General features: G+C 35.2%; 1 protein-coding gene across 1 annotated transcript; it reads left to right on the top strand.

Moving 5' to 3' along the window:
- Positions 1-21607: 21607 nt before the first annotated feature.
- LOC110109302 (kinesin-like protein KIN-7A) lies at positions 21608-39978 on the top strand. The gene is made up of 15 exons (XM_028695876.1): positions 21608-21706; positions 21823-22153; positions 22797-22886; positions 23058-23158; positions 23245-23358; positions 23474-23555; positions 23675-23742; positions 23820-23879; positions 23962-24086; positions 36597-36795; positions 36902-37039; positions 37444-37536; positions 37622-38491; positions 38952-39280; positions 39356-39978. The coding sequence occupies exons 2-15, from the start codon at positions 21916-21918 to the stop codon at positions 39681-39683; spliced, it is 2835 nt and encodes a 944-aa protein (XP_028551709.1). The 5' UTR covers positions 21608-21706; positions 21823-21915; the 3' UTR covers positions 39684-39978.
- Positions 39979-72089: the final 32111 nt, after the last annotated feature.

A 72089-nucleotide genomic window follows, 5' to 3' on the forward strand; every position in this document is an offset into this window, starting at 1 on the left:
GATCCCTAGCGGAGTCACCAGAAAAACCTATTTGAGGAGAATTATAAGCTGTTTATAGATTTGGTGTCCTCCTATTTTGTAATTATATATTGAATTAAGAATAAAGTATAGTTCGGGAGACTGACACAAAATTTTATAATAGATTAAATATTAAAATAATATTTTAGAAAATGATATTTCTATGATCAAACACAATTTCAAGAATAACATATCATCTCGAAAGATGAACATGCAAATCTATAGAGTGTGTTTAAAATAGAAATAAGGTTTTGAAAATTTAACCATTCTTTTTATTAGGTGTAACAAGGAGAATATTATATCATCTTAAAAAATAAACATAATATTCTTTAAACATCTAAAAGCAAGAATGAGTTTTATAAAATTCATCATTTCTAAAGTTAAATATAACAAATGGAATATTATATTACCTGAAAAGATAATAATAACATTCTCCAAGTATATTTAAAATTTTAAATAAGATTTTTAAAATTTATCTGCATCCTCAAAGAGTTTTTACTTATTTTATAGGAATGAAACAATGTTTATTTTAATTTGGAGTTCTTAAAGCTCTACAGGGGCATGCCCCTATAGTTTATTACATCTTATGAGGGGTGCTCCTAACAAAACTCTAGATTAAAACATAGATTTCATACTCTTTAATTACAAAGTAAATGACAAGGAAAGTGTTACGAATCTGAGATTATGGATTAGACTTTTGATGATAGCAAACATTCATGTTTCCCTACGACTGCTTTGCCTACTAACTTTTCAAGACCACAAGATCGAATACAGCTCAAGCCAGCTCAAGATCAGGTAGATTTATGTTGCGTCAAGTCTGTATTTTTTTCTTTCTTGAGTCAATTATAAAAGTGGTTCCTGATGCTAAGTAACCTTGCACACATATACTTGAGGGGTTTTCTGAATTTTTCTGTTTTGAGTACATCGGCCTGGATGATTTTCCTATCGGCCAGGACGATTCAACTAAAAATAGAAACCTTAATTAGGGCATCCTGGTCAAGCAGCCGTTATTAAGCAAATCGTCCTGGATGATAAGTGTATCAGCCAGGACGATAGGCTCAAATCAGAAAGAATCAGCCACCATGATCAATTTAGGTATTCTTTATTTTAAATTATCACCCCGGAAGATCTCCATATTGGCCTGGATGATACAGCATAATTATGCCTAAATTAATAAGCAAATTATGGAAAGAAATTAAGGCTGATTGATACAATCACATCGGTCGGGCCGATCGCAGAATTGGCCGGGAAATGTCCTGGACGATTGACATCGGCCAAAATCTTTTCAGGGCGATGTTCAGGACGAATGTACTCAAATTTGAACTAATCATCCAGGATGATATTATATCGGTCTGGATGATGTAATCAATTTTTTTCTGATCGTCCCGAATCGTCCTAGCTGATTGAGCTTATTTTGTACTGATTGGCCAGGACAATAATGTCGGTTCTTGAAATTCTATTTAAAGGATCCAAATTTTCTCATGCTTAAGACCTTGAGTGCTGCTGTCTTGACTTGAGAGAGCCTTAGGAGAGGGAGAGAGAGGAACTTGTTAGGGGGAGTTTATGAGAGGGTTCATAAAGGTTGCTCCAAGCAAGATTCCAAGTCGTCGTCTCCGTTCTTCCTCTTTCGTCCTTAGGAGGTTCTTGGGAGGTCTACTTCAGCAAAGGTCTGGGTTCTTTGCCCACTTTAGGAGGAAGCAAAAGAAGTTGGTTCTCTACCGCACCGGGGTTGGTGAAAAGGAGTCTATTGTAAAGGCTTCTCCGCCTAGTTATGGGAGCTAAAGGAGAGACACTTAGTTAGTCCAATACTCGGAGGGTGCCTCCGAGGAGTGGACGTAGGTCAAGGATTGACCAAACCACTATAAATCCGGTGTGATCTTCCTTTATTTTGCTTCCACATTTAATTATTTTTGCACCTTAATTTATGTGGTGATTTGGTTTCAAGTTTTGTTGTTCTTTTATAAAAGATTTTTTTTTGAAAAAATACCAATTCACCCCCCTCTTGGTTAGTCTCGGGCTAGTTCTTAAGGGCTTAACATCCCTATTGAACTTTCAAGTGGTATCAGAGCGGGATTCATAAAAACTAAGTTTGAAAACTTTTTAAATTTTAATCCATGGCTAACAATGGATATCATAATATTATGGAAGGGTATTCTATTTCTCGACCACATTTATTTGATAATATTCCTTTTGATTTTTGGAAAACTCGCATGTCTACATTTTTACAATCAATTGATTATCGCATCTGGATACTTGTTAAGGATGGTTATACACCTCCAACTAAAAAATTGAATGGTGTTACTGTTCCACTTCCTTTTATTGAATGGACTATAGATGATAGGGATTTAGCACAATTAAATGCAAAATATTTGAACTATTTTTTCTGTGCTTTGAAATCGAAAGATTACATGGGTGTTTTCACTTCCACTACTGGTAAAGAAATTTGGGATAAACTATGTGCCACCTATGAAGTTACTAATGAAGTAAAGCTATCTCGTCTGAACATTCTTTTACATGATTACAAACTTTTTCATATGAAACCTCGTGAATCAATTTCTGATATGTATATGAGATTTACTCAGATTGTTACTTCTTTGCATACCTTAGGAAGAGAACTTTCTAACTATGAAAATGTGAATAAAATTTTAAGATGTTTGCCTTCCTCTTTTGATGCTAAAATTACTGCAATTTTTTAGTCTAAATATTTGAATACTTATTCGATTGATAACTTACTTGGCTCACTCATTGCTCACAAGCAAGGGATAAACCAAAGAAATCTTGATACAGGTGAGAGAAAAAAGGAGAAAATGGTGGCACTTAAAGCCAACAACACGGACTCTGATTCTTTTGAGTCTGAAAATGATGATATTGCCTTAATCACAAGGCAATTTAAGAGCTTTCTAAGGAAGAGTCACAATCATCATCAGAATTGGAGAAAAGGAAAGGATAACACAAATATTAAAGGTTCTCCTTATGTTATTTATTTTGAATGCAGGAATCTTGAACATGTCAGAGCTGATTGTCATACACTTCAGGATCACTAAAGCAAAGAAAAAAATGAGGAGAAACCTAAGCTCATAAAATATAAGAAGCGAACCCAAAAAGCTTTCTAGCCGGAGTCTGCATCTGACTCATCCGAGACTGAACCTGAAGAAGAGACAACAAACTTGTGCTTAATGGCTGATGATTTTGAACAATTTGACCAAGAAGAGTTATGCTAACTAACCTATGACCAATTGCTCGAAATATGTGAGAAAATTCATGCATCATATAGAAAACTTAAGAAAATTCATGCTAGTTTGAAATTGGAGTTTTTGAATTTACAAAAAAAAAACATGAAATTTTGAGATAAGATCACTTTCAAATTGATAGCAATCACATGTCTCTACTTGATGAATTTGATGATTTAAATAAAAAGCATTCTAAATTAATAATTGAGCATGATTCTTTGAAAGCTTCCTACACCTCGCTTGAATCTAATTTTAAAGCTTCTACTAAAGAATATGAGCATAAAAAGCACTGTTTGGAAATTGATTTAGAAAATGACCACTTGAGGTTTAAAATTGAATTGGATGCATGTAAGAAAAATTAGATGACACCTACATTTGATCCAAAGCTAATATCTAGGAAGAGGCATTATAACCCAAACCGATTAAGAAATCCTTTTTCTGGAGTGAGAAGTTTTTCATGTGGCATGTTAGGACACATAGCACATACTTACACCATTCACCGTAGTACACATTAGGTATAGAGACCCAAGTTGCATAATTCACTGCATAACACTCATGCATCACATTCTTCTTTTCATAAGAAGGAACCCAAACCTGTTTGGGTTTCTAAATCTGACATTTGATGATTTTGCAAGTGTGCTCTCACCAAAGGCCTCGTGAGAGCATATGATACTTAAGACTGCGGAGGCTCATAACTCTCAATTACTTATTTCTGCTACTTAATTAAATCTGAGTTACATAATTTTTTGATCAGTTATTTACTTGTTATTTAGTTTGTTTCTTTCTCTACTTTTTTATTTTTTTATTTTTAGCACGTTTCCTTTTGGATCATCGTTGAATTGATATCTTATGCCTTGTTTTTTTATTTTGAAAATTTGTAGTTAATGTTTTACATCTCCTAATCTACTAAAGGGTAAAAAATATTGTTGATTGTGTCTCTTTCTCTAACCTATTTTGGTAGTAAAAATTTCTTTTCTAACCAAAAGTCTATCTCAAATCAACAACTGGATTTTGCAATTGAGATCTTTTTTATCTTGCTACAGTAATCTAGCTTATACCATAATAGTCAAAGTTTTTTATGTTACTTCAAGATTTCTCATTATCCTGTCAATGAATCTCTAACATAATTTTTTATTATGTTTTGTGGATTGTTCTTTCTTATATTAGAGAATGAGTTTTTCTTCTCAAATATCTGGAAGATATACTCACAACTAAGAATATTTAAGAATTTTTGGAAAAGAATCTAGCTTGCAAAAATAATGAAAAAAAATGGCAAATGATGCCAAAAATAAAAGATGCACAATGGCGCCAAATTGAAAAAAAAATCAAAAGATGCACAAAGTGCGCCATTCAATGGACAAGAGGCATAAAATGAGCCCATCAAAAGCAAACTATCTTCCTTTCTTCCAACTCTCAAAACTTAGAAGATTTCATGTATCACTTGAGATTTTTCAAAGACTTGATTTCGAATTTCACGGATGTAACAAACTACTTTGATATATTATTCTATAAGAAATTTTTCTGAAACCAAGTCTTGATTAGATCTCTTTTTCTTATTCAAATGTTTTTTTTAAGTTAGGCCTTTTGATTTCAAAAGAAGATTTTTCCCTAAAGAAGTTCGAGCTTAGGGTTAACATGATCGAATATTTTACCGTTTATTTGAATTTTTGAAGTTGTTAACTCATTAACTTACACACTTTTAAAATCAATCACATGGAGACTTTATCATGTTCATGTCTTGATTAAAAAAAAAGGTATTTTTTTCTTTTGTTTTATCGTTGTTCTTTTTTCTTTTCTTTTTTCTTGTTGTTTTTGGGCCTACTCTGATCATCTCCATCCCTCCTTTGAGTTGAAATTTTTTGTCACATCATCCTGGAAGATGTTTACATCTTCTTAGACAATCGGCTTTTCATGCTTAAAAAACTTCATCTGCTGAATATTCCGACTTTTTTGCTCTAATCGTCCTGGACGATCCTTTATCGTTCTGGACGATATGATCGACCTCTGCTAAAATCATATTGATCGTCCTGGCTGATATATTTTTTGTCCTGGATGATGCATTTATTGGTTATCGTCCTGACCGATACACTTTATCGTCCTGGATGATCCACGTGTTAGTACATTTAAAATCTTTAAAATCGCCCGGAATAATCCTTTTTTTGGACAATCATCCTAGCCAAACCACTGTTCATCCTGGACGATACATGTGGCGCATGATTTAAAACATTTTAAATTTGACTGGTACGATCCTTTATTGAGAATCATCCTGGACGATCCACCTAATCGGCCTGGACGATCTGCTTTTTCAACGGTAGTCGAGCCTTACTCCTCGGGATAATCGTCTGTGTCTAATCATCCCAACCGATGTATGATCGGCCCGGACGATCGGACCGCCTTTTTGACCAATCAGGCTGTTCATAATAATTGCACCGGATCGTCCTGGATGATCCTGCAATCGGCCTAGACGATCCATCCGATTCTTTAAATACATCAAGATTTCAGCCCTGTTTTCTTCTCACTTCCCTCTACTCCCTGATTTCTTACTGTTTCTTTGCTCTTTTCCTGCTTATGGCTGGAGGAAAATGTGTTCGACAAACCTCTAAAAGTTCATTGAGGGACACACTGGACCCTCGATTCAGGGAGGCAGACGATCAGGCTGCCTATCACCGTTACAAGGAGTGTGGCATTACACTCTCGCGAACCATCAATCCAGCCTATCTCTCCTATCTGGTACTGGATCTTTTCTCCCACACTTCTCTTTGCTTTATTCTCATCCTTGTAGTACCCTTTAGTTATGAACTTCTCTTTAAATTCTATGCAAACCTCTGTATAAATTCTTCCTACACTGCTCTCACCTCTTATGTGAATCGACGCCCTGTCGGAATCACATATCATGATTGTGCTAAATTGTTGCAGCTGCCCACCACTAAGGATAAGCTGCATACCCTTGTCTCTGATTCTGACTTTGACTAGTCCACTGCAAATCACTTTCTTTGCCACACAAATGCACACTTTCATGTTGGAGAGACTAGCTCTTTACTCAAAGATACTAGGACAATCCAACATGTCCTTCGCACTTCTATTATTCCAAAAGCCGGGGACCGAGTCCACATCACTCCACTTCTTTCACTTACTACATTCTACATTCTAGCCCATAGGGAGTTCAATGCTACTGACCTAATCTTTTGATATATTGAGCATTTGACAACAATCTGTGATCTAGGTCATAAGAGGAAACCCAATCTAGCTCTAGGATACCTCATTGCCTATGTTCTAGAATATAAATACCAGCTTCAATATCCTGCTCCTCCCAACCATCCAACACCATTCTACTCAAACAATTCCTTCAATGCCCTTTACAGTACTCATCTCCACCCAGGAGATGGGGAAGCTCAGGGGGCAGAGGAGGAGGAGGCTCCCGCTCCAGCTCCTATTCCTGAACCTATTCCTCTCTGCCAGTACTCTCAGCTGGATCAGTTGGTGGAGAGATTTGATCAATTGGAGACCCACTTCAACACGTTCGTAGCACACCAGCAGTAGCAGCACACTGAGGGGGTGGCTCGTTTCGATGCCTGTGTTGCATACTAGCAGCAACACGTTGAGGATGTGGCCCAGTTTGATGCCTATGTTGCACACCAGCAGCAGTAGCACGACCAAGACATGGCTTAGTTTGGGGCACAAGTTGCCACGTTTTCCACCTTCTTCTAGCAGCCACCACCACCAACACCTCCGTCGGATGATCAGGGGCCCTCACTTCTTTGATTTTTCTTTTTCTTTCTTTCTCTTCTAGTTTCAGTTTCAATTTTCTGTAGTTTGTTTTTTATATTTTGTTTTAGTTTATGTTATGTTTTTATTTGTGGTTCCCTCCTTTTTGTGATGTCAAAAGGGGGAGTAGTATGATGTATTTTCTACTTTTAATTTAGTAAATTATTTTTCTTACTAAATTGCCATAACTGTTTACTGCCATAACTGTTTGGAATTCTCTATTTGTCATCATCAAAAAGGGGGAGATTGTTGCAAATCTGAGATTATGGATTAGACTTTTGATGATAACAAACATTCATGTTTCCCTATGACTGCTTTGCCTACTAATTTTTCAGGACCACAAGATCGAATACAGCTCAAGATCAAGTAGATTTAGGTTAAGTCAATTCTGTATTTTTTCTTTTTTTGAGTCAATTGTAAAAGTGGTTCCTGATGCTAAGTAACCTTGCACACGCACACTAGAGGGGTTTTCTGAATTTTTTTATTTTGAGTACATCAGCCTTGACGATTTTCCTATCGGCCAGGACGATTCAACTAAAAATAGAAACCCTAATTAGGGCATCTTGGTTAAGCAGCCGTCATTAAGCAAATCGTTCTAAACGATACGTGTATCGGCCAGAACGATAGGATTAAATTAGAAAGAATCAGCCGTCATGATCAATTTAGGTATTCTTTATTTTAAATTATCATTCCAGACAATCTCTATATCGGCCTGGATAAAATAGCATAATTATGCCTAAATTAATCAGGTAAGTATGGAAAGCAATTAAAGCTGATTGATACGATCACATCGGCCGGGCCGATCGCAAAATCAGCCTGGACGATGTCCTGGACGATTTACATTGGCCAGACTCTATTCAGGGCGATGTTCAGGACGATTATACTCGGATTTGAACTAATTGTCCAGGACGATATTGTATATGTCTAGACGATGTAATCAATTTTCTTCTGATCGTTCTGAATTGTCCTAGCTTATTAAGTTTATTTTGTACTGATCAACCAGGACGATATTTATATCATCCTGAACGATAATGTCGGTTCTTAAAATTCTATTTAAAGCACCTGAATTTTCTCATGGTTAAGACCTTGAGTGCTGCTATCTTGACCTAAGAGATCCTTGGGAGAGGGAGAGAGAGAGAGAGGAACTTGTGAGGGAGAGTTTGTGAGAGGGTTCACAAAGGCTGCTCCAAGCAAGGTTCCAAGTCGTTGTCTCCGTTCTTCATCCTACGTCCTTGGGAGGTTCTTGGGAGGTCTACTTCAGCAAAGGTCTAGGTTCTCTACCCACTTCAGGAGGAAGCAAAAGGAGTCGGTTCTCTGCCGCACCAGGGTTGGTGAAAAGGAGTCTGTTGTAAAGGCTTCTCCGCCTAGCTGTGGGAGCTAAATGAGAGACACTTAGTTAGTGCAATACTCGGAGGGTGCCTCCAAGGAGTGGACGTAGGTCAAGGATTGATCGAACCACTATAAATCCGGTGTGCTCTTTCTTTGTTTTGCTTCCGCATTTATTTATTTTTGCACCTTGATTTCTGTAGTGATTTGGTTTCAAGTTTTATTGTGCTATGCTAAAAGAATTTTTTTTAAAAATACCAATTCACCCCCCTCTTGGTTAGCCTTGGGCTAGTTCTTAAGGGCTTAACATCCCTAACGAACTTTCAGAAAGAAGTAGGAATTTTTTAAGAAAAACGTTCACAGTTGAACAGTTCTTAATGAGTCAAAGGAAGAAAAGTAGAAGGTGCTGGATTCTGAGATGCTTAGAGGCAACCTAAGTCTACCCTATATTATGCTTTACATTTTAGGAGAGAGTTTTTATATTTAAATTGTAATTTTTTTAGAAATTTGAGATTATATTCTTATAGGGTTAGGACTTAAGATTTGAAAGTATACCTTAGAATCTAGATTTAAATTAGGTATTGTAAAGTAGTGACCAAACCTATCTAATGAAACATAAATCTGGACTTACCCCGGCCTGGATTGGGGAGCCAACTAATCACCTAAATGCTTTAAAATCATGTGTCCAGTCTCTTTATGAAAGATGGATAGGGACATTATTTAAGTTTTGAGGAATTGAGGGCCGACGTCTAAGAAAAATTCTAATTGGCCCCTCAACTTATGTAGGGTAAATAATACTTGAGAGTAAAATGTAACTAAAATTTTAAACTCTTTTAATTTATATCTAATGCAATGTATGCTAATTGACTTGAATTCATAAAATGATCATGAAGCAATTTTAAAATAAGGCTTAACAGATACTTTTTTTTCCTAAAGATTACACAACATCTCCTTTTAGAATTGCACCATACTAGGCCAGATGGTCTTCCAGAACCCACAGGCGGGGAGTTGCCTAACAAGGAAGAGAAAGTAATGATGTGCATATATGCTAATTCTCACTGGTAGCGAGCATACATCTTAGATCATTAGAGTTTTTATATGAACCTAAAAACTTTATTTAAATTTTAAGTATAAAAGATTTTATTTGTACCCTCATAAAAACTCTGATCGTACCCAAACTAAAATAAAACACGGCATACAAGAAAATCTAGAAAATATATGTAATTTCTACTGCTGAAACAATATAAACAATCAAATTAAATTATCTAAAATATTCTAAAGTCCATATGGTAAGTACCACTTTATTTATAGCCTAGAATTTGCTAAAAAGTTAAGTGGCCGGGTACCACTAACAATAAATTCAAATTCTAATCTAAGACTAATGCAAGTGATTTTTAAATGGGATATCTTTTTTTTTTTTCACTTCTTCGTCTTCTCTCCTTAGCCTTTTTTTTTCTTCTGCGAGCTTCTTTAATTTGTAAGGTCTAGATATTCAAATGAAAAAAATCATCCCCGTAGGGATATTTTCTTTTTCCTTTAGATATTAAAATTATCCTAACTTGACTTTCCAAATATGAGAGAACCTTCCCCTTTGGGATATTCTCTTCTCTTTGGATTCAAAATTATATATGATATTTCAATTTCAAGTCACTTTCACATTACAACTCTTTCAAATATATTTACATTACATCTGAGATAAAAAAAGAAAATATAGACTACCTACAAGGTTATCATATGCAGTTATAATAAAATCAACTCATACAGTTATATATTTACATTTAAATTTAAATTCACTAGCCACACTTGATCATGCTATTTGAATTTTAAAGGAGGCTTAGCATTTTACACATGCATAAAATTTTGTCAATTTAAATATTTAATTTTCCCCTTTTGATTTAGCCCTACATGAGCATAGACACCTGTAGAAAATTTTGTGAGCATCTAGATCGTTTCTAACCTAGGGGTAATCTATCGCCAATCACATCAGTTCTCAAATTACATAGATAAATAAATAAATATGCACACTAATCATTACAACTAGCATGCTTTGAAATCCATGATAAGGCTCGTCACATACCAGTAAGAAAGTAAACACCGACCTATCATAAAGCTAGAGGTGGTTGTCCTAACAAATAAGTCTAAGTGTGTGTAGTAGGCTGTGTTGTTTGGGTATACCCTAGGTTAGTTATTAGTTAAAGTTTTCAAATTGATTGAGTTTAATTTGTTGAAAGGTCAGGAGAATTTTAAATCGAATTTTAACTATTATGTTAGATTAATAAGATTTATTTTTTAAGGTATTTTAATTAATCATTTTTTCTTAGATGATTTAATTTATTAAATTTTTAATAATTTATTTAAAATTTTGATGATTTGTTAATTTTAAATGATTTATTGAAACTTTAATTGATTTATTAAATTATTATTGATTTATTAAATCTTTAAAGATTTTATTTAATTTTTAATGATTTATTATATTTTTTGTGATTTACTAATTTTAAAATAGTTTATTAAGATATGATTAATGATTATTATTTAGGATTGATTGCTTTTAAGTTAAAGGTATTCACTAATCCTAAGGTGAGGTGTCGCTAAGTTTTTTATGTTTAATATTTTTTTTAAAGGGTGCATGCACCTTAAATCTAAGTTCTCTAAGTCTTGTCCTTAATTTTTGTCCTTAACTATCACAAATATTATATGGAATGAAAAATATTGTTACAAACCCTTTGAACATACACATACATGTAAATGGATTTTGGGTAATCAAGTAGAATTTAAATAACAAAAATACATAATAAAAAAAACTTGGGTTTTTATAGGGCTCTATGGTTAGGAGCTCGTAAAATAATAACATGGGGTTTTGGGCCTTAAGGCTATCTAAGTTTTCAGAATACTCATAGCATACCTGAGCCAATGTCCGATGACTCTGCCCATAGCACCTCTACCTAATTTGATAGTGGTGACTGACGCCTTTAGTTTATTTCCTTTGGCTCACCTGATCGGTACCATTCCTCGCAGTTCATGCAAATAAAAAGAATAAATCATGCAGTAGAAGCACATTTAATAATTAAAAATGAAATAATTAAAAATTGTTATTTAAATCAAAACCTACCTTTTTGGGCTTGCACACCTATTCGATTAATTATCTTTTAAAATTTTCACAATTCAAAGCATACTTTATGTTTTTCCAACATTCATCTCGAGGCACAATATAAGAGAAGAAGAAGAAGAAGAGAGAGAGAGATCTTTTGCTTTTCAATACTTTCATTCAAAACCATCAGTCCCTAGCACAAACAATTTTATTTTCAAACATATACTTCACTTTTACCAATTTACATCTTCTACTTTCACAATTCATATACTTCTCAACACATGCTTTACTTCCCAACGCATATACTTTTCTAACTTACACTTCCAGCTTAAAACATACAATCTCAACTTCACACTTTTCACACACCTTTTCACACTTGCACATTTCAAGTCAAACACGAATCACTTCCCAAAATCACTTAATTCACTTTTCAAAAATGCACATATTCCACTTTACCATTCAACTTATAAACATTTTTCTCTTAAGGGCAACTTCCTTAAATGTAAAGCAAACTAACCCGTCCTCTTTTTCAAAAACAAACCACATGAAACATAGCAAATTATTCATCAAAATGGGTCGTGATTGCTAATGACAACTTTTCAAAGACCTCAAATTTCCTTTCCATCAATTCAAGAAACCTTGCAATCATATGGAAACTTAACATAATGTCTATGTATGCTCATATTTGAAAAGGAAAAAGGATATGAATACTTTCTAAAGTCACAATCTTCTCCAATCTCACTTAGCAGATGAATGTTCTTTAAATCATTTCTCCAAAATAATTTACAAGAAATTCGTGAATGCTTGCACATGAAAAAGAAAATAAATTAATGCTCTTCATTCCATTCCCAAGATGGTTTGGAGAGCATTAGAATGAAAACTTGCAATTGTCAAATCTCTACGAAATATTGAAGTAAAAATGCACATTCAAACTTTCCAATCTAATAAAGGCTTGGCATGAACACAATGTCATTTGAAAACAATGTTTATTTCCAACACCATATTTTATAAATAATCTTTATCACAACTCGCAAAAGAAAAATTGGATTGATTCGAGAGCAACAAGTATATTTTACTTGCAAAAATTATCCTATGAAGGTTGCTCATGTTGGTGAGTGTTTGCAATTTCTTAACTCTCATGCATTTCATGATGTAGAGAACTCTAATTATCTTAAAAAAAATTAAGAGCCATTGCTAGAGAGGTAATTAAAAAGCTTTAAGTATCTCCATTGGTGGCAAAGGTCATTTGGGTGCTCTAGATTCTAACTTGAATGAAAGGCAAGTGGTGACAGTTCTAGAAAGTAATTTGAGTACTACACTTTGGGTCAGAATTATATTTTTCCATCTTAAGACTCAACTATATAGGTCTGCCAAAACTCTACATTTTTTTTTTAAATTTTGTTCTATATTTTCACAAAGGCATGTGTTCAATGAAGATGATTTAGTCCGAATGTGGATTGCATTAGTTTTCTTGTGGATTGCAAATGGGAGAGAAGAAAAGGGGGAGGCAAACCTGGAGCGTGCCAATTAGAGAGAGGCAGAGAGGAGAGGGAGGTGTGCGAATACCATGGAGGGGGAGATCGTGGGTGCGGTTAGACCAGCCCTAACTCATAGTAAACCACCTAGAATTATTTTTAAATGAAATTTATATATTAACTTAAGTGAATTTAACTAAAACATTAATTTAGATAGTTTGAAATAAAATGACTAATTTAATTTACTTAACTTGCAATGAGTCAAATTGGAATAATCATAGCCGTCTAAGTTGATTTGATTTCGATTAACTTGAGATGGGTTGAATTAGAAAGCTGAGTCCATGCTACGTCATTAGGTATCCACCTAAGGGAAATCCTATGTGGGCGACGTCTATACTAGGCTACGAAGGCCTAGGTGCTAGAGATGGATTCCTGGTAGATTGACCTCGACTAATGAGGTCAAGACTGGCTAGATTAGGGAGCTATTTGGTTATATGAATTTTTTAGGGTAGAGTAAAATTAATGCATGATTTCTAAAAATTTGGGCATATTGGATTGTTTTGTTGCATTTAGATATCACTCTCTAGTTCATTTAGAGTGTATTTGGAATTCGTTGGTTTTGAGAAAATTCCAAATACACAACTTGGGTAAAAGTGATGTTTCTTGAATGTCATGAGCTGCCAAAAACTATCGACTTTATTGCTCACCATTGTTGACAACATTGACATAGAACATTGCCACTGAAGTTGATGCTTATAATTGACACAAACATCGATGCTCACCAACTTTGTCGTCAGCAATGTCAACTTGTACAACCATTTATAAAGATTGATATATATTATTGACACCAATGTTGATTCCCGTCGGCTTTATCGCTCGCCCTCCCCATCAATTGTGATACATCCAATGACATATAAGGCCAATGCATGTTGTTGACACCAACATTAATGAACATCAACTTTGTTACTTTCCTTTGTCAATAACATTGTCAATAACATCAAAAAATAACACTATTAATAGGGATGAGGTTTATTGTTAACATCAAAACCATCACCAACTCCTGATGACTTCCTCACATTCCATCTCCAAAAACATTAGCATACGCATCACCATTAAGACAGATGCACACTATCAATATGAAATCTTTCTTTTATTGTTAATATCAATATTTATACTTGACTTTTTGGTCTATAATCTCTTCTCCTAAAAAAAAAAGATCAAATAGATCACAAATAATCTTTTGAAGATAATTCAAATTGCCCAAAGCTCTCCTAACTTTCAACATAAAAATTATTCTCTATAAAGTATATACTATATTATGTCAAAAGCTTCACCAATTAAATTAAATAATACTATTTGTAACTATTAAATCTACTAATAAAATCATTTTTATTGGGTCATGACCCATTATATATTCTCTTTCTAGACTTTTCTCATAAAAAGATATGATGTCTCTTGAAGCCTTTTTTTTAATTGTGTGTACATCTAATCTTAATTAAAAATAAGATGTTAAACTCTCTAATTTTTAAGCAACAATAAGAAGAAGAAACCTGAACAATACTATATAAACTATACTTAATCTCATGATATTATGACATCATGTGAGCAATATTATTATTTAATACTATATGACATCATGTGAGCAAAACATTGGCCAGACTCTATTCAAGAGCTCACATGATATTAAGACATAATGTGAGCAATATTATTTATATTTTAGAGGTTAAGCTTTTTCACGCCGCTCTACTAGGGTTTCTTGGCTCCGGTTTTTCTCTCTGGCATTCTCTTGGCTTCAGGGAAGTTAGCTCCTTCTCTATTTTTTTCTTTTGTTGGAGGCTTTCTTAGGTTGGTTTTCTTCGGTTTTTGTCGGCAGTGCCGGTATGGCTACTGCTAAGCTCAAGGACCCAGGTTTTTTTGGCGGGGTTTCTCACTCTCGTTCCTTTCTTGAAGCTCTTGTTGGCTCTAAGCATTCTTTTTCGGATTTGCATACTTCGACGTACCGTGGCTTACCGTCTTTATGGATTTCCGACCAGGAAATCAATGAGCTTGCTGCCCCTTTTCAGTTCTCTTTAGTTGGGTTTTTCCCCTCTAAAAGGCCTCCTCTCGATTCTATTCATAATTTTTTTTTTCAATTTGAAGCTTAAAAGTGAGGTTTCTGTTACTGTTTTGGATTCTTCTCACATTTTGATCAAGCTTTCCAACGATCTCGATTACTGTAGGGTGTTCTGTTATCGTTCTTACCTTGTCTTTAATTGCTATATGAAATTAACGAAGTGGTCGCCTAGCTTGGATATCAGTGTTGAGTAGCCGGTTATCCCGATTTGGATTTCGTTTCCTCGTCTTTGTCCTCACTTCTTCTCTCTTCGGATTCTTTTTGGGCTTGGCGAGTTATTTGGCAAGCCTTTGAAAATTGATGAAGCTACTGCTGTTGGTTCCCGTCCATCCAATGCTCGTGTGATAGTAGAGCTAGACATAACTAAATCTTACCCTAAACAAGTTTGGTTAGGCTCGGAATCTTTAGGTTATGTTCAAGAGGTGGTTTTTGATGAATTTCCTCATTTCTGTACTGTTTGTAAATGTATTGGACATTCTTTGGGTAATTATCATCCTGCCGCGTCTGTGATTCATAACATTTCTCCTTTCCCAATCGCTAATTTAGCCCCTCAATGTGTTGATAATGTTGATATTGTAACTGCTCCTGCTATGCTAGAGGTTTTGGGGAGTGAGATTGCTAACACTGAGATTGTACCTGCTGTTTTACCCTCTGTTGATTCACCATCTTGTTCCCCTGTTACTGGGGGCGTTTCTGTCGAGTTGACTGGTATTAATTCTGATGTTTTGCCTGGTGCTGTGGTTGATGGTCTTCCAGCCGTAGTTCTGATGCCGAAAGTTAGTGAGGTTTTGGCCTCTACTCCTGTTAATGTTGCGGCTATTTTTGAAGCGAGGCTGAGTGATTCTGGTGGGTTGGTTAATGTTGATTCACCTGTTTTGGAGGATTGTGAATGATTACAAAATAGTGTTGTGCCTGTGGTTCCAAATGAGGTGTGTGGACGGGATGTAAATTTGGATGTGCAAGGAATGCTGGTTAATTCTCAAAATTTTGTTAATGTTCCAGTGAATTTGATGGCCCCCCCAAGCTCTGATGTACCAGGTGGGTGGTAATTCTGGATTGGATGTAAGGTTCCAAGGTGACTGGTTGCACTGTTCGTCTGAATATGAATCTGATTCCGATTCATATTCAGATTTATGCGGTGGTTCGGATCCTGGCAACGAGTTTAAACTGGTTCGTGATAGACCTCTTACTGTTACATCTCGTGGGAAATTTTGTGGTAGAGGCGGTAGAAGAAGATAATCTGGTTTCAATTTTGATTTTCCCTTTTGTTTTTTCGGGTTGCTTATCTGTCGGATTTGGTTGGCTTGGAGATTTGCGGGGCTATGATGTGGCTGGGGCTCGTGTCCTCTTCGTCTAGCTAGTGGAAACCTTTGGTGATGTTTTCGGTTTGGTTCGATCAGTGTGCTTTATTCACCTAACTGGATGGTCCTTGCGCGACTTTAGGTATGCTGGGAGCCTTGGCCTTTAACTGAGCCCTCTCTTGGGATTCTTTTATCCTTTTTATTGTGCTTGTATTTTTTAGATGGTGTATTATGTTCTTATTTTTTTCCTTCCTGTAGCTATTGTAACCCCTTTTTATTATCTAATATATTTGCTGGTTTTTGAAAAAAAAAATAGAAATATAGTATTTGACCAGTCTCTTTATTTTGTTGAAAAAATAATTTTATAAATTGATAATAATGCTTTATGTATTGTTCCTGCATCGAGAAATTCACTCCATTAATAAATTTTTTTGGAACATTCACATTTGATGAGTAAGATATTTCTTGTGAATCAGGTACGCAACGCTGGGATGTTGTACAAGAAAAACAAATTTTCGGATGCAAAGCACCTGAAACCAAGCAAGGGGTAAATGCGAATGACAAGCTTTGAGGCCCGAGACAATATAATAACCATATTGATCAACACAATCATATTCAACACATAACACTTACAGGCCTTGCTGGGCTCACATATTGCTCTTTGCAGGGTTCCCAATCTGAAAATTTTGACCTTTTAATGGGCTACATCATTAATGAATTGGAATTCTACCTTATTTTATGAAAAGAAAATTGGTAAATTATTTAGAATATTTTGATATAATTTATATCAAAATATATTAAAAAATTATTAAATTTATTTTAAAATTAATACAATATAAAATTTTATATGCAACACTAATTTTAATTTATATGAGATAATTATTTTTACATTTTATTATATAACTGAAAGTTTAATTTACATGATTAATTCAGCAAATGCATTGAACCGGGTTAAAGGCTTTTGAGCTTTTGATTGAAAATGGATTAAAAAATAGTAAGAAAAGGTCATGCAAAATTCATTCATCAAAGGTAATAGATATAAAAATTTTGAGAAATAGGATAAAGTTAATTCAATATAAAGAGAAAAAAAAATAAGGATAATGCACACAAATACATAAACATTTATATAAATTCATTCTTTAACGATTAAGTTCTATTGTTGGTCTTCTATATTTTATTTTGGTTTGATTATGAAAAAGTTACAATCTTAATTTTATCATTTACATATCGATATCCCTCTTCTTTATAACAAAATTTGGACAACAAAAATATAGTACAACTCATAAAATATCCTTAATGAAAGTCACTTGCGTTTAAATCTATATAGTCCATTTTCTTCATGGAGCAAAAAAGAAAATTAGGCTTCAAAAGTTAATCCCCAAATAGGATATATTAAGTGCCACTTTATTAAGGTGTACTTTTTATTTTTTTTGAAGAAATGCAAGTTGCATTAAAAGGAAGACACAACTATTACAAACTAGAAAGCAAAAACAAGCTCTTTAAAACTATCATAATGGATATGCAATCCATTAAATTCCATTTTAAATCCATTGGGGTGATAGGGACACCAAATGTTAAAACAACCTAAAAGGTTGGTTAGTATCCCAGAGTTCCCAAAAGATAAAGAATGAAATCTAGTAAAAATCTCACATTTCATTACAATAATTCCAAAAGCGAAAAAAAAACCTACATGAAAGCCCAAAAAATGACAAACTACTACAAGAAAAATAAAAATAACAACTAAAATAGCCCCCAAAACATCAAAAGGATCACCATCAACATCCTTTGAGGCCAATGAGCTCCAATCAGGAGTTGAATCCGCTGAAACTTCAATGCATCCAACAACAACCACCATGAACGAACAAAATAAGGTCGACGAAGCAATACTGCCAATTCCCACATCAAGAGGCCAAGAATCAACCTCAACACTACCAAAGCCATACGAACTAAAAATCATCACCACACACATCTCACTGGCAAGTGAAAAACTAGTAATATTCAAATCCTTCAAGTCTTCAACAAATAAGACTTGTTCTTCAAAGAACCAAGAAGTAACCATCTTAAGCCTAGGTGAGATAAGCTCCCACCTAAAACTAGCTCCAATACGTCTATGATGATCCAAACAACCTTCCATATACGAACCAAACAACATTAGAAAAATTGGTTTAAAAATTACGGCTTCACTAGAGCAGTTTTCCGAACTATCTCCCTTGGAAGATCCAATCAAAGCCTTCAAAATAGCTGCATAACTAGTATTAGTAGCATTATCTCCAAGAATCTTCAGGAAAGATGAAACCGGTTCTTCAGAATAGGAAAAACCACCTCTATAATCTAAACAATCATACCCCAACAATCTCTTGAACATCAAGAGATCACACACCAAGAAAATTATCAAACCAAATCTGACAATACTTGGAGGAAAAAGATCTTCACTCCATTCTTTAATTTTAAAGCTTCCAAACCAACAAAATGCTGAAGCAAAATCAAACCAAATACACAAAGTGGTAACGAAATCGACCAAGATCACATTAGCCTTTTTTTCAAGATTCTTGAAGAATCCATAAGTCTCCAAACTTGTTCAGATAAGACAACCAACAATAAAATTCCTGCCCCATTCCTCAATGGAAGAGTTCCATTTCTTAATTGAATACAGAGGATCAACATATTCATCATAGATAAATCTTTAAAACAAAACAACACACATCTATAAGAAAAAAAAAACCACACGAAATTTTCTTGAACAACAAACGATTCCACATCAAGAACCTCTCAGTTTCAAATGTCAAACCAAAAAAAATTCCATCTCCAAGCATCGTCTCAAGACTTTCAAAAAATTCAAACAAACTCAAGCAGCAAATACCACAAATAATCTCAATTATTTGTCCAGCAGAACATCCAAAGCACAAGCAAACTTCGGCCAAACATTTCATCATTAGAATCAAAGGCAAAATCGCCCCCCAAACAGAAAATTCATTCCACGAAAAACAAAAGCTAACGTAGAACGAACGAAAAAAACTTCTCCAAAATCACCGTCAGGCAAAGCTCAGCCAAATTCGACTTCAAATCGATCGCTTCTATGCCAATATCCCACCAAGGACCTCCGTTGGCCATACCAGGACGACGGAGAACCACCGATCGCCAAGGTTCCGCCAAAATCGCCAAGATATTTATTAAGGTGTGCTTTAGGCTGAAGAGATTGGGCTTAATTTGATTGATTGATGATAATAGAATTAGATGATTTTAAAATTTTATCCTGACTTTGCAGAGGAACAATTATCATATATATGAGGGACTATGGCTTTCATTTCTTTTTTTTTTAATGTCCCCTTTTTAAGGAAAGTAATATAAAAAAATTTAGGAATGTAACACAAAAAAATGCTCCAAAAACTTTCAAAATCATATACATATGGATTGAAAGCTATCCGATAATTAGGGGTGTAAAATGTAATTGATCCTACTTCAGAGATGGTCCTAGTTTGGATTTGGCTCAACAAATATCTTGTGAGTCAAATTTGAAGAGTTAATAAGTAAAAACTTGAGTTAACCTCAAATTAACCGATCAATAAAAGATTTAATTTAAATATATTATGATTGATCAAAGTTTACTAAATATTACATCTTTCTTTTTTAGCTCTATTAATTTCTTACTATTTCTCTTTTTAATTTTAATATTCTTACTGATACGTTGCTACAAAATCTATTTGAATAAGAACAAATTTGGATGCATAGTTGAATTGAAAACTTTCGAGTTCGAATTTAAAATCATCTTACTTTCAAATTCAACAAGCTTATAATCAAACTCAACGTCATGAATTAAAAATAAATCAAGTACTTAAATCATAATTAAAAACTTTAGGATATTAATTAAATGATTTAATAATAACTAAATCTTGCATCCTTCTAGTTAAATCTATTGGCTCGAAAAGATGAATCTAATAAGCAAAAAATCATCTAATTCTGACATCATTGCGCTATATAATAAATGCTAAAAAAAATGGTTTAGACTCCAGAGAATCAATATGAGTTCTTTGATGCAGTGTTTCTAATTTTGACTATATTTAAAAAGCATGACACTTTTAAAAATATATAAACATACTCCCACACTTTACATGAAGAGGCGCTTGGACCTTAATTTGAGATTCAAGAAGCTTAAAGGCTTGAAGAGTATTTTAAAAAAACTAATTGGGGCGGTGAAGTGAAACTATAATTAGGCCAAAATTTAGGTTATATATATATATATATATATATGAGGTGTGCATTGAAATATATATATATGAGGTGTGCATTGAAATTTATGACTAATTTTGCTCATTATCAAAAAGAAAAAAAAAAAGAAGCTATAAGAACATTTGGAGTAATGAAGATGAGGACCTTGACTCTTTATAGTTACATTAGTAATTACAATTTTATAAAATTTTTTAAAATATCTGAAATAAAATAAATATATTCAAGCATAAAATTAAATATATTTATTTTTCAAATCATATAATTTTTATTTGTATAATCAATTAAGCTCTTGTCACAAAATACATTATAATTCTAATATATTTTCTCATGACTTAAAAACTTAATTTCAAGTTATTGTACAAGTTAGTAGGAGCTAAGCTAAGGTACACTTGGACAATAACAATTTGTATGAAAACAACTTAGGCATCATAAATTTAATATTATTCTTTAATTAGGTACAGTATATTACATTACTGAAATACTAAATATGAATGATTAAATAAATATTATAATAATATTACCTGTGAGCGAGCTCATATAAATAATCTCTATATTTTCAATAATTTATATTTATTACATAATCTGATTATTTTAATTCAAACATTTCAAATTTAAGTATTTTTATAATATTCACAAAATTAATGACCGTGGGGTGAAACGCTCGGATAATTCCAAATCCAATTCAAAACCCCAACGGCTCGCTGCTATCCCTCGCCACTCTATCTTCTTCTTCTTCTTCTCTCCCTCTCTTAGAGAGGGACACAAACACGCATACATCAATCTTTTTCTCTCTTTTTCCTGCTCGCAAATTGATGGCTTGGACAATTTCTTAGTAAGTTTCAGTTTCCAGATTATACTTTCACTGATTCACCATATCATACACAGACAAGCTATGCTGATTCAATTTGAACTTTCTCTCGGATTGTTTTACTTTCATTTGTTCATAAGAAGTATTTCTTGATTTTTCTATTTGTTCTTTGGCTCTGTTGAGTTCTTTACGGTTTGTTTTTTGTTTTTTTGTTTTTGTTTTGGACTTTCGGTTTTATCTATTGCTTCAATTACAGCGCCGAGGAACCATCTAAGATTTTTAAGCGGTGATAATCTGCTGATCTGATCGAGCCGTCAGTTTTTGGACCGATTATCGAATTTCAGCTTGTGATTTGGTACAAGAATGAACTATACCTTATTTTTTAACCTAACGGCAATGAGTTCATAGCTATGTCAAATCCTCTCTATTGTGTAAAGTTCTTCTGATGATTATATTTGGATTTTTATGCAGATTTCTGAATTTCACAGGAAGCAGAAGCTCTTTCTCATAAATGAGGGCATATATAAAAGTAATTATTGCAAAGCTTTTATTAGGTTTAAAGAGATGTCAACATTTAGAACACCTAGTACTCCAGTCTCCAAGCTTGAAAAAACACCGGCTTCTACTCCCGGGGGCACCAAGGTTAAGAAGGATAAAATTTTAGTTACTATACGTATGAGGCCACTAAGCAAGAAAGAACAATGGCTTAAAGATCAAGCTGCTTGGGAATGTGCTGATGAACATACTATAGTTTTGAATACACCCTCTCAAGAGAAGTCAAGCTCATCAGCTTATACTTTTGGTAATATGAATGATGTTTTTTGTTTTTATTATTATTTTTTTTGAAAATAATGGAGCTTTTGGTATCCTATTTTAGGCAGGATTTAAGTAGTATTTAGCTTAAAATCTGCCAAATAGAATTTTGGGTACTTCAAATTATATTTTTTTCTTAGCCTCTTATTGGTTACACCATGATTTGTTAAATCTTGTTCTTCATAGGATTTAGTGGATTTAAGAATTTCTCCCTATCACATATCTTAAATCCTGAAATAAATTGGGGCTGTTTGGTTTAAGGCAGGATTTGATAAATCTTGAAAAATCAGATTTAGTACATCATTGAGGCATTAAATCCTGAAAAATTATTTGGCATGGTTAAATTACAATATATTATTTGATACGTATTTTTAATATTTTGGATTTAAATGAATGAGGAGAAGAGGCACAGTGAAAGGAGCAACATGATTTAGCCTAGTTACTAGCTAAATCTTGCAACTAAACAGCCCTTATATATTCTAAGATTTATTGTTATTATCAATAAAGAACTAGAAGACGGGGATTTCCAGATAAATTCCCATCTGCTAACATTCTTTTAGATAAAGTATTTGGCCCCATATGTCCAGCTGATAGATTGCCAGCTAAATTCCCATTTGCTTACATTTTTTTAGATAAAGTATTTGGCCCCATATGTCCAACTGAGAGAGTATATGAAGAAGGAGCAAAGGAAGTTGCCCTATCAGCAGTAAGAGGAATAAATGGTACACATTAACTGAAAGTCTCTTAATTTACTTTATATCTACTCGCATAGAGATATAGTAAATGTATCCACCGTTAGATAAATTAGCATTTTCCGGAACCCTTCTAAGTTTTGGTCATTAGATACATTATGACAGTAAGTTATGTGGATTCGGTCATGTATTTCTCTATAGCTACAATATTTGCTTATGGGCAAACCAGCAGTGGGAAGACATATACTATGAGAGGAATAATGGAGAGTGCTGTAACTGACATCTACAAGCACATACAAAGCGTAAGCTTCATTGTCAATTTGAGCCTGCTGTTTCATGCTTTTATGTCTTACCTTAGCCCGAGTTTTTAATATTGTGTATTATTCAGAATCCAGAAAGAAAATTTTTTATCAAGATTTCTGCATTGGAGATATATAATGAGGTTGTGAGAGATCTGTTGAAGACAGATTCTGGTCCTCTAAGGCTTTTAGATGATCCTGAGGTAGACATCAAGAATCAACATTGTATATGTCAACAAAGCATTTTTGCACATCTTCCTATAATATTTCATTTAAATTTGTATTTTGTTACTTCTTTTTTGACCGATGTAAATTCAGAAAGGAACCATTGTTGAGAAACTAGAGGAAGAAACTGCAAAAGATAGTGAGCATTTGCGGCATCTGATAGGCATTTGTGAAGGTAGTTTTAAATTTGAGATGTTTTCCTTGATACTTACCTTTATGCATCTTGTTTCATAACATTTTCACTTTTCTCTACTTTTGTAGTAGTAATTATCATGCTTTATATTTATTTTACAGCGCAGAGACAAGTTGGAGAGACTGCCTTGAATGATGCTAGTTCAAGATCTCACCAAATAATTAGACTGGTTAAGTGTTCTTTTTTATTTTTTATTTTATTTGTTTGTGGTGCATACTAACTGTTTCATTTTTTGTTTGGGTTCAGACAATTGAGAGCAGCCTCCATGAGTATTCAGGTTGTGTTAAGTCTTATGTTGCCAATTTGGTGAGCCTGTCATTATACTCTATTTTTAACTAGACCATCTCTGTAGTTTTGTTTATATCATAATTGTTATAGTTTGCTGCAGAACTTTGTGGACCTTGCGGGAAGTGAGAGAGCTTCACAAACAAATGCTGAGGGTACTAGGCTAAAAGAAGGCTGCCATATAAATCTTAGCCTGCTAACGCTCACAACTGTTATTAGAAAGTTGAGGTCGGGTCATTTACATGTTCTCATACTTTTAAACTTAGAACTCATTTGGTTGCTTATATTTAGAAGAAATGCTTCACACAATGGTGGTTGTTTTCACTCATATTGAGTTTATTTGTATTGACTTATTAACTTACTGAGTTGGAAACGAGCTATTCATGAAAGTAAATCCTACCTGAAATTAATATACAATATTATTATACATGTTGCCACTTGTATTATGTATATCCATATAAGTATAAATGCATATATATATATATATGTGTGTGTGTGTGTGTGTGTACATATATATGTAAGCATCATTAAGTTACTGACCAGCCGAATGTAGTTGAATAAGACTTTATTCTTGTTTAGCTTATTAAATATGTGGGCTTATAAATAGTTGAACTTAAGCTAACTATGGAGTCAAGCACGAACAATGAGTTTTTCTTAATAGCCATGTATATGTTGAGGATAAATGTATAATTCTTGTCCTTCAAGTTTTCTTGGTAGGTTACTTTTGACTCTTAAAAGATTGTAGACATGTTTTTTGGAAAGCATAAAAAATATTTTTTAGATGCTTCAACAAGAAAATTTATTTTGCACGCATTTCTTGAATTTTTTCTTGAAACGTATTCATTGGCAATTTATGTTGATTCCAAATTTGTGTACTTTTAGCTTTGTTTTCATGTTTTTGGTTAGCTTTTGTACTATGAGAAAGTGATTGTTTTGTTGAGGACATACTCTTTAGGAAATAACATGTGTAGGTAACCATTTGGCTTGTCAACTTAGTTGTGGATGTTTTTCAACTAAAATTTAGTGCTTAAGGAAAGTAATAGCTTTATTTATCAAATTCCACATTAACTTCTATTTGCACATACAATTCTGAAACAAATTCATTGTGGGCTTCAAAAATTTGGCCCCGGTCTCCTCATTGCTTTTTGTGGAAGTTTTAATGGAATAAGTTTCGGGGTAAATTTTGGGAAGGCATATGAGTTTGTAGATGAGACACTACCCAGAGATTTCTCCCTCATTTTGCGAGGACTTTATTATCTAAGTTCTAGTTTCCAATAGGCGCAAGCCCCTATAGTTAATTACCCCTCCCAGTACCGAAAGAGAACTTTCAGTTAAGGCTAGTCGTCAATCTGATAGGTAAAGATATGTACATTTGGCATATATTAGCAGCATGGGCTTAGGTATTGGAGAATAAGATTAGAAATTTCACCACCTTGCACTTAAAGAGGATGGTGGGGAAATGGATGATGGACCTGATCAAGATCCCATGGTTCTGTCATCCTGGGTCATCGTGGTCTCTGGTCTACTTAATTAGAGGAGGTAGTCGACCCAACCTGACATAAGGATCCTTGTCGGCAGCCATGAGTTGCGTCGTCCAAGGGAACCTTATAGACCTGGGCTAGATGTTTGTCTAACGGGATAAGTTTGAATCCATCATAGCTAATAGGGGGTTTGTGCCTTATCAATTATATCCTATTGATTCATATATCAAGGATTTGATGTTATTGGGGAGCATATGAGCTCTGGTCATAAACGTAATTTGGTGGTGCCATTTGGCGGTGACCACCCGATTCAAAGGTCATAACCATTTACCTATAACGCCAATTGACAAAAAAATTGCTGGTTAGAGGACATGTGCCATGTTCCCGTTGGCAGGAGACTATTAGACAATGAATCCAAATGATATTCTCGACGAGACATTATCTCTTTGTGAGCTGAAGTAATTTTCAATTTCTCTAAACTGTTGCGGAGCATGAATGTATTTTGTTTAAAGCGTTTTTTATGATTTATTTTGATTTTAAATATTTTAGGTTTTGTTAGTTCTTGTGAGTTTTGAGTTTTGAGCTTTGGGAACTTTTAGAATTTTGAATTTTTATGGGTGCCTAGAAGATATTTTGAATATTTGGAATTAATCCTTCCGGTTGAGATAAACATCAAAACGGATATCATCAGGGTGACTTTGAGGTCATTTTATTTATGGGTTGAACCTCATCGACTTTGCCCACTTGTCGACAGAAGATCAGGTTCTTCGTTGGGTGTATGTTTTCATAGATGAATTTTCGTTGTTGTTGTTCTTAAAGTCTTAATATGAATGTATAAAATAGATATTCTGGTGACACCTTGACCATATATCTATTTGATTGTTCAAGCCGAGTCCACTCCTATATATCCACATAGAAGGATTGGGCTTAAACTTGAGTTCATTTATTGACCTGCGCAGCATCCCTAGATATCACGTGTATACCCATAATGCGCTCGTTGGGGCCAATGCTGGTATGTTATACATCCCCTTCTGTATACCTATGTGCATACACATTATAGTGCATGTACTAAGATATTTTGAATGGTTGTGACCCCCTTGATTTGCGTGCTTTTTGCCTTATTTTATTCATCAATTTTGTCGAATAATTGAAATTGGACAAATTGATAGTGCACTTTAGGTATTGTCGATGTTCTGGTCATAACAACTCTCTCTTTTGTGATCGAACATCATTTGGGCAATGTCATGATCTAATTTCCTCAAAATGCATGTTGTTTTGGATCACCTCGATTTACGTGTGCAACATCAATTGAATAAATTAATAGTCAATTTAGAATATTTGCAGTATTTTAGATGCAACGGTGAAGTCCATTCATCAATCGAACATCATTTGGGTACTATCGAGTATCATTTTCCTCAAAATTTATGTTATTACGTTGGGATCCATGCAACCACCTCAGATGACCAAAATTGAGTGCAAATAATCAAAACTGGACAACTTGATGGTGCACTTTAGGTAGTGTCGATGTTTTAGTCACAACGATGTAGTCCATTTTGTGATCAAACGTCGTTTGGGCAACGTCGAGATCTAATTTTTTCAAAATATGTATTTTTTCTTTGGTACCAACTTGATTTGCGTGTGTAAGCTCAATTGAATTAATTGACAGCCAATTTAGAATATTAACGGCATTCTAGATGCAACGGCGAAGTCCGTTAATTAATCGGATGTCATTTGGGTACCGTCGAGTGTAATTTTCCTCGAAATTCATGTTATTATCTTAAGATCCATGCCACCACCTTAGATGACCACAATTGAGCATATAAAACATAGGTCTTGGGTATTTAGGATGTTTTGAATGGAATGGCGAAGTCGATTTTTGGAACAAACTATGTTTGGGCAGCGTCGAGGTCAATTTCATCGATATACACTTTATTACCTTGGGATTCATACCATATCTTTGGATGATCCTAATTGAACAAGTAAAATATATATTTTGAATGTCGCGACACTCCGGACGTAGCAGCGAAGTTCGTTTTTTGATCGGACGTCGTTTGGGCGATGGCGAGTGCCAATTCTGGGTGGTTGTTTTCCGTTTGGACCGAACTCATCTGATATGACCGTGAGGGGTCTCAACTTGGATGAATTCAATGTTCTGATTGCAACGAAGCAATCCATTTGAATCAGAGGTCATTTGATCCTTCAAGTGATGCGCCGCACCAACGCACGTGTTGCTCAAATCATCAGTTTTTCTCCTTTGCGCAAGGTTTGTTGTGTAGGTGTCAACATTCATTTGATCTTTATTGTCTCTATTTGCATTGATTTACGCTTTGAAAACAAAGAATTTTACAAGTACTAATAAATTTAAAGGACATTTCTTTTACGATAGAGTACATTATTGAAAACTACATATGTTAATTTGTGTTCAATTCTTTCTGCCTTTTTTATCAGGCTTGATAAAGCAACTGGTGTATCATAGATGGTGCATGTTATCAAGTATAAACTCATAATTTGATTCAGTGATCATCCTATGGTTCCTTCATGAAAGATTTTTGCTTGCCTTATTTGGGAGACACCATGTAAAAAAATCATTTATGCTCTCATCATGTAGTTGTAATGTTAAATTTGCTTTTATATTTTCAACATAAACTTGTTTATTTAGTTTTTACTGTCCAACTTGCTAAGTTATGGTGTTTAAATTTTTCCCTATTTAGAAAACACGCGGCAATTTAGTTATTGGTTGACCTTAAATGAAAAGTTCATTATGGGGATTAGAAAGGGGTGTAAAGCCTCGAGAAGGTATCCAATATTTGTAGGTTATTTCATTAATGACATTTCTAATATCTTATTGTATTTTTGGTTGTCGTAGAATTTTTATTTTATTAAAATGAAGGGGTACTATCTTTATGATGTATAATAAGAATTAAGAATATGATTAGAAAGGGGTGTAAAGCCTCGAGAAGGTATCCCATATTTGTAGGTTATTTCATTAATGACATTTCTAATATCTTATTGTATTTTTGGTTGTCATAGAATTTTTATTTTATTAAAATGAAGGGGTACTATCTTTATGATGTATAATAAGAATTAAGAATATGATGGCGACTTTAGCAGGAAATCTTGGCGCGTCTATCGCAGGAGCCGTAGATTGACGGTTATGATTAGGAGCCTTAATTTATGATTTATTTCATGTATTTCATTTTCTTATTTCATGTTATGTTGAGAGTCTTTCCTATTTTACCCTTATGTTGGGTTATTTGTGTGTTATAGCCCAAGGGGTTTGAGTTGTGGGTCTTTTATGTCTTCATGTTTGAGGCCTATATTGAGGTCCTAGGCTATTATATGGGGATGATGATTATTATGAATGAAACTTCAACTTTTCTGAGTTATGTGTGTTTGTTTGAGTCTTCTTGAGAGAAGAGTGAAGTCCCTAGGAGTAGGGCAAAGCAACACCCAACAACCGTCGCCATGGAAAGGTTCTTGCTTTATCATATCTCTCTTTCACCCCATCCTCCTTCCAAATAGCCCACTAAGCACTCCAACTCTTCCAAACAGCCAACTGAATATTCCAGTCCTTCCCAAGCAGCCACTGATCCTTCCCACTTTTCAAACAGCATGCCGACCGCTTTCCTTCCCCTCCACACAGTCAATCGAGCCTCCCTTCCTCTTTCGAATAGTCGGCCAAACTCCTTGTTTCTTTCCCTTGGTCAGCCATCCTTTCCCCTTACCTCTTGGTATTTCCTCCGCCTTTTTCCCTTCCCAATCCTCATTAACTCCACTTAATTAAAGATTTTGCCATTCCCATAACTGCTGCCTTTTCCCCTTCCCAACCCTCATTAACTAAATTTAATTAAATCCTTTCCTATTATTCCCTAGTTGCCACCTTTCCCCCTTCCCATTCCTCATTAACTCCATTTAATTAAAGCCTTTCCGATTCTCATAGCTGCTACATTTTCCCCTTCTCTACCCCCATTAATCTCCCTTATTTCTATAAACTCTCCTCTCCATTCATTTCCAAATCCATTGCCCTCTCTCACATTCTTATTTACCTACAAGTAGCCGCCCCTTTTTTCCCTTCCTCCATGGGTGGTTGATCCCAATTTGGATCATGACTTCGTCTTTCATGATCAAGGCTTGGTGGATGTGCTCCATTCTTACTTCTTTGACATCGACTTTAGAAACGACCATACTGTTGAGGAATACGTGGATCGGATTCTCTTCTTCCATGCAATCGTTATCGACCAGTGTCGACCCCCGTTCAGTGGAAACTCTCCCACTTTCCCCTTGTCACCTCTTTCCTCAGTAAGTTTTCCTTGAACAAAACTTTAAGTGTTTGCTTCTTCTTAGTGCCATCATTAATATTGTGTCAAATTTTCTCCTGTTGAAATTCTCAAAGAGAGTGGGTGAGGGAATTTCATTGTGGCTGTTCTAGTTGTTAATTGTGGGAATTCTGTTAGTTGCAAATAGGCAGTTAATGTTTTTGTTGTTATTTTTTTATTCTCCTACTCTATTTGTAACTGCATGTTATTGCTTGATCACCAACTAAGAAAATCCTAAAATCAGCTCTTGTGAAACATTAATTTTATAATTGGTAAGCTTGTCAATCTCTTATTAATCCCAAGTAATTCCTTCATATAATATATGTTTCACATTATTTTTGGTATAAGAGCATGATTACATCTTAGATGCATGCTAGGATCCACATTCGCATTTAGTAGATGTCTAGGATTGCATCCTACCTCACCAAATTTCTTCTTTGCATTGTTATTGCATTAGCATTTTCAAGCCTTAGTTAGAAAATGGACCCCGAATAAATTCAGCGGACTTGAGACTATATTGTAAGCCAAATAGGAACTATAGCATAACAAATTAGAGACACCCAAAGAGATTTAGCTGACTTTCGCCGCCAAGCTGGTGAGCGCTTAGATGACATCGAAAAATAGGGAAACACACCACGATATATACTCCCTCTAGGACCCTTCCCAATTTGATGATGGCCCGCCACAAATCCCATACCATCATAACAACTATAGGCCTAATCGTGACCCAATGGGTCAAGACATGAGCTGGCGTGACAATGAAGCAAAATTACTCAAAAACATCCCAATTGATGCACCTTCCTTTGATGGCACTCTCGACCCGCTAGTCTTCTTAGACTGGCTTAAAGGAATGGATATCTACTTCAAATGGTACAATATCTCGGAGGCTAGAAAAGTTAGGTTCGCCGAAATGAAGCTTACTGGATTGGCTAGTCAATATTAGACGATCTTAAAGAATATGAGAGAAGCCCGAGGTGAATATCCCATCACCGATTGAAGAGCTATGAAACAGGAACTCATGCAAAAATACCTCCCTCTGTCCCACTATCATAGGCTCTTAGATAAGTGGAATAAGCTGACTCAGGGTAACAAACTCATGAAAGGATACATCGTAGCCTTCAATGATTTCATGATTCCCTGCAGTGGTGAAGAGACCACCACTCCAGCCCAAATCTTATCCATGTTTCGAGCTGGCTTTAGGGAAGGCCTTCGTAATGAACTTTTTGCGAGAGGAGTCGCTATGCTTGAAGCCTCTTACATTCTAGTCTTTGGTCTTGAGGAATCCAGATCACACCTCCATACTCGAAACCTAGACACTCGGCCCCCACCATTCAAGGCCTCCTCCAGCTTTTCTCCAAACAGGCTGCCCGACCCAATGACAACCACTAATCGAGTGCCAAAGCTGAATATCAAGGCCAAGCCCAACCCTGCTCTGACTACAAGGGTAAAACTCCTAAACGTGATGTGCCTAAGACTAGCCCTAGAAGCAAGTGTTTTTAGTGTCAGGGCTACGATCACATCTCTTCCAATGCTTTAGCCCTTATAAAGTCACCTTGAATGAAGAAATTGTTGAGGACGAGGATGAACCTGACGTTGACCAAGTTCATCACATTGATGACAAAGAAGATTTTTCATGAGGATGACACCGTCATGATTCACTGCCTGCAAAAGTTGAATTATGTTGAGGTTCAAGTTGTTAGGGGTGCCTTATCCCAACCAAAATTGAGTGATGACTGGCGTAGAATTTCCATCTTTCACACATTCACCAAGATTGGTCAAAAAAACTACAAGGTCATTATTGACAGTGGTAGTTGCATTAACGCCATATCCTCTGCAATGATTTCCAAACTTAATCTGAAAGCAGTTCCCCACCCAAATCCATACAAGGTTGCTTGGATCAATTCCACTACTTTAAAGGTGAAAGACAGGAGCCTTATTCCCATTGAGTTTGCGAGATATAAGGAAAATATTTGGTTTGATGTCTCGACGATAGACATTGGTCAAATTGTCCTTGGTCTCCCTTGGTTAGTTGACAATGACGTTCATATTTATGGAATGTCAAATACCTGCATGTTTGAACATGATGGTAAGAAGATTAAACTATTACCTTACTAACCCAAGTCTTCTAAAGAAGAGCTTAAACCCACTCTATCAAACTAAGCAAGGGGCTCAACATCCTAAATGCAAAAGAGTTGGATTCTGAAGTGATTCATGGGTCACCCATGTACGCCTTGGTAGCTCATGAGGTGATACCTAAAGCAGAGGAACCAATCCCTGAACATGTCAAACCTCTCCTTGAAACTTTCACTGATGTGTTCCCTGATGATTTACCCAATCATCTCCCACTTTTGAGGGACATTCAACACACTATTGACCTAGTACCGGAAGCATCCCTACCCAGCGCTACTCAATATCATATGAATCCGGAAGAGCATGCTGAGCTTAAAAGGCAAGTTGATGATTTACTCCAACATGGATTCATTAAGGAGATTCTAAGCCCATGCGCAGTGTCAGTACTATTGACTCCCAAGAAAGATGGTATGTAGAGGATGTGTGTTGATAGCTGCGCTATAAACAAAATCACGATGAAATACCATTTTCCCATTCCCCACTTTCATGATATGCTAGATATAATGATGATGGGAGCCACTCTAGTTTCAAAAATTAACCTCAAGAATGGTTACCAACAAATCAGGATCCATTTAGGTGATGAATGGAAGACTACATTCAAGACCAAAAATGGTTTATATGAATGGATGGTCATGCCTTTTGGCCTTAGCAATGCACCTAGCACATTCATGAGGATCATTACTCAAGTCCTCCATCCCTTCCTAGGAAAATTTGTGATAGATTACTTTGATGATATTCTGATCTAAAGACATTCGGTTGGACAACATTTAAAACACATGAAACAAGTTGTGAGATCCCGAGAAAAGAACAATTGTACGCAAATCCAAAGAAATGTATGTTCCTCACGGATAGTGTGTCCTTCCTAGGATTTATTGTATCGTCTCAAGGAATATCCGCTGATCCTAAAAAAGTGCGTGCAATTAACGAGTGGCATGAGCCTAAGAATATTAGATATGTTTGGAGTTTTCACGGATTGACCACATTCTATCGATGTTTATTAGAAATTTTAGCACCACAGTCACCCCAATAACTGATTGTTTGAAGAAGGGCAATTTTCATTGGACCATACCCGCTCTTTTAAGGCAAGAAGAGAATGGTAGATGCCCCTTTCATGTGTCTATCTGATTTTTCTAACTTTTGGCGCATATAGCGTAGGTATTGGTGGGGTCCTTTCCCAAGAAGGAAATTTCATGGCCTACTTAAGCGAGAAATTGAATGATATTAGACAACGACACTCCATGTATGATAAGGAATTTTATGCCATCATTTAATCTCTTTGCTCCCACAAGAGTTTGTTATTTTCTTTGATCATGAGACCTTGCGTTATATAAACTCTCAAAAGAAACTCAACGCCTGACATGGCCGTTGGGTCGAGTTTTTCCAAGAGTATACATGTACGATCAGACACAAAGCAAGTTTAGAAAATAAAGCGACAGACGCATTAAGTCGTCTTATGATGATAACTCAAAAAATTTAGGCCGAAGTAATTGGGTTTGAGTGTATTAAGGATGATTATAAGGATTGCCTTGACTTTAAGTAAACATATTCCCTTCTGATGACTGGGGGTGAATGAATAGTTAATTACTTTTTTCTTGAAGACGGGTATCTATTAAAATCCCAGAAGCTCTGCATCCCTAGCACTTCCCTACGGGAATTCCTTATGTGGGAATTATACGCGAGAGGTCTAGCCGGGCATTTTGGCCAAACAAAAACCATTGGCTGTGGAACATTATTTTTACTGGCCTAGCCTTAAACGTGATGTTAGTAAGCGGGTTAAAATGTGCCATACTTGTCATCTGGCCAAAAAAAAAAAAACACGGGTCTCTACAAACCCCTCCTTGTCCCCAATTGCTTGTGGCAAGACGTAAGCATGGATATTGTTCTGTGGCTACCAAAAATATTTAGAAAACATGACTCTATCTGCATTGTGGTTGACCGTTTCTCCAAGATGGTCAATTTACTTCCTTGTTCCAAAACTCTTGATGCTTCTCGAATATCCAAACTATATTTTGATAAGATTGTTAGATTCCATGGCTTGCCTAAAACCATAGTGTTTGATCGGAATGTCAAATTTACTAGTTATTTTTGGAAGACCTTATGGTATAAGATGGGAACCAAACTCTAATTTTCCACCGCCTTTCATCCACAAACTAATGGGCAAACATAGGTCGTTAATAGGAGCTTAGACAACCTCTTAAGAACTTTGGTAGGTAAACACGCTCAAGATTGAGACTGCAAACTCCCGATGGCTGAATTCACATAGAGAAACTCTATTAATCAGACCATGGGCCTAAGCCTTATTAAAATTGTGTACAGGTACCTACCTAGGAAACTTATAGACTTGATTCCTATATGTCCTAGGATTAGAATATCTGAGTCTGCATTTGCATTTGCATCGCATCTCCATGAATTGCATGAGGAAATTAATAAAAGGAATGAACAACACAATGCGAGGTTATAAACTTAATGCGGATCTTAATAAACGATTTAAAGAATTCAAGGTTAGAGATTTTGTAATGGTATGGATTCATCTGGAATGATTTCTGCATGGAACCATTAAAAAGTTACATGCTTATAAGTGTGGGACCTTTTAAAATAATAACAAAGATAAATAGTAATTCTTATGTGTTAGAACTACCTGAAAGTTTTGACATGAATCCTACATTTTAATATCGAAGATCTAGTAGCCTTTAAAGGACCATAGTTTAACTCCACAAACCCATTATATATTAAGCCTTTTGTGACCCCACCTGGTGAGAACCCTAGCCTACCTTCACTTCTAGATATTCCTTCCTTACCTAATGCAGAGAAAAATTGAAACAATACTTAATGATGAAGTCATTTCCAATAAGGATGGTGGGTGCCAGAGGTATTTAGTTCAATGGAAAAGAAAATCGATGATGGAGAACACATAGATTGATTTTGTTGAGCTACAGAGATTGGATCTTGACATTCTATAGATGTACAAGAGCACCTGTGATGCTTACTTGACGAGGTCGAGCTTTCTCCCACCTCGGGAGAATGATGAGGACATCAGCAGGAACTCTTGGCATGTCTATCACAACAAGAGTCGTAGATCAACAACTATGATTAGGAGCCTTTATTTATGATTTATTTCATGTATTTCATTTTCTTATTTCATGTTATGTTGAGAGTCTTTCCCATTTACCCTTAGGTTGGGTTATTTGTGTGTTGTAGCCCAAAGGACATTTTAGTCTTTTGAGTCTTCATGTTTTGTGGCCTATATATTGAGGCCCTAGGCTATTATATGGGGATGATGATTATTATGAATGAAACTTTAGTTTTTCTAAGTTATGTGTGTGTTTGAGTCTTCTTGAGATAAGAGTGAAGTCTCTAGGAGTAGGGCAAAGCAACACCCAACAACTGTCACCATGGAAAGGTTCTTGGCTTTATCCTATCTACTCTCTCACCCCAATCCTCCTTCCAAACAGCCCACCAAGCACTCCAACCTTCCAAATAGCCAACCGAATATTCTAGCCCTTTCCAATTAGCCAGCGAGCCTTCCCACCCTTCAAACAGCTGGCCGACCCCTTTTTTTCTCCTCCAAACATCTAATCGAGCCTCCCTTCCTCTTCCGAACAGTCGACCAAACTCCTTGTTGCTTTCCCTTGGTCGGCCAGCCTTCCCCATTGCCTCTTGGTATTCCCTACATCTTTTCCCCTTCCCAATCCTCATTAATTCCACTTAATTAAAGTTTTTCCCATTCCCATAACTGCTGCCTTTTTCCCTTCCCGACCCTTATTAACTCCATTTAATTAAAGCCTTTCCTATTCTCTGGTTGCCACCTTTCCCCCTTCCCAGTCCTCATTAACTATACTTATTTAAAGCCATTCTCATTCCCATAGCTGCTGCTTTTTCCCCTTTCGTACCCCCATTAATCTCACCTATTGTTGTTCACTCTCCTCTCCATTCATTTCCAAAGCCATTGCCCTCTCTCACACGCTTATTTATGTCCAAGTAGCCGCCCCTTTTTTCCCTTCCTCCATGGATGGCTGATCCCAATTTGGATCATAGCTTCGTCTTTCATAATCAAGGCTTAGTGTATGTGCTCCATTCTCCTTTCTTCGACATTGACATTAGGAACGACCATACCATCAAGGAATACGTGGATCAGATTCTCTTCTCCCTTGCAATCGTCATCGACCAGCGTTGACCTCCCGTTCAGTGGCAGCTCTCCCACTGTTCACCTTTCACTTCTTTCCTGGGTAAGTCTTCCTTGAACAAAACTTTAAGTGCTTGCTTTTTCTTCGTGCCATCATTAATATTATGTCAAGTTTTCTCCTGCTGAAATTCCTAAAAAGTGTGAGTGATGGAATTTCATTGTGATTGTTCTAGTTGTTAATTGTGGGAATTCTATTTGTTGCAAATAGGCATTTAGTGTCTTTGTTGTTATTTTATTATTCTCTATTTGTAATCGCATGCTATTGCTTGATCACTAACTAAGAAAATCCTAAAATCAGCTCTTGCGAGACGTTAATTTTATAATTGGTAAGCTTGTCAATCTCTTATTAATCCCAAACAATTCATGCATCTTATATATGCTTCACATTACTCTAATTCTCCAAAATTAAATCATTGTGAAATTTGCAACAGTGACAACAAGATGTAGCATCAATTGTATTTTTTATGCATTAATCTTTCTTTCTGCTTTGTTCTTTTTTGTTCTTGGCGTAAGCGTTGGGTTTTGCCTATTGCCCACCATAACTTACATTTGTTCTTTATTTTCTTGAATCTGATTTGTTTCAAATTTCAAGATTTACTCTTGATATAATTTATTTCATTGCCTTCAGTGATGGAAAAATATTCGGCCATATCCCATATAGGCAATCAAAACTGACACGCATACTTCAGCTCTCTCTCGAAGGAAATGCCAGGACTGCTATCATTTGTACTATGAGTCCTGCACTTAGCCATGTAGAGCAATCTCGTAGCACACTTTCCTTTGCTTCTTGTGCAAAAAAAATTACAAATTCTGCACAAGTTAATATGGTAAGTTCATAATACAAATTTATGTTCTTCAATATCATTCTCTTATCCTATTTATATGGTATCTTTGGTAGATTTTTTGCTCATGACTCTTTTTCTTTTTTATCAGATTGTATCTGATAAACAATTGGTCAGACAACTACAGAAAGAGGTTGCTAAACTTGAAGCAGAACTGAATACGCCAGGTCCTTACGCTTCTTCAAACACGGATGTAATTCTGCTAGAGAAAGAAATGCAAATTAAGAAGGTAGAAGGAATGAAAATGACATTCTCCAAGCTTCTAGTTTGGTTGTCTTTGCATGGTATTTTCTTAATTAATACATGGGATAAGTTTCTATTCTTTAAATTTCACACACAAATGATTTTTCTTTGCCCTATTTATGGCCACTTCATGTTGTCATTAGTATAGGTTTCACCATAATGTTGATGAAAAAAGATTTTATAAGGAAAATACAAGGCTCTCTTTTATTGTGCTTCTTTATGATATTTCCTCAATACAAACCCTTATAAAGACTCGTTTTTTTTAATAAAAAATTAAGGAAACTGATAATACAAGTAAATCGATCAGTATACTAAGTCTTCATAAGATGCATTAATTAGATTTCATAACTTCACATTTTTTTCAGTTGTTGTTTTCTATTTTTTTGACAGATGGAAATGGAAATGGAAAAACTCAAGCAAGAAAGGGACATTGCAAAGGCCAAACTAGATGAACTTCGACGGAAGATGGAACAAGATAAACTTGTGAGCAAACTCCTGTCATATTTCTTCTTCATCATCTTCTTTCTCATATTGATCAATGTTATTTCATTGCCTTTCTCTCTCTAAGGGGCTTGTCCCATTTGAATCCTTACCTCGTCGAGTGGCTAAGTGTCTCACCTTTTCTGGCCAATCAAGAAACCCATTAAGGAAGTCATCTACTGTGCCATCCATGCTTGTAAATGAAATCCGAAAGCTTGAGCAATTGCAAGTTTTACTTGGAGAAGAGGCAAACAAAGCTTTGGAGGTTCTACAGAAAGAGGTGGCTTGCCATAGGCATGGTAACCAAGATGCTGCACAGACCATTGCTAAGCTTCAAGCTGAAATAAAAGAGGTGAGAGCTGTTAGATCTCTAACAACAGAGGCCTATGCTAGAAATGTGGTAAAATACAATGAGGTTGGCACAAACCTTAAGGATGAGATTACTAGACTTCACTCTCAAGGAAAAACCATTGCCAATCTGGAGGAACAGCTAGAAAATGTTCAGAAATCCTTAGATAAGCTGATTATGTCTCTTCCTAGCTACACTCTTTCTACAAATACTGCTCCAAAATCATCCAAGACTTTTAATAAGGGCATGATGGTTCCTCTAACGTCAACTGGCAATGTGAACATTCCACATTTTATAAGACCCCCCTGCTCTCCTCTGTCATCTTCTTCTAGAATGGTGCTGGAGTCTGAGGTTGAAAACATGAACCCAGATGAGAATCATTCAAATTCTATGGTGGTTACTCCATCAAAGAGTGAAGATATTATGGATGTCTCGTCAAGGGAAGGAACACCAGGCTACCAACGGTCGAATTCTGTGAATATGAAGAAAATGCAGAATATGTTTCAAAATGCAATAGAAGAGAATGTAAGGAGCATAAAAGCTTATGTCACTGAACTGAAAGAAAGAGTTGCAAAGCTGCAGTACCAGAAGCAGCTTCTCGTATGTCAGGTTTATTCTCGATATCAAACATTTTCTATTATTATTCCTTGCATAAATAGGATTATAAATGAAATAAATCTAATTGATTATTACTTTATTTGAGTTCTTTCATTTATTTTCTTATCGATTTCTAGCTGTTTGTTCATGAACCAAGTTTTAAAATCTTATTTACTTGTTTCCTTATTGAGTTTGAATTGTAATAGAGCTTTAATTGGGTCTAATTAAATTAAATATATGTTTGATGTTAATAATTTAAACATATAATCTTATTACTAGACATATTTCTATTAATATATTTTAATCAAAATTTACATAAATTTTAATAATTTAAATTTTTATACAAATTTTTTCAAGTATGTGAATAAATGAATATAAATAAGTTTTATATGAACTAGTATCAAAGCTCATGAAGTGCACTAAGCGATGTAAAGCCAAATATATGAATGGTAAGCTGTTTTTTTGTCATTAGGTTTTGGAACTGGAGTCAAATGAAAATTCTGGTTACGAAGAGGCTTCAGAGACTGATGAGAATCTGAACGAGTTTCATAAATCCGTAGAAACTTGGAATTCTATTTTCCAGGAAAAGATGCAACAAATCATAAAATTATGGGATATTTGTCATGCATCTTTGATACATAGGACACAATTTTACTTACTATTCAAAGGAGATCAAGCTGACCAAATTTATGTTGAGGTGGAGCTAAGGAGGCTATGTTGGATGCAGAAAAAATTTGCATGTGCTGGAGATCCTTACAATGAACATTCAGGAGATGAACTCTCTCTTTCTCTATCATCCAAGTAAGATGAGATTTGAAGTAGAATAATATAATTTCCTTTATCAAACTACTAACCAAACTGCTTCTCTAATTGTAGCATAAAGGCATTGAGACAAGAAAGAGAGTTTCTCTCTAAAAGAATGAATTCAAGATTGAGAGAAGAAGAAAGAGAGAGGCTGTACAGCAAATGGAAAGTGCCATTGGTTGGGAAGCAAAGGAAGCTTCAGTTGGTGAACAAACTATGGACAGATCCTAATGACAAGACACATATTGAAGAGAGTGCAGATATTGTGGCCAGGTTAGTAGGATTTTGTGAAGGTGGAAATGTAGCTAAAGAGATGTTTGAACTAAACTTTGCCTTGCCAGAGAACAAGAAGCCATGGCTTCTTGGTTGGCAACCCATTTCAGATTTTCTAGGACTTTAATTGGGAGTTGGTTGAATTGTTTCTTTTGTTTTTCTGTTATATATTCATTCATCAGGCATTAATCAGTCTAGGATTCCATTCCACAAGGTTTTGATGTGTCATAGGAAAGGGAATTGCAAGGCACTTACGTGGTTGATAGGAATGTGATAGAAAGGTAGATGTTATGAAAAGATATAATGCTTGTTTTTCTCTGAAACAATGATTGTTTATGTTTGGCTCATATATATTACATGAGATCTTGTAGCAAATGAGTCGAACATGAAAGAAAGTTTGATTTTTTCTTATGTTCATCGAAAGCTTGATATATGTAACGAACATGATGCTTAAAGTTCATTTTCTTCTAGGTGACAAAGAAAGTTTTATGTTCCAAAAAGATTTAAGATTTGTTATATTTGAAACGATGATTGTTTTTGCTTGTAGCAAGATGGCATATCCTGGAGAACTCATGCTCACCATGTAGATAACTACACTTCAAGGTGATAATAATAAGTCTTTCTTCATAAGTTGTTGAGTCCAAGTTTAATATAGAATTCTTCGGCAAAATAGTAACTATGATATTTGGTGGACTCTAGCCTAAAAAATAATTGATTGCTTATGCCAATATGCTTATGTTCAAACATCATAGCATTACATAACAATAGGTTGCACCTCCACGTCAATGACTATTCTTCAATGGCCATAATGAATCTTAGGATCTTTGGTACTAGATAGTGGTGAAGTTTGAAAAATTTAATTTATCAAGATTAGAAAACCACTCTGATAAGCTCAAGAAGGTTAAAGCCTCGGGTCCCGAAGAGGTGAGCTTGACTCTACATTTTTCTCCACTGATGATAAAAGAAAATAGGTGGCTTACAACGTAGATAAAGGCAAACAGCCGATACAATATGAATATAAGCCAAAATTGGTCTATAACCCTAATCCCCAACCAAGGTTGATATTCGGGAGAAATGATAAGCCGTGAAGATTTCATGGTGGAGGAGAATGCCCGTGGAAAACAATGGGAACTGGTGATCGAACGTTTCCATCCCTCAAGAAAAAATGAATAAAGAATATTCATTTAAGCAGGAGAGTGTTGCCAAGTTGTTTCGGTAAGCATTCAAAACAAGCCTAGAACTACTAGAGTGCAAGAGGCCCGAGGAGTTGAAACATACGTGTGACTCAAATTATTGCCCATACCATCGGGTAATCAGCCATCATATTAAAGATTTATACATATTCAAGGATTGGCTAAAAAGAAAGTATTAGGGGGGGGGGGGGGGGGGGGGGGGGGGGGGGGGGGGGGGGGGTAGCTCACATTATCAGATAATGTGTTGGCTTACCTCAAAAAAGAATCGACTCGGGTGGTTACGTCCTCTTCTAAACCCCCAGTTGAAGAAAGAAGAAATGAAAGAAGTTAGCTCAAGAAGAGCTATGGGAGACTGCAGTCTCCAACAAAACTGTAAAGTTGTTGAAACAACTTGAAGGAGTTCTAAGTATGAAATGGAAATCTTCTACAAAGCCAATGTTGAATGTAAAGAGGTTGCCCATCATGGCTACATCTACATCCAAACAGTGTTCTAAGCAAGCTGGATCCTTAAAGTCTTGAAATGTGAAATCCTCCAAAAAGAAAACCAAACTAAAGAAGCCCAAGGAGAAAAAAGACAACAATGCAAATGGTTATCGACAGTTTAGATGAATATTACCAGACTATGAGGCGAGGTGGCTGAAGCAGAAGAAGCTGATGGAGATTCACTTTCTATGGAAACTTGCGGGGTCATTTCAGTGATGCTAATGATTCCAACAAAAGAAGAATATGTCGAAGAAAAAACTTCTGAATCCTTAATGATGGTGTCTCCAATGGACTACAATTTAGAAGAGGATCTATATTTTCCATTTGAAGGTGAAATAGATCCTGACATAGCATCACAAATATAGCATGTAAATTTGGTTGGTGACTTTGAATCGATAAATGAACTTTTAGACGCAACGATGACCAACTCCAAAGAAAATGCTCCATCAAACGAGTCTTAATTAGATGAAGTGGCCTAGGTGAAGTTGAGAAGTGACAAGATACTGTTGTATCCACCAAAGAAGGAGTTTTCCAACAAAGACAAGGGAAATGAGATAGTTGTCAATGAGGACATTATCCCCAAGGACCTTAAGAAGAAAAAACACTTCAAATACGTGGATAGATTATAACATCTTATCACATCTGAGAAAGATACCCATGCAACTTAGCTTATATGACTCTCTCATAATGTTCAAAGACCTTTAGAAGACTTTGATTTAGGCTTTCAAAACCTTGAAAGATACGAGGCATATTTTGTTGAGCATAACATGATGGAGGTTCTATAAGCCCGGAGTGAACCGATCATGACCTTCACTGAAGATGGAATGATGCTCAAAACGACAAATCACAACCACACTTTGTACGTCATTGTAGAGAACTGTTTGAATAGTTGCTATTTGAATGAGTTATATTTATGCAACTTATGTAGTTTTGATGATTCCAAACATTATTGTTCAAATGTATAGTTATCAAATCTTAATCCCATCATGGGTCCTCAATAAATCTCATTAAGTATGACAACACTTAGATTATTGTGCCTCAATGTTCAGCATCTTGGACAAGATAAGATAATGATGCACGACTTCAATGAGAAAGGGCAGAAGACCATAGGATCATTCGTACTCTCCCTTGTACTTATGGAATTGTACACTGAAGCTAAATTCATATGATTGATGTAGGAACATCATTCAAGGAGCTTCTAGGTCCCCATGGTTGGATGAGTATGACATATCTCATCAACATTACACCAATATATTTAAATACCTTAAGGATGGAGAAGAGCCCAGGATCTTTGGCGACATCCAGCTATTTACAATCCATAAAGTAAAATTTATGAAGATGCCAAGTGCTTCATTACTAACGAGCCAAAGCTATCAAGTTCTCTAGAAGCCAAATCATCGAATTCAAAGGATGTAAAGCATCCCATATAAGAAGATGAAAAGAAATAAGTGGGGAGAAAGAAGACAACACTGACTCTTCCCAAAGAAGCCACTGCACCTAAGCAAAAAAAAAGTTGTACCTCACCTAGGAAGTGACATAGATGAGGAAGATGTCACCCCTTCCAAATTGAAGAAGATTTGCTAGTCAACGATCAAAGAAAAAAATAAGGTGGAATATTTAAATTATGATTACGACTATGAGTCTACCTACACTAGCGAGGTGCAGTGTCTTTTCTCAAGAAGAATGGGTAGCTTGTCAATCTCAAACAACATATCGTGGTCACACATCTTCTCCCGCGACACTTTATAGAAATCTCTCATCGAGAGGTGCATAATGTTAAAGAGCTAAAAAAACACTTTATATGCATAAGAACACTTTATGTGCATCCTCTTAGCAAAGGGACCAGGCCAAGAAGCCTAATCTATAAAGTTGGAGAGTTTGAAGAGGAAAATTATAACTAGCTTGTCAAACTTATTGATTATGGGGAGATGAAGCCTGTAAGGATACTTAGATATTGCTCCAAAGGTGTATGAAAAACGCTACAAAAATAAGCTAATGTTAGCACCATCAGATAATAATCTTGTCTCCACTTAAATATTTGGTATAAAAAAAATCTCCATGCATTGTGAAGAAAGGACCTTCTCGTAAGAAGAGGGCTCAGATTCGTTATGCAGAAATACCCATGAAAGGAGATTTTGCCAGGAGATTCTATGTGGGAAAGTCAAATCTGTTGACAATGGCGATGAGATCTCGCGAAAGTTGACACTTATAATGACCAGCTTGTAGAAGCCAAACATGCACTAGAAAATCTTGAAGATGATGGAAAGGTAGGTATTATGGACGAGCTAAAAGAAGTCAACTTAGGGATTGAAGAAGAGCCTCACCTAACCTTCATCAATGTCCTTCCTGAAGTGCAAGTGGAGGAAATAAAGGAGATTTTTTAATTTAGGGATTTCTTTGCCTTGATATATGTTGAGATGCCCAGCTTATCCTTTGTTATAGTAGTTCATAGATTAGCTATTAAATCAGATGTAACATTCGTCAAATAAGCTCCAAGAAGAATTAGATTGGAGATTAAAGAACATGTGATTGCAAAAATAAAGAAGCTTATAGAAGTGAGCTTCATCCGCAAAAAGAGAAATATACTGATTGGATCACCAATTTTATTCCTGTCAAGAAAAAGAATGACTGGATTCGTATTTATATCAACTTTTGAGGCCTTAAGAAGGTGTATCCTAAAGATGACTTTTAGCTCCTAGTATCTAAACTCTTAGTGGACAACACGTCTAACTATTATATGGTATCCTTTATGGTTGGATCATCGGGCTATAATTAGATCAAGATGACGCCTGAAGATGAAAAGTATATGTCATTTAGAATGCCCATCCGCCTATTGTACTACACGGTCATGCCCTTTGGCTTGAAAATTATTGATGCCACCTACCATCGGGCGATGACATGCATCTTCGATGAGATGATTCATCATAAGGTCGAGTGTTATATAGATGACCTTATCATCAAAAGCATGGACCAGAAAGACCATTTAAGTGACATGAGGACCGTATTTGAGATAATCAAAGAGTTTGATCTAAAGTTGAACCCTCTCAAATACTCGTTCGGGGTCTCCTTAGAGAAATTTCTGGGGTATGTCATTTGACATCAAGGCATCATAATCAGCCCCAACAAGATCAAAGAGATCATGAAGATGCTGCTTCTCAAGAACCTTTGACAACTTCACTCATTATAATGACACTGGATTTTATTCGATGATTCATATCGAATTTGTTAGGTAGGTGCAAACCATTCTTGAATTTGTTAGGTAGGTGCCAACCATTCCCGTTGAACAAATCACACATGTTGAAAAAAATGAGAAATTATAAGTCTGGGAGATGTATTTCGATGGAGTGTTATTGATTAAACCTTCATAGTCTCCAAATATGGAAAAAGCTTGAGCTATCATCAGTCTCATTTTTATAGTGCCTCCTATTCCTACAGACTCTCTATTCAACGATGATTCCTACAGACTCTCTATTCAACGATGATTTGTCAGATGGACAAATCACGCAAGTTGAGGAAAGGGATAAATTATTAGTTTGAGAGATGTATTTTGATTGAGCATCATTGATTAAATCTATCCGCTCTCCAAATATGGCAAAAGCTCGAGCTGGCATCAGTCTCTTTTTATAGTGCTTTAAGGAGGCATAATGAGATTTTCGTTCAGTTTGATTGAATCCTAAATTAATAATGAAGCTTAATACAAGGCTATAATAATAAGTCTAGAGATTATAATCTCAGTCAGAATCCAAAACTTCTAAATTTTTTGTGACTCTCAGCTTGTGATAAATCAAGTTATAGGCTTCTATAAAGTTTGTAAGCTTGAATTGGTTCATTATCCCTGGAGAGCTCTCGAGCTTCTAAAATATGTTCCAAATGTGAAGATAGCCTGAGTTCTTTGAGGTTAGAATGGTAATGCACATTGCCTAGCCAAATTAGTCAAGGAGATGGCAAATATGGATAATGAGGACCCTAATACTGATTGGAGTCTACATTCTTTGGGTCTTAGAGCCAATAATCTTACAATTCCCACATGCAAAGGGAATACCAGTTTGATGCTAGTAGGATACAACTCCGGTTAGTTCTTAATCTCCCCAATTGGTAGCTCTTAAAAATCAACCAAATGGACATCAAGTTGAAAAAAAAGAGATGCAAAGTTAGCATCGCCTAAGAGTCATGGTGGCACTTCTTAGATATTGAAGAAGACAATGATTAGAGATAACCATTCATCGATTATTTTAAAGAAAGTAAACTCCCAACAGATAAATCTCTAGCCGGATACATTTGGAAGAGAGCATTGTGATACACATTTGTCAATAACATGCAGTATCGACGGGCTTTTGATCAAATGTGGCTAAGATGCCTAGGGACCAAGAAGTTGGTAGTGTGGTAGTAAAAGTCTGTGAAAAACTTTGTGGCATACATTAGTTAGGTCACAAGATGGTAGCTAAAATCAAGAAGATGAGTTATTATTGGCTATCAATGATAAAGGATTGCATTGACCACACTAAGAGGTGCCACGGATGTCAGATTCATGGTGATGTTATATATTAGTTTCCAAATCCACTACACCCTGTAATAACATCTTGACCATTTGAATGTTGGGGCACTTATATAATTAGGCCCATAGATCCGCCATCATCAGTCAAACACCGCTTTATACTGGTAGCAACTGATTGCTTCTCTAAGTTAGTAGACGCAGTATCATTTAAAAAAATCACATCTTAGCATGTGATTAATTTCTTCACCCACAATGTTGTCTATAGAATTGGTGTACTGCATCGTATAATCTCAGACAATGGCATAGCGTTCAAGAGTTAAAAATTGTATAAGTTTGTCAATCAACATAAAATCGATTGGTGATACTCATCTATTTATAATCTAAGAGCAAATGGCCTGGCACTTTAAGTACTTTGGGCACTTTGAGGCTTTTAACAAATCACTAGTGAAGTTACTGAAGAAGATTCTCTCCAATAATAAGAGAGAGTGGCACACTAAAATGGTAAAAGCACTTTGGGCATACTATACAACCTGTAAGATGACAACCAAAGTCACTCTCTATATACCGGTGTTTGGAGTTGAAGTAGTGTTGTTATTAGAGATTGAGCTACTATTATTTTAGGTGGTTATTCAACATAATCTCACCAAGGAGCTAAATGTTTTGAGAATGAAAGAGCTCAACGTGCTAGATGAGATTAGACAGCATGCTTAATAGAACCTGAAAATCTACTTAGCAAGGATGATGAAATCATTTGATAGGATGGTATATTATTGGGCATTTCAAAAAGGGGAATTGTTGATGGTATTGAGAAGGCCAATAATCCCACAAAAAAAATTGTTGGCAAATTCATTTTCAATTAGGAACGACCCCTTCATCACCGAAAGGAGTAATAGGGAGGCGCCTATCAACTTATTGACTTATACGATCAGAGGCCCATCTCACTAATCAATTATTAATATCTAAAGAAGTACAATACATAGGGATGAATATATATTTAAAGTGTTATGTACTTCATATATATTCATTGACACACTTATACATTTTACATTTTAAAATTATCTTGTGTTACAAGAATGCATTTCAAAAATCTCATAAAATTCTCTAAAGATAAAGGGGGCATTTTAATTTTTTTTATCAACATCATGTCGCGTGCTGTGATCTCTAATTAAATATTTAAAATCTTAAAGTACAAAACCTATTTAAAATCTCCCTGCAAGATAAGAGGCATAAAATAATTATTTGGATCAATATTGTGCTACTCGTCGAGATCCCCAATTAAATATTTAAAATATCAAAACACTTAATTTATCTTATCTAAAATCTCCCTACAAGACGTCATTTTAAACGTTAGTAGAAAGGAGAAAGATTATGTAAATGTATGTAAAACCACAGAAAAGGTGTTCTTGAATTAAGGTCTCATGTAGGTACTCACGAACAGATGTCCCGCTCCTGAAACCTGTGTAGAGTAACTTAGGTATCAGTGAATATCTAAAGAAAGAAAATAAATATGCACAAACTGACAAAGTAAAAATGTAGCTGAGTTGAAGTCTTTGGTGGCAGTTAATTGGCTTGTCTTCTATTCCTATAGGGACCGATATATATATAAAGTAAGGCAAAACATAGCGAGGAGAGTGTGTCTGAGTTTAGATCTCTTATAGTGGCTAACTAGCTAGTATCATGCTCATCTGAAACCTACACAAGACATGAAACATCATCTATACAAGTATAAAATCAAAATTAAAAAGAAAGGGAAGAGAGTATACCTAAGCCAAAAATAACTGTGAAAAACCTGAAGCAATAAAGACCTATTAGTTGGTGAGCTTATAAATTTGAGGCTAACTCTAAATGACACTTACAATTATATAACAAAAATATTTGATTCATATATGACTGTGGTAAGGAAAGATGCAAGCAGTTATAGATATGCCATAAACTAAAGTGATAGTGGTAGAAAGGAATAAGAGGAGGCATCAAAATCTATTAATGTTAATCTATGAAAACCTCTGAAGATAAAAAACCATCATGACGCTAACGTATAGTCTCTTAGAAATCTGCTAAATGAAAACCCTTAGTGTGACATCTAGAACAAATATTTAGAGGTCCACAAGGTCAATGAGCATATAACAAATGTGATTCACTCTAGACGCGCACCATATTTATTGGGGGGGCATATACGCTTCTGTCTATCCCATCTCCTGAAATCATCACCTCCCTCTCTTAGACCTCTTTTTCACATGCAAAAACTCATCTGATCTTCCCATAGTTCTCCCGTCTCACACATCAGCTCTTAAATCTTGAACTATGCCATTCCATCCCACTCACACAACAAAGATCTAACAATCCCTCTTTGCATTCCATGTAATTCACTCCATAAAGGCCAATAAAACCTTTCTGCTTTAGACTCTAACAACTTTTCTATTTTATACTCCGAAAGTAAAAAAAAAAATCCTTTCCACCTACTCTGACAACAAAATGACTTAACTCTATACCCAATATATGCCTCTAGACTTCCTCCAGTCCATTGGCCTTCAACAAGTAGGTCTTCTCAAACTCCCCAGCCCATTATTTTAGCCCACTAATCAGCAAATCCACACACTCCAATTAATTTCCAAATAGCCTACACTCAAGCTACTAACATCAAGGGTAATCTCTATACCTCTCTATCTTAATATTATTATTAATATAATTAATTTTATTATTAATTAGTATTATTAGTATTTATATTGCTATTATTAAGTTAAAAAAGAATGAAAAAGGAAGCTTCCAAAACAAAAGAGAAGAAGAAAGAGGAAAAAAATATATTTATAAAAAAAGATTAAAAATAAGGAAAAAGAAAGAAGAAAAGGAATTTTTTTTTTTTTAAAATATATTTTTTGTGATTTTGTCATCATATTGTTGTCGCCACCTCTTCACAAAGTTATAACCCTCTTAACTTAATTACTGCATTCGACATTTGTGGCGCACCAAAAAATCACCCATAAATACTTTTTTCTATTATAATGGGAAGGAAATTCGATGTGACGCCTATGGTGAGATGGGTAGGCCCTATACAAGCTCTCATAGCGTGACGGGGATGACTATGAGTACTCGTAGATGCTTCAGTGTCTATGAGGAAAATAATTTTGCATTTTAAATAGGTACCCCGAAGACCCATACACGCCTTTCTCTAGCATGGTGTGATTGAATATTTATGGCTGTGGTGTCATCTGACATATTCCATACACGTTTTCTCTAGCAATGAGGGAGGCCCATACTCTTAAAATTTCTCCTAAATTGGGGAGACATTAGGAGGCTGCCAAATTTTATAGGGACAGGGGACCTGAAATCAGACAAATAATGATGAGCTGAGCTTAAATAAATTTGCACAAATTTAAACTTAAATGAACTTAAGGAATTAATGTTGAATGTGACTAGAACACAAATGAACAAATATAGGGGACCTAAATTTGAACTAAGTGCAAGGAACTTGAATCGAACTTGAACGATTTGAATAGAGAGTTGAACTTGAATAATTACAAGGAACTCGATCAAAAGCAGTAGTGGACTTGGAAAACTTCAACACGGAACATGTAAATTGCAATTGTAATATGCAAAATAATGAATTCCTAATTAAATGCAATTGAATAAATATGGGACTTGCATTAAACAAAGAACTTCAAACATGACTTGCTTGAAAATCACAACACAAAAGCTTCCTCAACATTACAGCTTATTCATTAAGTTTATGTCAATTAAGGTGCAAGTGCCAGTAGGCAGTAATCACATATAAACATTAGCAAAGGAGATTTGAAGTAAACAAAGTGATCAGCCTAAAGGAATGAACATAAACTCATGGAACACATAATAGTCCACTCGTAAGCAGCTACAGGGAGCTTATGAGTGTTTGTAAATGATGATAGATGGTGGGAAGACGAGTATACTAGCATTGGATACATTATATGGTGGCTATTTACAATTGATGAATAATGAAGCTTGGTTAAATGCCCCTATTAACCAGCCTGTAAACAAGATGATTTAGCGTCAGCTAAATCATTGGATAAGTATATTGTTCCCCTATAAATGATGGCGGTTGATATGCAAAGAAGATAGTAATTCATCAACAAAATGTATTAGAGGAAGTTATAATGAATGTAGCCTTCCTGCTTGCTGTTAATATCGATTAACTTGTAAGTAAAATCATTAATCCTCTTGTACTAACAATTGACATGCAATAAAAGTTGTAGTTTGCAAGCGAACACGTATAAGGAGATGAGTGATAAATATAGTATATCTAATAGTTAATGTTGACTTATGGAGAAATACACCAAACTTCTATAAATAAAAATAACTGATACATAATGATTACAAAGATGCATGTACAACCAACCATAATTCAATGACCAGCAGATATGATGATTCATTGCAAGCATAGATGGAGCATATGTAGCAGATGTAAGCTCCTGCAAGCTGCTGTAGAAGACCCTTTATTTATCCAATGTATCATCCACAAGAAAAATGCAACAAGATTACACCAAACACAAATACATATGTGCTATCATAGGAAACTTATTGTGCATATAATGGGTTATATGTGAGCAAGTATAAGAGAACTGTAGTGAATACAGTGCCTATGAATAATAATGGGAGATTCATTAGTCTACAATAGTCCACCCATATGAATCAATAAATACACATAATATGATGTCATTCCACCAGATTTATAATACCCATACAAGCGAATAGAAGATGTGTAAACTCTCAAATGCAATGCTACGCACACTCAAATGAAAGTTGCTTGCACAACCAAAATATTATAAAAAAGCCCCAGTGCCCCCCTCCCCCCCCCACAACACACACACACACATGCATTATAATATATATACACAAACACAAAGCAATATATATGCAATTATATATCTGTATTAACCTCAACAAGCATGTTTTATCTATACGCATGATGTTTGAGGATGTTATGTGGATCAATAAATGAACTCGACTTTGAATCTGATACTTTTATGTTGATAGATAGGAGTCAACATGGCTCGAATAATCAAACCAGTATACAATCATGGTGTCAATCAGAATATTTGTTTTATAATTCATATTAGGCTTTCAAGGCCCATAATAAGGATAATTCACTCATAATAGTATAAAGCCTGTGAAGAACCCAATTTTATCTTAGCAAATTAATAGAGTCGACATGGCTTAATCAACAAAATGAAAATTGTTAGGGCTGTCAATATTCGACATGACTCGAAACACTACCCAAAAATGACACTGAAAAATCTGTATTCGGGTTGACCCAAGTAGCAAACGGGTCATGCTCGGGTTAGAGAAACTGACCTGATTTGGGTTTCGGGTCATGTTCGGGTCAACCCAAAAACCCAAAGATGACCCGATTTCAACCCGTAAAATTTAACTCGCCCGCTCGAGTTCACTTTTTTGCCCAACCGGCCGAATAAACTGAACCAAGGATTAGGTTAATACCTTAATGGGTCAAGGCATTATTGCGTTAAGCCTTAAAGTATCCCATTCCATTATTTCGATTCAAAACTTCGAGTTCACTCTTTGTGTTGGAGCTGGAGTTGCCCTAGTTTTTCTCCTTTCCTCTTCCTTCTTAGTGATTTAACAATTATTGTTTGATCGATTTCGTAAGAATCGCAAGTGATGAATATTGATTTTAAGTCTCCTTCTCCCCTTGAAGTCTCGTTTTCTCCCCATGTCGTCATATATTGAGAACCAGAATTTTCTTTTGATCTTTTGGATATACTGTTTTGATAGGATTATTGCTTGGTAAATGGCAAGATTTTTTCTCTTTATTATGAGTTTCTTATTTCTCAAGCAGAAACCCTAGGGGATGCAGTAAAGATTTTGTGATTAGCAAACCCTAGAGTTGATTTATCACTTATTTCCTTTATTCTTTTCTGATTTTCAAGATTTTATTTATGTTTGATTACATTATTAACAATATTTGAGTTTAACCGAAATCCCTTTCACCCTTTGTCGCTCTATTCATGTTCGTCATTATGTAATTGATTTTTAATTGATTTTAGGCTTTTAGCTTTGTTTAAGAATTTAAGTTATTTCTTGTAGTTGTGGATGTGGCTGTAGATTGATTTTAAATTAATCATAGGCTTTTAGCTGTAGCCGTGTGCTGTGCCTCTATGGTCCTAGGGAGTTTGGAGTCACCTGTGGCCTTGGGCTTTTAGCTTAAAAATTTAAATGCTATTTAATATTAATGTTGTTATTGTCAATTTATTAATGTTGTTGTTGAAGGTGGAGCCATGTATTACAGTATTAGTTTGTGTGTTTGTGATTGAATAGTTGTTTATAATTTATATAATGTTATTGTTGAATAGATGGAGGATTCTAACACAGTAGTAGAAAGTACTCCATTCATTGAGAATGTTGAAGTAGAAAATGCTCCTATTTCAGTTGACACTGAAAAATATGATGATGATTTGTGTAATATTATTGAAAAAGAAGGAGATGACCCGTCATCCACTAAGAAAAGATGAAGAATGTGTTCAACGGTTTGGGGTTATTATGATATGTTACCCCTTCCTAGTGATGGCAAGCAAAGATGAAATGTAGAAGATGTGGGGCAATATATCAGTGTGATAAAAAGTATGGCACTAGCAATTTAAGATGTCATATACAAAATTGTAAAAAAAGAGACATGATATTGTTCAACTTATTCTATAGTCAAATGCTACTTCGACTATCTTTATACTGAATCTACATTTGACATTCATGAGTTTCGTGAGTTATTCACTACTTGCATAATCATACATGATCTTCCTTTTCGGTGTGTTGAATGGTCTGGTCTTCATTCTTTGTTGCAATATCTCCGTCGTGATCTCAAAATAGTATCTAGAAACACTACTAGAAGTGATTGCAAGAAAATGTTTACTAAAGAGAAATGCCTTCTTCAAAAGGAGATTCAAAAAAATAATAGTAGAGTTTCATTTACTTCCGACTTATGGACATCAATTAATACAGATGGTTTCATTTGCTTGACTGCACATTTTATTGATAATGAAATATCTCCGTCGTGATCTCCAAATAGTATCTAATAACACTGCAAGAAGTGATTGCAAGAAAATATTTACTAAAGAGAAATGCCTTCTTCAAAAGGATATTCTAAAAAGTAATAGTAGAGTTTCTAAACAGAAAGTGATAGTTATCATGAGTTGGTTAATACTATTGCAACTGGGTGGCAATTGCGTTAGCTAAATGCCTAAATTCAACAGCAGATACTTTATTAATTCATTGATACTACATTAAGTCATTAAGTTTAATGCAAATTGTTTCTTTGGATGGTAATAGTTAGAAAAATCAAATATGTTTTAGACTAAAAACTGGCTAAAGTGTTGGAGACTTTGAGGGTTTACTTGAGCTAATCAAATAAAGCTTTCTAGTTATACAATTATGCAATCTCAATATCTCATTATTTGGAATTTTATCATTTCTGTTTATTTATTACTTTTCAGTTTTTAGCTTTTAGTGTTTATTGTTTAACCATTTTTATTTTGTTGTTAACTCAAGTTGAAAATAGGTTCAACAATCAAGATGAAGTGTTGGCAGTTGGCACTTGGCGTGTAGCCAGTATAAGAATAAAGAAATATAATTTGAGTTTTTTTATAAACTATTTAGTTTGTACTTTGTAGATTGTAATTTATAATAAATGATTAAATGCTAAATGTAAATTTCCAAATTATATTTTTAATAGTTTGACTGTTTGGCGTTATTGTTATGTTGTTTAAGTTTAATTAAGCTAGAAAGCAAAAATTTTTGGAATGTGTGAAACAAAGTTATCTTGATTCAAAGAAAGGATTAAGACAAGATGAGCCTACGAGGTGGAATTTAACATTCATTATGCTTGATTCAGCTATTTATTACAAACGTGACTTCCAACATTTTGAACTACTTGACTATAACTTCAAAACTTGTCCTAGTAATACTGAATGGGATAGGTTGGAGAGTATTTGCAAGTTTCTAGCTCCTTTTTATGAGATTACCTGTGCATTCTCAGACACTAAGTACCCTACTTAAAATTTATTCTTCCCTTGTGTATCCGAGGCTTATGCATCACTTAAGCATGAATTGGCTTATGGTATTGAGTACATCCAAAATATTACAACAAGGATGTTAGTAAAGTTTGAGAAGTACTTGTTTGATTTCTGTGATATATTGGCAATAGCGATTATCTTGGATCCTAGGTACAAGTTCACATTTGTTGAATGGTGTTATAACAAATTATATGGAGGTGATTACATATCTGAAACAAAGAAGGTTAGAGATAAGCTATTTGCATTATTTTCAATTTATGAGAAGGTGGACCAACAAACCTCCGATGACCTATCCTCATTACCCTCAGTTAACTCTCAAGTTGATGGCTCAACGACTTTTCCTCCAATAATTATAAAATCATAGTTTCTTCAGGTAATAGTAATTCTCATTCAGTTTTTAAACATTCCTATTTAGTAACTTTTCATTAACTAATTTTTTACATTTATGTTGGCATTCATAACTAGGATTATGACTCATTTGAAGAGAAAATTATTATGCCTAAGAAGTCACAACTTGAAGTGTATCTTGAAGAATAAAAAATTGATAGGAAGGTTAAGTTAGACATATTACATTTTTGGAAAGGTAACCAATATAGGTTTCCTGAAGTGGCAACTATGGCTAGAGATATTTTATGCATTCCCATTTCCACAGTTGCTTCAGAAAGTGCATTCAATAATAGTGGTAGAATTTTGGATCAATATAGAAGTGCTTTAAAACCTGACATCGTTGAAGCCTTAGTGTTCAGTAAAGATTGGTTATATGGAAATAATGGTAAATGTTCCAACTTTTGACATTAACTTCTTTTCTAACTTCACGTTAAAACTTAAAACTTAAAAGTACTATGTTTTTTGTAGTTATGACTGATCTGGAACTTGAGGGTGCAACTGAGGACATCATGAACTTGGGTATTACAGAAATTGGCAACGAGGATACTAAATGTTCAGCTAATAGAGTTGCCTAGTTGATTTTTATTATCTTTTTTTAAAATGAACTATTGTATGGTCTCTGATAGCTCACTGGTTGGACACTTGGTAGTTGTTGCATGTCTTTGTTATTTTTTAAATGCTGGTACATGGTTGTAAATCTTAGATTTTTCCTTTTTTGGTGTTGTTCAGTAACTGTTTGGCCGTTGGCCCTATACTAATTTTTGTACTTATGAATTTATCTCTGGTAGGCTGATATCTCACTGGTTGGCCTTGTTGCCTTATTGGGTTCATCTAGTTTAGTGGTTGGCCGTTGCTTTTGCGGTGTTGCTGGCTACTTATAATCTGAATTTTATGTTTAATTGTTTATTAAAATTGATACTCACAATTTGGTTATTTCAATTTTATGTTTTCTGAATTCTGAACATAAACTGAAAGTTAAAAAGTGAGGCTACTGGCTATTGGCTGTTGGTCGTTGCTGTTGCAGACTTGTAGTGTTGCTAGCTGCTTATAATGTGATATTCTGAATTTCTGATGCTTAATGAATTAATGTTTTTGATAAATTAAGGTGAAGGCTAAATGGTATAACTATGAAAGCTCAAGAAATGATGAAAAACCTTCTAAATAGAAAGTGATAGCCGTCGTGTGTTAGCTAATACTATTGCAACCGGGTGGCATTTTCGTTAGCTAAATACCTAAATTCAAGAGCAAATACTTTATTAATTCATTGATACTACATTAAGTCATTAAGTTTAATGCAAATTGCTTCCTTGGATGGTAATAGTTAGAAGAATCAAATATGTTTGAGACTAAATACTGGCAAATGTGTTGGAGACTTCGAGGGTTTTCCTGAGCTAATCAAATAAAGTTTTCTAGTTAAACAATTATGCAATCTAGGGCTTCTCATTATTTGGAAATTTTTTCATTTCTATTTGTTTATTACTTTTTAATTTTTAGCTTTTAGTGTTATTTTGCTCTTAATTCAAGTTGAAAATAGGTTCAACAATCAAGATGAAGTGTTTGTACTTGGCATGTAGCATGTATAAGAATAAAGAAATGTAATTTGAGTTTGTTTGTAAATTATTTAGTTTGTATTTTGTAGATTATAATTTGTAATAAATGATTTAATGTTAAATGTAAATTTCCAAATTATATTTTTATTATTTTATAGTTATTTTTAATTACTGTTTCAGTTTCACTATTTTACTCTAATTTTAACAAATTTTAAAAAAATTCATGGATTTAATATTTTTCGTGTCAGGTTGTGTTGACCTGAACTCGATCTGAGTCGGGTTCAGGTCCACAGGATTGAATCGAAACCTATTTCGAGTCGTGTTCGGGTCGGGTCAGATACAGCCGAGTCAAATTCAGGTCTAACCCAAACATGACCCGTCGACACGAATTGACAGCCCTAAAAATTATATAATAATACCCCGATGATGGCTATGTTAGACATCGTAGATCTCAATTAGAGGGGTGAACTCCAAATATTTTATATTCCTCCCAAATACTCATGAAGTTCAAAACACTAAGAAATATTGAAATAAAAAATGTTTAAAATCAAAATTTAACTATCAAACACTTTAAGCAAAATTCATTTACTCTCCGCAATAGTTTACCATGGTAGATAAATTTAAGTACCACTTTGGCTCAAAAAGAGCTAATCTCTGGTTGAGAATATCATAAGAATTTATTATCAAATAATTTCTTACCAACAAGGATGTGGCACATGCCCTCTAACCAGCGATTTTGCTACCAAATGATATATATTACAGGCAAACAATTATGATTTGGGCCCTTTGAATCAGATGGCTTGCCGCCAAATGACACCACTAAATTACTATCATGATAGGAGCTCATATGCTTCTCAATGACACTAAATGTTTGAAATAATAGGATATGCTTGATAGGGTATAAAGCCCTATGTTGTCTAAGGTGGATTCAAATTTATCCCTAAGATAAATATTCACCTCGAATCTACAAGACTCCCTTGGACGAAGCAACCCATACCTACCTATAATGATCCTTCTATCAAGCCGGGTCGACTACCTTCTCTGACTAAGAAGATCAGGGACCACGATGGCCCAAGATGATGAAACTATGAGATCTTGATCTTGTCCATCATCCATTCCCCCACCACCCCTTTAAGTACAAGATGATGAAATTTTTATTTTAAATATCAAATTTTCGAACGCCTAAACCCATGATGCTATTATACACCAGGTACCACATATTCTCCATGTATATGATCGATGACTAGCCTTAATCAAAATTTCTCTTATTATTGGGAAGGGTAATTAACTATAAGGGATTGTGCCTATAGGAAACTAGAACTTCAGATCATAAATTCATCACAAAATGAGGGCGAAATGTCAAGGGTAGTGTTTTATTTCAAACCTAATATATCTTCTAAAAATTTACCATGGAACTGAATCCATTAGAACTCCCCCAAAAGTAGGGGAGGCAGGGGCACAATTTTTGGAGCCATAGTTTTTTGACAACTCTGCTAGGGTTTAATTTCTCTTTCCATCTTTGGTTTGTCATTTAAGTGTTGTAGTAGCAGCTAATCAACATGGGCTTAAAGTTGTAAACTTTTCAAATTGTTCATTTAATAAGATTAGAATTCTAAATATTCTTAAAATGATTACTAAATAAATTTACTAAAAATTTCAATAAATAGAGTTTTAAATTTATTTTAATTACTTGTTTATATTACTTTATTTTGTTCTTTATAATCTTTGTATTTTTAAAATGTAGAGTGATGTATAAAATATTGCCCTTATGTAAATGGATCTATAGAACATTTCATTCACTTTCCTGTTAGGATGTAGTGCTAGCATCCAATTATTAAATGCTTTGATTATTACTGGAAGCTCTGGAGTCACCATACAGTTTGGTGGATTACAATTCCTTGCAGCAACTACAAGCACTACTGTCTTCCCTGTATGCGACATGGATTATGAAGGGCCATCTAGGGGCCCCACCCTACTGACGCCTTTACACGTCGTGTGTAATTTCCAGCACTGTGACCTACTGCTAAAAATCCTTACATAAGGATTTCTATTTTTCAATTACTATCATAGATAGAAGCCTCAATAAAATTTTGGAGCCCATAACAGTTTGGCTTTTCTACAATTAGCGATCGTTCATCCCTGGAGTTGTTGAAGTCAGATATGTGGAGGTTGTCCCATAGGAGACTCGATTTTATATAGCTAATTTTGATGTGACTGCACATACTGAGGCTCAACATTGATTCCAACTTCTGTTTGTCCCTTCCCTCCAGCCTAATAAGCATCAACTACATGCAACTAACTTCGATATGGCTATCCTTTGGCTCTTCTTTTAAGTTGGAGCTAATAGAGTTACTTTACCTACCCTTTCCCTCCTTTTGGTCAGTGGTTAATTTTTTTTATTGACTATTTGATTTTATATGTTTCTTTTGTTCTTGATGTATGTAGACATACTAAGGGTTATACTACTATTGTGGGTGCCACTTCTCCCCCAGTTATAGTGCATAATGTAACACCCGAGTTACATTGCAAAAAGGTACCACAACCTTCTCACATGCATACTGGTTCTCACTGTGCTATACCTCCTCGAATATATTTGGATGTATGCTCTTCTCTTTGAGGCCTTATGGAAACTTCCTAAGGAGCGAGGATGTCTGACTTCACCGGATATGACATGACAGATCCTTCTCCATTCTTCTCTTTTTCAGTGGAACCTTGTGGGTCTTTTTGGCTTGGGTAGTCATCTGGAGCTAGCGTAACTTTACCAGCAGAGGTTCTTGAGGTACCACCGTACACGTCGATGGTCTTAGAGTTAAATCTTATAGTCAGGGAGTTATCCTACTGACTTTGTGAGTCCATCCTTAGGTATTTTTTATTATATATTGATTTATTTTTCATATATTAGCATTGTATTCTTTTTATAATCATTGCCTATAAATTTTCGTGCAATTTTTTAGGGAGCAGATTATACATTAGAGATCCACTATCATGTTCCATCAGCTCCTGACCCTCAGAATACTAAGATGCATAAGAGTTACACAGACTTTCTATAGGAACCTGTTGCGAATCAATGGTTTATGATTTTGATGATAATAAATATTTTTAATTCTCTACGACTTCCTTATATACTGACATTTCAGGTTCACACGATCGGACTGCAATTTGGAACCAGCTCAAGATTGGGTAGACTAGGTCTGAGTCAGTTTGTACACTTTTTCCTTTCTTGAGTCAATTATATTTGTTGTGGCTCCTAATGCTTTGTAACGTATAAGAGTTTTTTACTGTTCCCTAGAGTTTACTGTTTTTGGTAATACCATCCTAGACGATATTTATATCGCCCGGGACGATATGTTTAAAAGCAAAAATCCAAATTAGGGTATCCTCATTAAAGCAGCCGTCATTATGAAAAATACATCATCCTGGTCAATTTTGTATCGGCCAGGACGATAGGCTAAATTCAGAAAGTTTATGCCGCCAGATCTACTTAAAAAATTCTTATTTTTGGATATCTGTCTGGTGGATCGGCCTGGACTATAAAATATAGTCCAGGATGATCCAGGACAATTTTTCCAAATTTTCTCTGGCAATTTGGGAAAGCAATTAATGGTGATTTCGTCCTGGACGATCTTAAGATCGTCCGGGACGATTAGACATCGTCCAGCTTCATTTCAGGGCGATATTCAGGATGATTTTCCTCATAATTGAACTAATCGGCCAGGACGATATGTCATCGTCCTGGATGATAATGTCGGTAACTTGCATTAATGAGCTCGTTTTTAGCTTTTCTATTTAAGCTATGACATGACACTTTGTAAGTGTCTTTGGCAGCCATTGTAGCTTCGTTCTTGTGGGGGAAACTTGAAGAGAGAGCTTGAAAGGGAGAGAGGAAAGGGATGGAGTTTTAAAGAGGGAGACAGATCCTGTGAGGGGGGATTAGGGGGGAAACTCAAGGTGAGTGTGGAGGGGATTCCACACGTTGCTGTCCGGCGACTCGCCAACCTTAGTACGCATCCGAATTTAAGACTTGTCTCGAGGTAAGTTCCACCAAAGAGAAAGATCTCCTGTGTCAAAGACCGCAGCGATCCGCCGCACCGGTGAAGGTGGAAGTGTTTATAAGGGCTTCTCGCTAAGCTGTGGGGGCTAAAGAGAGTCCACATTTAGTGCAATACTATGGAGGGACGTTGCCTCTAAGGAAGTGGTACGTAGGTCAAGGTTTGACGACACCACTATAAAATCCGGTGGTGTTCTTATCTTTATTACTTCCGCACTGCATTAATTTGCAGCATCGCTTGATTTCTACTGGTGATATTGGTTATAGTTTGAGTTTTTGGTTTAAAAGATTCTTCTTTTTTAATAATCACTTCTCTCTTATGTTAGCCTTGGGGCCATTCATAAGCTTTACATCTCTAATCGAACTTTAAGTGGTAATCAGAGCTAAGCTTTCATAACAAAGTGTTTTAAAACAGCTTTGAATTTTTATGGATACCAAATGGCTAATCGTAATGTTCGGAAGGTTAATATTCAATCAGCCAGACCTCGTTTAATTTGAACATAATGGTCATTTGATTTTTGGAAAACTCGCATGTCTTAATATTTCTTGGCAAATCGATTGATTTTTGCATAGTGGCATAGTGATTTTAACTGTTATTACATCACCATCATGTATTGTTAATAGGAGTTAAAACTGATATTTCCTTTAATCAATGGAATAAGAAAGAACAATTGAATGCTCAAACTGAAAATGCAAAATCTTTAAATTGCTTTTCATGTGCTTTAAATTCTGAAAAGATTTCATAGTTGAGTATCCCACATGCGACTACTGGTAAGAGAAGTTTGGGTAAACTACACACCATATTACGAAGGCACTAGTGAAATCAAGCATCACCAAAGTTGAATATGTTAATGGCACATGATTTATGAACTATTTTCCATGAAACGCCTATGAGACGATCTTAAGACATGTATACTAGATTTAATCAAATTATAAACATCTTGGCAAGCTTTAGGAAAAAGAAATTTTTCAAAATTTTTTAAAAAAAGTTAACAAAAATTCTTCGTGTGTCTACCTGATAAAAGTTCAGATGCTAAGTAGTTGCTATTATGTGAATCAAAAGATTTGAATGAATATTCTATTCGATAATTTGATTGGCTTCACTTTCATTACCGGACCTACGAGCAAGGTTTTTGGGTCCAAAGAACTTTTGTAATGGCATGTGAAATGATTATTCTAAAAAGCTGAAGTAATACAGAAAGTTGAGATAGCTAGTTGATGCGATGCTATGACTTGTCAATGCAAATCACATAAGCTCAACCAAAGCATAAAACAAAATTGAAAAAGAGGTAAAAATGGATAAGGATGTTTATATTCATTCTAAACGATTAATTAGTGCTTTCGATATAGGAGCCTGAACATATGAAATTCAAGTGCCCTATATTTAAAATTTCTTCTTAATGAAAGAAAAGGGCAAGGACGAAGCAAAATTTAAACTGGGGAAATAATGAAAGGCAAAAATCTCATGGCAGATCTGGTTTCTAAAAGCAATCGGACCAGGAAAGAGAATAATGGTAAAAGGCCTTTCGTGTTTTTGTGTTGTGTTTTTATTTTTATATTTTCCATTTTTTATTTGTTTATTTGTTTTGTTTATGTCTTAACAATTTTGTTTTGTTGATGTGTCTGATCAACACACACATTCCTTTTTTTTAGAAATGAATTATATAATATATTCACTGTATAGTATTACAAACTCGAAATCTCCTTTTTGTTGAATGTGAAAGTAAATTTAGGTGTTTAGATTCTTTTACTAAAAACGAAAGATCAAAGCCTGTAAGGAAACTCATAACATGTTAGTTTTCTACTAGCAATATCCCAATCTCTAATTGTCATAAAAAGAAGGATACTAGTTCTATCTTTATGAAAATGAATATCACATAAATTCTACTTACATATTCATCTCTAAATGATTGTTTTTTAAATACTATAGAATTGAAATTTTATCTCTATTACACTCTTTAGTTGTATAAATGCGTCATGAGAATCTTTTGGCAAGTTTATTTGCATATCTTATACTTCATATAAGTGTTAATTAAATAAGGAATGTATATGTTAATTTTGATTTTTTTTTGTATTTTGCAATGATAAGGTTGATGCTATTCAATAGAGGAGAATTTGGTCTAATTCAGATGCAACAAATATTAAAAAATGCGCATATAGTTGACTAACTTAAATCGAATTATCACACAAAGATGTAAATCAAAATGTCAATGATATAGACAGCTAGAGCGCCATTCAAATTGACAAGCGAGGCGATACAATTATGTAAGCCACAACATATTTGGACTTATCCATCTCTTGTTGACTCCGGATCTTCTAAAAAGATATAAGATAGAGACTCTTGATTAGCTAATTTCGTATACTTTGTTGCACTTTTTTTTGTAAAAACACAATTATTCCACACTGCCAGTTTATCTGAGAATTTCATTAATTGCGCTCTGTCGATCCTATTAGTCTCTCTATTTATTGTATTTTACTTTTCTATTAAGAATTGATGAATTAAGGAGTATATTGAATTAATAATATGTAGTCATATCTCTTGTGGTGTGTATTATTATTTATTCTATCTTGATTTTAGGATAAGTTGAGACCTTTAATCCTATAAAGCTGATATAGTCATTATGACTCCCTGTTTTTAAAAAACTGTATATAGTAAGACATTCTCTTAAATAAACACAATTCTGAAATTATTTCTGACTTCTTACTTCTGAGCATGCGTTGTGCAATTATCATTCTACTAAGTTTTTTGATTACTAAACAATTTGTTCAAATTTTTGTTAGTTTTATTATTGCCTATTTGGGTGAAGTCCCCTTTAGTGGAAATTTGCTTTTTGAAAACGAGTCATTGCATTCGTCCATCATAAATAATCTAATTGTCACTACTATCATATTATCAGGTGAGATTTATAACAGAATATAAAATTTCATTTATCCATCTTATTGCCTCTCACTATATCATTTGAGAGGTATCTTTTTTGTGTGTTAGCTGCCTCACACTCATTTTTTGCTTCCTTGAGTTAATGTAGTGATGTCTAGAAGGGGGAGACACAATACTATAGATTATTCGGAAATAGGAATATATTTCGAATTCAAAATCTTTTGTATTCCCAAATATAGTCATTCCAATAAGAAGCATGACTTATCCAAAGCATAAAAAAAAACGAAGTAATATATTATCTTCCCGTTATAACAAATAATTAATTATAAAAGATATCTTGTGAGGGAGAAGAATTAATGATCTATGATTACACTATTCAGTACTATATGTTTTTGCGCAAAATTGTCTAAATAATTATTGGAAATTATTGGGAGATATAATTAATTGTCTTATGCAATCATTAAATCAATGGGGGAGATTAACTTCGCGAGAGTATGCCAGTGGATTTTATGACCTTTAAATGATGAATATCAAACATTTTATTCGTCTCCATACATGTAATTGCACGTGTGAACATTTTACATCGGTGAGATAAGTTTTCAGGTTCAACAAACAAATCAGATCACGCATCAAGATTAAATTTAAGCGAACGCAAAGCTCTAAGAAATTGCGGAGTAAGCTTGAAACTTAGGTTGAGCTTTCAGTAATTGTTAAACACTTTCTACTTACCTATTGTCCCTTTGATGCTGCTAAATAATTGGTAATGTTGTTGTATGTTGGTGCTTATCCCCCCTGCGGATATGACTCTTCCTTACTCTATAACTATAGATAATGCGAAGTTATGCTAGTACGTGATAGTCATACACCTAGAACGTATTAACTATTTTGAAAATGATAACTTATCCAGAAATACTGTGATGAAAATTAAATATCGCGAGTCACCGGGACGAATCATGTTATAAGACAATGCGAACCAAGATCTAATTTATGCAATGTTCCGACAAGTTGAAGCAATATCTCATACAATTAATGATGGCATCGTCCCTATCCATTTATGCTATTATATACTCACATATCGATTCCTTGAAGAACGAAATTATTCAGTTTTGATAATCGGCCTACGCACGCACTCAGGATCTAATATTATCAAAAGAAGCAATTTTCTGTCGACCAGTGATCACTATTCTTAGAAATTTGCTAATTATGTTTATTGTGAACCAATAGTCTGGTACCTGGTGGAATCAGTACCTCCTGGAATATAATAAATTGGCCACATCGTACAATGCGCGCAAATAAGTACTCCATGATCTACAGATTGCCAATGATACCACAAATATGTACTCACTTGGCAATTGCTCTGAGAATTGTCTAATCATAATGGATATTGATATATCGTCTGACGGAGCCAATTTTTCAAATTAGAGGTCTGGTGAATGCATATTCTCAGACTTTCCGCTCGAAATCTAACCGGGATTGAAGCACGACTCTAGACTGAGATCTAAGATACCAAGTTCTTACATTCAGGATAGCGGATTGATTATTCACATACCAATCACCTATTATTGTATTAACTAAATGCCGGCTAGCTCGTACTTAAAAGTTCGTGTTTACGCACAGGGATGATCTGTAAGTATGTCTATCTTCCTGGACGATAATCGCCTCTTGCACTAACTGGTTGCATCATAGAGTCGAACACTCAGATGATATAGAGACAGTGATATTCTCACATATATGAATAGAAATGTCTTTATCCATAGATGCACTATCTTATGTATACATATCAGTGATCGCTTTAGACACAAAGCCCAATATCGTAATGCGAAAGCTAATCATAGTCTTGAAGGTGTGAAGTGAGAATATGATACGACAAGGGTTATGAGTGGTTCACGAGGCTTAAACCTTGGCCACACGAGGAGACCATGAAGGGAGGCGCTCGCAAGTATTGAGTCTATTGAGAGGGGAAGATCCTGTGATTCGTTTTCCGGGGGCAACTACCTAGCATAGGAGTGTGCCGAGAGGGGATTCCACAATGCGCCTTTTATACTACACTTGGTGACATTCTCACCCTTCATACGCCGGGTGAGCTTAGTACGCAGCGCGCGGAAGTCGGGCAAGGCAATGCTTTGTCTCGAGGTATAGGTTCACACATACAAAGAAGAAGATTGACGACACCTCACCATACTGCCCCTCACCATTTTGAGTGGAGCAAGAAATATGGAAGGATAATCCTTTCCTTCGGTCGGGTCTCTACCGCGCACCGCAGTATCACCACGCCTCCCTTCCACCAAACCCGCACCGGGGAAGGGTGGAAGTGATTTTGTAAGGGCTTCTCCGCCTAGCTGTGGGGGCTAAAGGAGAATCACGATTTTAGTGCAATACTTGGAGGGTGCCTCCAAGGAGTGGAAGTAGGTCAAGGTTTGAACCGAACCACTATAAAATCCGGGGTGTTCTTATCTTTTATTAACTTCCGCACTTTAATTTCCGCATCGTTGATTATTCTCGTGGTGATATTGGTTTATGTTTGAGTTTTGGTTTAAAGATCTTCTTTTCAAATTCACTTATCTCTTTGTTAGCCTTGGGCCAGTTCATAAGGGCTTAACATCCCTAACGAACTTTAGAACCGATATCTTCATGTTGACCCATGTTTTCCAAATATTTGGATCAATTTATCACCAACAGATAATACAACCATCAGCCCGATTGGCATGTCCTTGGGTTAGATAATTGAACATGCTCTTTTAGGAGACAATTATGTCATGAGGCAGAGTTCCATTCAAGTAAAGGTTGAGGTCAACTCTCAATATATATGAATCATAGTTAACACTACAAGAGTTATGAGAGAAGTATAATAGGTGTCGGACAGTAGCGGATATCACACATGACCAATGTGATAGGTGTACCGAGGCTCTAAGAGGGCATTGTCAGAGTTCTTCCAGTATGAGAAGTGAGATTGAAGACTATCAGCTTAGGTGAAGGATCTTTGAAGGGACATCAAGGAGTGATGTCTAGAAAGTTAGATCTACAGGAGGGGAATGACCGTGTACTGCCGCCTGATAAGGAGAGAGAGCAAACCACCAGATGTTACCACCAGGCAATGTTAGCTTCTAAAACTATATTAACATGAGCTATAAGAGGAGCTTTAGACTACTAAGGTATAGTGTCAAACTCTGATAAGAGATTGCTACATAGTTAAGGGACTTACAGGCCTACCTTCATTGATGTATATTTTCTTCTTTCTCCTCTCATGTGGAAATGTACTCAATGATTTTCACTTCTAGTTATAATTTACTCTGGGTATACTCAATGTTGATCATATATATGATTTATGTATGATTCATTTTGGTTTATGTTCTCTCTTCCTTGGTTGCACTTTAAGTGGTTTTGGTAGTGTTGTATAGGCTTTTAAATATTTTTTAGGGATCTCAGCATGCGGTGCAAGATCAACTAAAATAAATATTTAAATGCCCCTTATCTGTAATGACATTTAAACTTCCGCTCAAATGGCATTAAAAAAATACCGACAACTCCCGCATGAGAGGAGGGGCGCTAATTCGAAGGCAGGAAATTTCCCCCCCAAATAGCGGAAGCCTCAACGGCCAGAAAGCCGGAGGGAGGAGAAAATTTCGTAAGCTTCTGCACGCGAGGAGGGGCACTAATTCGATAGGGAAAATTTCCGCGCTCGCAATAACGGAAGCCTCAACCGCCAGAAAAGCCAGGGGAGGAGAAGAAAATCACGTAAGCTTATACGCGCGAAGGAGGGGCGCTAATTCGAGCAGGAGAAGTTTCCCACTCAAAAATAGCGGAAGCCTCAACCGCTAGAGAGCCAAAGGGAGAAAAAAGAGAAGTTGTAGATTTTTTAAAGGCCTAGGGGGCTATTTATAGGTTTTGGAGAGAATAAAGAGGGTGTTTTTGTCATTATTCGAGATCCCAAATTTTTTTAAATTTTTTCTAAATTTTTCGAAACTTTGGGATTTTTTTTCGGGATTTTTTGGACCCAAAATAGCAAAAAAACGACCATTTTTACGTTTGTGGGGCCCACTTTGGCGGTGCACCAACCGACGAGCCGTTTGCGCGGGCCAGCTCACCAATCCATGGCAAGAAGGGCGCGGATTGCGGCCGCCCACGGAAGCCAGCGCTGTAGGCCAGGCGCGGCAAGCCCAGCGCGGCGCGGCCTTAGTGCGGGTCCAGGCGTAGACCCATGCGAGCAACAAGAGTCGATCGCACGCAGATCAAGGCAGCGTGACAACTGTTCCGCGCGGACAAGCCCCGGCGGCCGTGCCACCAGGCGCGGCCGCTGTTCAGCACCTAGCGGCGGTTGCCGACCGGTCCGAACTGCGCGGACTATTCCGGGCCCGTTTTTTCACCCCAACAAGTCCAAATTCGACGTTTTTTGAAGTCCTCGGGGACCATTTTTCGGACGTCCCGGAACTCAATTTTAAAACTTTCAAGGCCATTCGAGGCCCCACAACGCAAAGAATAATTCCGACTCGCTCGAGAAAAATTCTTTTTAAAAATTTGTGACGCTCGCATATTTTCAGACTCCTGGAGCTTCGACGTCCGAAAATAGGGTGGCAACTGATACGTCATCAACAAAATTATTCTTGATTGGGCACGAATCTTGAGGCAAAACCAGTTCGAAAAACTTCAAAAATTAAAATTCGAGAGCATATGAACTCCGATTTCAGCAAGCTTACAGTCAAACTTGAGTGTCTCAAAATACGAATCCAACGACACCAAATTTGACCCAATCCGAGTCCAAATGGGTCTGAATCAAGGACCTGAAGTGTTGTTGGAAGGTTCAAACAGAATTTGAGTTACCAAACGGTCTCCGATTTTAACGAGCTTAATACTCGAATCGAGCGGCTCGACGAGACGAATCCAACAGAGCCCAAGATAACTGAATTCCAACATCATTAAGGCCTTCAAATGTCTAACAAACGGTGCATAATCAAAGGATTCGATATCGGTCGTCCATTCAAACCACTCCCAATTCGCCCATGATCTCACGCCTATTTATGGGCTATGCCACTCCAGAAAAACTATTAAATAGAGCCCTCATTCTTCACAAAGGGGAGTCAAGTGAAGAGAAGAGAAGAAAGAAGAGAAGAAAGAAGGAGAAGGAAGAAGCTCCTCCTCGACCACCGCCGGAGCTCTTCCTGCCACCTGAAGACGCCGGAACTCTGCTGACTTTTCGGGAAACACCGGGAATTTGCAGAACTTTGTAACTTTGTGAGAAGTTGATTGTAAACTGATCGTCTTGATTTGTAAGACGGATCAACCTTTGTACTCCATACAAACACTAGTGGAACTTTACAACTGGGCGAGGCCCCGTGGTTTTTTCCCTTTTTTGGTTTTCCACGTAAAAACTCTGGTGTTCATTTCTCTTTTCTGTTTGTGTGCGGAATACTCGTGCAACGCTAAGAAGAATATTTTCTAACTCTACTGCCACGTATATTCTAGCACGCAACAATAATTATCTTTATAATTAAAGAAATTTAATTTTTTAGATTATTAATTTAAAAAAGATCAATTAAAAAAAGGTATCAAAAAGAAATATACAATGTGTAAAAAAATTGAAAGAATGCGCAATGATTTGCAAATTAAAAAGAGGCACTAAATTAGCCCTAATAATATAAAAAGATGGACAAAATGTGTCACAAATATTTGACAAGACGCAAAATATCACCAAATTGAATTTGTTCTTTCCTCTATCGTTTAATCTTTAAATTCAAATCAATCTAATGTTCAATAATATTTTGTATTAAAAAATGAATTTAATTGATTTTTGTTTCGTTACTTTTGTAATAATTTTCCTTATCTAATTGTATAGAATGTTTCATGACTTTGATCAAATTTTTCTTATCAAGTCATGCTTTAACCTAAATACTTTTAAATCTTTTTTTCATCTAATGATAATTAACTTTTTATTACGATTCTAATTCAAATTCTTTCAAAATCAATTATTAAGGGTTCTCATTTGATTTCATTCATTTCAACCATCTTTGTTCCCTTTTTGTTGTTGTCAAAAGGGGGAGTACTATTGTTTGGTGTTTTGTTTTGTTTGGTGCTATTTTTGGTTGGTGTAGTTTTATTTTTTTGTTTTTGTTTTTTTGTCACTTGTAAAATAATTAAAAAAAAATGAATTTTGTGCTTCAAGGAATTCCCTTAAATTCACATGTTTATTCTTTTAGGGAGACCTAAGGAGAAATTTAGGGTATTCAATTTTACTCAAACAATAATTATTTTGCCATCATCAAAAAGGGAGAAATTGTTGAGATTGTTACTACTTAATTCTTGATTGTTGATATTCTTTCAACTTATATTTTTTTATTATTTTAATTATTATTTCTCCTAATATATTTTGAAAGAATTTTTTTGTTGTTTGTGTGTACTAATATTTTAGGAAAATTCATACTCTAGATTGTTGAAGACTTCAAATCAGATGAGTTTAAGATTTTATTGTAAATGAAGTCTGTATTTTTCATTTTATTGAGTCTGAGTAAGTGTGTTTATAATTGAGTAACTGTGCACACACATATCGAGGGAGAGTTTAGAATTGACAAATTTTTAAACTAATTGTACTATACAATGTTCTTTTTTACGGGACAATCTAATCAATTATTTTCCCTTAGAGCAATCAAACAAACAAAAAATAGAAAATTTTTCTAAGTATGGATCGTACTATACAATATATTAATCGTACGTATGCCATCGAGGGTACGAATTGGATGGGTCCCTTTTCATCTAGACGAACCTGAAAATTTTTGAATGGTTCATACTGTACAATATCATCATCGTATGTACGTCTTCCAGAGCATCAATTAAATGGGTCCATTTTCATCCCGATGAACTTAAAAATTTTTGTAACTAATCATATTGTATGATATCGTCATCGTACGTATACCATATAGGGTATAAAATTGTGAGGTTCCTCTTCGTCCCGACGAATATAAAAATTTTTTTAAACTATTCATACCGGATAAACTTGGTTCATACCAGACGATCCTCATGTATGAAATTATTTTGTACTGATTCACAACAGGTTCGTATGTAACAGTTTTTTAACTATTCGTATGTACGAACATACAAACAATCATACTGTACGATCGTGTATGCTCAAAATTAAAAAATTTAGTTTTCTAAATAGTTTTTCATATCTTTGATATAAAAGGTCCACTAAAACTGATGTGAAAAGGTCTTATATTTGTGATTTTTCAAGAGCAATTGAAAGAGAGAGTGTGGGAGAGTATTTGAGAGAGATTTCTTGTAATTGGAGTGTAAAGGGTTCATAAGGTTACTCAAAGGTAAGGATCTCTTTGTGATTTTTATAATTACTCTTATTTTCTTCTTTCTAGTTGCTCGTAAGAAGATCTTTAGAGAAAATTCAGTGCTCTATCAATACTTGGAGTGTAAAAGGATGACGATACTCTGCCGACACTTGGAGAGTGTGAAAGGATGATGGTACTCTGCCAACACTTAGAGGGTGTGAAAGGATGACAGCTCTTTGTCGACACATGGAGGGTATGAAAGGACGACGGTTCTTTGCCACACTGAGAATTGGTGGAAGTGAGGTTTTATAAAGGCTTCTCTTCTATGCTGTGGGGGCAAAAGGAGAGACACTTTGGTAATAGTACAATACATGAAGAGGGAGTCTTTGGGGAGTGGATGTAGGTCGTGTTTGAATGAACCACTATAAATCTTTGTATCTATTTAATTTTTGTATTTACTTATTGTAAATTATTTTCTGTAGTTGAAATGTTTTATTTTGAAACTTTAATTAACTTTCTATGAATATTAAAATTGGTTTTATATCTAAAAATCCAAGAAAGTTTTTAAATTACGAATTCACCCTCTCTTGGTTAACCTTGGGATAACAGCTTAGATTTAACAACCTATACGGAATCAATAGGTTGAAGATTTTAGAGCCTACACACATTCAAAGGTTAACTTGGACTCATCTTTCCAACTATAACTTTGACTCTTCAAACAATTAGGAGAAATTCATAGACTACAGCTCCTTGAACTTGGCAAATTAAAAAAAATAAGCCTTCGTGCTTCTTACAATCCCTATTGACTGCTTGATAAAATGGGGTTTCCTATACAATGACCTTTCTTATGACTTATTGAGTAGAAAGAGCTGCTAGTGACTCTGTCACACTTGGGTTTTTGAGTATGACCTCATTTACCCATTTAAACTTTAAGCTTCAGATTGTAGAGGAAGTTATGCCACTCTCTCTTGACTTATTGGAGTGTATAGTCATAAAAATATTCTTTTCTAATCTTTGAAATCTTGGTACATTGGAGAGGGTAATGCCTTGAATTTTAAAGCATCACCTATATATATTTGAAAGAAAAGTCGCTATATTCCCTCACTTGAAGAGACATTCATGTTTACTGATTTTAGATATTTATTTAGGAATTGTAGCATGTAGTGTGAAGTCAACCTAAATAACTATTTAAAGTGCCACTGCCTTGTAGAGGGGATGAGATAAGTCTTATGTTTAATATTTTAAATATTTATTTAGGGACCTCGGCTTATGGTGCGATGTTGACCCAAATAATATATTTAATAATTTTTTAAATATTTGTTTGGGGATCTCAGCATGAAGCACGAGGTCGACCCAAATAAATAATTAAAAATACCCCTTGTTTTATAAGGGAGGGTCAAACAAGTTTGTATTTCATAATTTTAAATATTTATTTAGGGATCTTATCACGTGGGACGATGTCATCCCAAATAAATATTTAAATATTCCCTTTATATTATGGGGGAATTTAGATAGGTTTTATTTATAAAACTAAAAAAATACATCCTATCTTGCAAGAGGATTCTTATGGTATGTTTGAAATGTTTTCATGTACTACAAAAGAATTTCAAAAACATATAATGTATATACAATGACAAACATACATATTGTATTTTACTTATTATATAGTATATCTAAATAAAATTTTCTCTGGAAATCTTCTTGCTAAGTACTTCTTCAAATATCAATTGTTGATTGGTGGCATAGGCTTCTGACCATTCATATCAATAAATTGTTAAGTTTTTCCCTGGTATACCTTTTCAATGACAAAAGAGCCTTCCCAAGTGGATTCAAATTTTCCACAAATTTTTTGGCACATGATGATTGACCTCCTATGTACCAAAATCAATTCCTCTTCTTGAAATACTCAATAGTGCACCATCTAATCAAATGATTTTTCTATCCTTGGTCGATAGATCTTTAGATTCTATTGGGCCTGTAGTATAATTTTATATAACACATTGAGCTCTTTCATTCTCAATTGAGTATTTTGCTCTTGAGTGAGATCATGCTAAATAGCTACTTGAAGTGATGGTAGCTCAAACTCCAACAGCAGCATTGCTTTGACTCTTAATACCAGCACGTAATTAGGAGTGCCTTTGGTAGGCATCTTATAGGTTGTGTGGTATGCCAAAAGGACT

This window comes from Dendrobium catenatum, unplaced genomic scaffold, assembly GCF_001605985.2.
Source record: "Dendrobium catenatum unplaced genomic scaffold, ASM160598v2 fragScaff_scaffold_703, whole genome shotgun sequence".
Classification (NCBI taxonomy): Eukaryota; Viridiplantae; Streptophyta; class Magnoliopsida; order Asparagales; family Orchidaceae; genus Dendrobium; species Dendrobium catenatum.

Bases quoted from the DNA above. Each gene is read 5' to 3' on its own strand.
- LOC110109302 (XM_028695876.1), top strand. From the start codon at position 21,916: ATGTCAACATTTAGAACACCTAGTACTCCAGTCTCCAAGCTTGAAAAA. The intron at 22,154-22,796 runs GTAATATGAATG...ACATTTTTTTAG, and splicing joins CTCATCAGCTTATACTTTTG to ATAAAGTATTTGGCCCCATA. The intron at 24,087-36,596 runs GTCGGGTCATTT...CATTGCCTTCAG, and splicing joins ACTGTTATTAGAAAGTTGAG to TGATGGAAAAATATTCGGCC.